Raw genomic sequence first — 61,315 nt, forward strand, 5'->3', positions numbered from 1 at the left:
TGCTGTCGAAAATAAATGGTTTCACAGTATATGGTCTAACAGTAATTAATACCCATTTTTTCATATGCGGCTCGTTTGTATTTTTGCAAAATACGTCAAATTCGTAAATTAGGAAACGACATACTCGTGATACATGTACAGGGATCGTGTGTACCTGTATTCACGTTGTTAAAAGATGCAACGTATGCTTGCACTCATCATCCTGCCAGAGGAACAAGAAAATGCAAGTTTGAAAATCAAATTAAATTGATACTCAGACACACACATAATATAGTGTTATTTAATTACAGAACTGCACACAGTTAACATGAGAACACGCCATTTAAGCGAAAAAATAGGTGATTAATGTATACTACATGTATATAGCTAACATGTAAAAAAAACATAACAAAATATCACATTAAATAAAGCTTTAACTCATATGTTACCATATAGTATATGTAGATCTATACACATTTATTTTTACTGTATTATGTATAGCAAAACAAGCCATGCTTTATTCTGTTCATATTCAAATCTAATCCATAATAAAAAGAGAGAATATTGTTAAAAAATCCAGTATCATAACACCACACGAGAAAATGCAAAAACAACTTTGTATTATTTACATAGCGTAGAGTATGTTTCCACATAAAACTGTACGTCTATTGTTTTCACTTTTTGTCCCGAATCAACGGGAATCATTCAGCCGGTCAATGGAACGAAAAAGACATGTCCGCAACTTCTTTGCATGCTGCAGCCAAAACATTGTCCTCGGGAGCATTTCCGGAAGCGCCCTGCAGATCGCGGTTTGCGCTACAAGCACTTCCTGTGGCACCTTGGTTGTCGTCTACTTTTTCGCCATCGAGGCCGTTCGTCTCAACGGAGAGCACGCTCAGCGTCCTTTTCATCGATGATGTCAGAGGGGGTATATAGTCACGTGGTATCAGGAAAGCGGACAGATTGAACAAGTCCAGAAACACTTTATACCTGTCACTGAAGCAGAAATGTTTAATTGCTTGTATTTTGTATGTGTACATTTGAATATAATTTAATACCCCCCCCTTTATCGTTCATATGACTGGAGTAATTCCTTATGTTTGCAAAATGTTGCATTATACTTACAGTTACAATTTGAGATTTTCTGGTCAGTATCGTTATTTTTATTATTATAACTATCAGAGTTGTTACTGGTGTTGTTGTTGAATTTGTTATTTTATTGGATATAAAGTACCTAATGGTTGAGCGGAGATACTGATATCCGGATGATCCGCCGGTTCCCACTTTGGCTCCGATCATGCGCTGTACCATCGATACGTGGTTCGCTGAAAACCAAAGAGATTACCATTTTTGATCACTAAATGCGTACACATGATCATACTAAGTGGTCAGTGTGACATTTGTGGAAAAGCCGTAGTATAAATGCATGCATATGCATGTATACTGGACGTAAAAAATATGTATTAAAAATAACCAAACGTGTTTACAGGCCACAACTTAAATCTTGAAAAATTATCTCAAAAAGAAAACGCAAGTTAATCGATCTACAATTCTACATCAGATCTGCGGCTAAAAAAATACATACATAGCCTAAAAATTAATTAGAACATTATACGGGTACTCCGCACTTTGTCAAACAGATCACTATGCGTTTGTTTATTTAAGACGTTTTTATAGTTTACATTAGGTCGTCGGGTCTACAGCTAAATAAATCATTTATAACACGTGATCAGACTTGAAACTCAGACGCTTACATCTCCATTTTGTCATGAGCGCGTCGATGTCTGTGAGGACGGTGAGGATGTGGAAGGGCTGGTGGAAGCGAGGCTCGTCCCGGTACAGGGAGATCATCAGCGCCCCCTGTGACGCGCGGTGGCTGAACCGCCGGTCACCTTGGCAACAGCAAGCGGACACATAAGGAAAAAACGTGACATGCGAACAAAACTTGACGCGTTCACTTTCAAAGCAGTATGTAACACGCGAGCTTCAATAGAAAAAGTAATTCATTGGCCTTAAATACAGCACGCGACCAGCGAGCGTAAGTAAAACAAGTGACGCATTTACGTGATATACAACACGTGACAGGTGAGCTTCAGTACAGACGTGACGCATTTAATGCCAATACACACGCTTTAGTAAAAAAAAAACGAAACGCATAAACCATACAACACGTGACAGGCAAGCTTCAGTACACTGTGACGCATTAACCTTATCTCTAATGCTTTAAACGCGAGCTTAAGTACAAAATATGAGTGTAGAGTTTAAAAAAATAGTGACCTTAAATACAAAACATGACACGCGAGCTTAATTGAAATAAGGGACATACAAGCGTAATTGCAAACGCTGATCATAGCATGCGTATCCGTAGTATCGGCTCTCTTAATTAAAACATCTAAATATTTTAAGTGAAAAAAAAAAAAAACATGCATGTTTAATAATTCAATCTATAGTTTAATGTGTATTCTTAGACATAACAACACAAACTTCATTTAAATCGGTAATGTAAAAATACTGGCGAGACTAAGCCCCATGTAGTTATCAGTATCATGTAAAAATACTGGCGAGACTAAGCCCCATGTAGTTATCAGTATCATGTAAAAATACTGGCGAGACTAAGCCCCATGTAGTTATCAGTATCATGTAAAAATACTGGCGAGACTAAGCCCCATGTAGTTATCAGTGGCGAGACTAAGCCCCATGTAGTTATCAGTATCATGTACACCGTTTCTCATAATATCGGCCCTTCTGATTAGTTGACTAAGATTTATGCGCATGTTCTTTTCCTATACATAGTGTCTTAATGGAAAACCAAAACTCTTTTTCGTGTTTCTCTTAAATTATTTTTATTTATTTTTTTCACATATAAGCGGCTTATACAACATTTAATAAACCTACAAATAAACCAAAAACAAACTAACACAATAACGGTATGTGTACCGGTAATCATAATATCGGCCTGCAATAAACATGACCTACTTTCAAATGAAAACCATGAGAAAGATCGTCGTTATAGTCATTAATAAACAGCAAATAAATTAAAACTTCTATAAATAGAAAAAAAATTACTGTCAAGCACTTTTTGAGGTATTTTCGCAAAAGTCACGATACATTGAGGAGGGACGATACAGTGAGAATAAGGGATAGTCGCATTATTTTCGTACAGGAATTAAGTTAAATCGATTGAACTGTAACGTTTCATCATCATTCGTCATATATCATAACTTAATGTTGTGCCGATTGTAATTTTGAAAGCAGGATCACAATTGTGACATGTGTGTACGGCTTTATTCACTCACCTCTTTCTACGAGCACATTGTGTTGCTCTGTTTCGAAGATGGACCGAAACGTGTCGATTTGCTTTTGGTACTCCGACATCCGCGCCTCTCTTTGAGCAGCGTCGCGTGATGCCTGTTGGGAAAAAATGACTTGCGTTTCAATCAGGAACTATAACCAAGAATCAGCGCAGTGAATGCAATTATTGTTTTATTTCAGTTTATTTGTGTGAGACATATCTTACAGGGGCCTTTTCACAGATTTTGACATACTTTGAAGTGTGTGATTAAATGCTTTATATTGATAAATGTTAACATTGGATATAAAAAGCTCCAGTAAAAATCAAGAATAAAATTTAAAAAAGAAAAAAAGGTAACCCTAAGCAGGGATCAAACCACTGACTCCTGGAGTCCTGGAGTAAGTCTCCCACTTCGGCCACTCGGCCATCCTTCCGGATACAATAACAGGTGCATTTTATACTTCATATAACCAATCCTCGTTGTTTCAAAACATATAACTGCAACAACAAAACTCTCCATATTATCAATTCGTTTCGCGTTGCAACGCTTTATAATTCTGGGGTGTTTAAATCGTCAAAATATGCATATAATGGCTGTTTTAGAGCTTGGTAAATGTTCAGTATTACTGTTTCCTCACAAATATCATAACTAAAACGAAAATTTGCGAATCTGAAACAACTTTTTTTCAATTTTGTCAATTTACCCAAACGTGAAAAGGCCCCTTTAAGGAGTTTTATTTTAACTCCAGTTTATATTAAACTGGTTCATTATGTGTCCCGTTTCTAAGGTGACAACACAAGTAAATCAAATATAATAAATTGATCTTTACCTGTCAAATACCTAAACATTGGTTTATCTTTAAATGTTATCAAAAAAGCAATTTGTTGCATGATCCATGATGTGTTTAATTCTTGGATAAACATGAAATCACTAAGCCGATAGAAAGTCGGAGCCGACCTATGTTTTTGCCTCTAACACGAGTACCTGCGCTGGTTTGAGGTAGCAGTCCTCGATCCATCTGTGAGCTGAGATCTGGTACTGCTCCCAGAAGTTGAAGTCCGAGCTCTCGATGCCGGGGGTCCGTTCCAGCCACGCCTGCAGGGACAGGTAACCAATAAAGAACGAGGGATAAATATTTGAATAGAAATTTGCGGTTCGAATATTCAATTGTAAAATATACGTTATTCTACTATATTTAACTATATATAGAATATTAATCATCTGAATATTCCAAGAGAAATTGATACAGTTCTAGCTTCACTTTAAAGTTACGTAAAGAATACTGTCCGATTACGTACTCTGTACTATGGGCGGACAAATAATTATATTATATGTCTCAAATTAAAGTATTTTTGAGACAGGTAAACTAACAATGTCTGATCTTTCAAATTGAAAATGGAGAACTAAGATGGACCAAGAAGAAAACGGCTCGGTCTGTCTTCGTCCCGTTTGAGAGTAAGTTTCCATGGATTAAAATAAAATAGGTCGCAGCCAGGGAAATGTTGGAGTTGTCGATAAATGTTGTCATATTATTTTCACTTTCAACGGTAGGGGATGGGAGTGTAAACTATTGTGGCATTCCCCGGATCCATCTCTATTCCTGACAAATACATACATTTACTTCTTTGAATAGTGTGGGTAATTCAAAGAGCACATGGTAGTATTGGTAGTTTGCGTTAGATGTAACTACGCTGTACATCCTTGGTAACAGATGGTATAAAAAAAAGTCTCAACTATGCATGACAAAACGCGGCTCCGTCTATTCCTGGTCAATACGTACCTCGACAACTTTGAAGAGCGACGGCTCGCTAATGGACGCATCGAGGGCCGCCATGGAGGCTGGGTCGCTGAACGCTTTCTTGTAGTGCTGCTGGTTGTATTTAATGCGGTTCTCCTATATATACACGTGAGCACACTGCGTGAAATAAGCCTCGATCTGGGAAAACGGGGCTAAATGCATTTGCGTAAAGTGTCGTCCCAGATCAGTCTATGTTATCTGCACAGGCTAGTAAGAGACGAAACTTTCCGCCTTATCAGTATTGTCGTTTCGAAGAGACCTCTTCTAAACGGAAAATTCATGAAAAGCGGAAATGTTCGTCCATGATTAGGCGATGCGGACCGCACAGGCTATTCTAGCGCGACACTATAAGCACATGCATGAATCCCAGTTTTACTATAACCAGACTCAAATAATTCCACATTTTGTGGCTAGAAAAATCCCAATCGTTTTTAAATCAAATTGCGTAGAATCTACAGAAAATCAATTTCATTTCTGAGAAGCACATAATCAATAATAATGTATCAGATAACATAATAATTCAACTGTTAACGTATACATATCCTAGACGAGAGTATAATAAAATTGTGTACTTTACAGTTACCTAAGGGGAAATATTTGCGATTTTCAAATAAATAATTCTCTGTTATAAATAACAATTAAAATTATCGCTATTTCTTTAGTGGAACACTGTAACCATCGGTACCTTTTCGCAACTCGTGAAAATCATTTTCTCTGACCATTCGTCAACTAGATTCGATCAAACCGCAAGACATAAAATTCTATAGTTACCTCTTTAAGACCCAGTTTGTTTTCCAATATACGGAACTGAAGGCTCTGAAAACCGGAAGCAGTATCCAAATACTTCCTGAAATATGGAAAACATTTCGGGTTAAAATAAAACATATTACTTAAACACATCATAACAACAGAGATAGGCAAGAGTTTTTAATTGACTTTCATGATTCATTAAAATGGGTTGATTCTTAATTATTGTATCTAGCCTTTTGTGGAATCGTGTCGCGTACATATAATGGTTTAACGATAATGTAAGCAACATTTATTTCATTCTAAATATTTCAATGCAAAATAACCTTCGCTAGAAACTGTAGCAGATGTTTTAACCAATTTACTCACAGAAATTTACTACTAATATTTTGCTATTGACAGTAATTTCCAAATATGAGGACACAATTAAAAGGAGCTTCACAAGCATCTACCTGAACTCGAGGAAATCCAGCGGCGTCATCGTCTCCAGAATCTGGAACTGGTCCGTGAGAAGCTGCAAAACACATGACACACGTGTTATAGTACAACACATAACACACGAGCTATAGTACAACAAATAACACACGAGCTATATTACAACAATCTTAAAACACGTGACAAACAAGTACGATACATAGCGCACGAGCTATTGTACAACAAGCATACAACACGTAACACACGAGCTATAGTACAAGCATACAACACGTGACACACGAGCTATAGTACAACATAACGCACGAGCTTAAGTACAACAAGCATACAACACGTGACACACGAGCTTAAGTACAAAACGGACGAGCTTGAGTACAACAAGTGTACAACGCGTGATAAACGAGCTAAAGTACAACACATAACGCACGAGCTTGACTGCATCAAGTATACAACACGTGACAAACGAGCTAGAGTGCAACACATAACGATGTTTTATTAATTCGTAGGTAGATGTTTTCGGATAAAGTCGACCGCAGCGTTTTAATGCGTGGTGGATTGTATTAGAATAGGGGAGGCCATTGTGTAAGTTTTGCAATAAATTTTGGAAGAGTAGCCTACCTTGAGTATAAGCGTGACGCGGTTGAGACGGTTGATGATCTGTAGAGTCTTACTCTCGTCTAACCTCTTGGATGGGTGCATGAACAGGCCGCGAACGGAGTCTATGTCGAAGAGCATCTGCTTGAACCATAACTCATATGCTGCAAAGATATGAACAGTAGTTTCAGTAAAAGCTAGTTTAGCAATACTAGGGAAGGATCTAGAGCAAAAGATCCTGGTGCTACGCCATGCTCCTGTTTGCTTCAAACGAGCGATCTTTCAGTCACCGCCCAACAATGAAGGTCATCTGAGCCGCGTCGTGTGAAAATGGTAGCTACAGCGCAGACTGGTCAATACTATCTTTTTCTCAAATGAAACATGGCGTGATTTTATAACGGACAGCGAACCTCCTGAACAAACTGCACGATTAACAGGCTTCTCTAGAGCCACGTTCATCACATATGACATACGGCCGAGTTTCGCCTGACGTGACTTATTATAAATTGTATCCATTACATCTCTTAGAAATATTAAAAGGGAAAATGAAAGCACTTTGCTTTAGAAAAAAACTCATTTCTATTGTGTCACAAAACTGATCAATGCGGATAAAATCATTTATAGTCGATGCACTTTATGAAAATTGTATACAATGTACATGTATTTGACAAATAATTAATCAAATATCATTAAAGATCTTTGTTTAAATTAATCTTATAATTAACATACGGACATAAGAGGATGTCAACGACAGCAGACGGAAGTAACAATCGATTTAAAAGACAGGACATATATATTGATGTAGTGATAAGGCCGGAAAAGGCAAACAAATGTTTGTACGATGAACACTAAAAAATTAATTAAGCCTATTTATAACTTATAAGGTTGTGGTAAAACAGCTAATGGTGCCAACGTTAGTACGTTAAGCCCTCCCTCCCAACTCCTTCTTTCCTACCTTGATGTGTGATGATGAACAGGTGCTCGTCGTGAACCGGATGTCCGGCGAGCTCACTCTGCATCGCCTGAGAGCCGAGCACCTTGTCCAACTGAAATCGAAAGCTCGTGACCTTCGCATGCATAACATATGCAAATTGTTAGTCGATGTAGCTGTGCTTTGTAGCTGTGTTTTGTAGCTGTGTTTTGTAGCTGTGTTTTGGAGCTGTGTTTTGTAGCTGTGTTTTGTAGCTGTGTTTTGCAGCAAGTGTTAGTGTGCGCGATAATTCGTGGTCACAATTGTAAAATAACACATCTCATAGACGACATTGTTAATCATGATCATAATAATTATTATAATTTTTGTTAATTGTAAATATATGTTTAGTTTGATCTGATAATTGCATAAGTAGTCAAACTGTATATTTAATCGAAATCAAATGTTTACAATAACGCATGCTTATTTATATACCATGAAAAAACATTTACCTGCAAATATGATTGATAATTATGGGGTTCTCTGCTATGTCTGTCCCCCTCAGCCATTTCAGTGATTTCAAATTCCACTGGTATTTTTAACAACCACTTCCAGACAGGGCAATCCAAAAGTAATGCAAGAAGCGCACGAATACAAAAAAACTTCAAACCAGTCCGAATATTAGTCCACTAGTAAACAACACATCAAAACCGTCTAAAAAGGCAATATAAACGTTCGCAATCAGTGTGCCTCCATTGAAAATAGCCAATAGCCGGTTTATTTGAATAGTAGCTTCTATAAAGGTCATTCATAAGCTAACGCTACCTTCTAAGCCGATTACGATCTTGAAACAAAGGACAAGCCTCCGAAAATCTTGTACGGCTCCAGTTGTTGTTCACACTTGGCTTGTTTAATGTACTCAACTTCCAATGGCTTTTGAAATGAATTGTAAATATTTAATTCAAATGATATGCATTCTTTAAAAAAAAACTACAATTATTCCTTATTTATGATTTGCAAAGTTTTGTCCTTGGTCCACTTATGTACACAGCCGAAATATTAATGTTCACAAAGAGATATGAACCGAAAATTGATATGTTTACGTGCATATTCCGATTTACATGCCATTATTTACCGTTTTGACGAATTCTATTATGCACGGGAACTTCGTAGGTCTCGTAATATCAAGTTATTGAAGTGATTCATTACATATATATACCGGAAACCTTTTACAGACATATCTCACCCACTCCCCAAAAAATACTGACGAAGCGAAACTCGAGGATTTCGTGCAGCAGAATTGGTGGAGATCAGTTCAATGCGCAATGCACATGTGAAGTATCAAGCCAATCAGTTGATTCGTTGACGAGTTATTGATCGGTAACAATGTTGTTGTTTTTGTTTTTTATCGAGTGCACCGGGATTGTCTCCCATATGGCCATCGCCCCCAGAAAGACGTATTTGTTGGTTACGGGGGATAGTGCAAGATACAGGAGACACCCCGTTCCAGAGGTGACCCTGGGTCTTTTAGTGCCCGGTGTATAGCACCTAGTACACTGCACTTCGGTTTAACGTCTCATGCGAAAGACGAGTTAGTAGGTTAGGTGCAGCGGGGGATCGAGCCAGCGATCTCTGGATTGTGAAGCCAGTGTGTTACCACTAGACCACGGATCCGCTACCTAGGTAACAATTTTCACACTTATTTTGAAATTGACCTTGACCTTTGACATATTGACACCGATTTCAATAGGGGTCATCTTCTGTCAAAGGTCAATGCACATAGGAAGTATAAAGCCAATCGGTCAATTCGTTGACGAGTTATTGATCAGAAACGATCTTATCACTTATTGTGACAGTGACCATGATCTTTGACCTAGTGACCCCAATTTCAATAGGATTTATCTACTGTGCAAGGCCATGCATATGGGAAGTAACAAGCCAATCGGTCGATTCGTTGACGAGTAAATGATCTAAGCGGACAAACATAGGCGAGCCAGGCAGGTCAGTCCTACGGCAGCCCACAACTAACGCAGATACCATATTCATACATGATGAACACGCAAAAATTTTTATGGACAGGGGTTTATACCTCCGGCACCGCCATCGCCGCCGCCAAGCTCGGACATCTTATCATCAATTTTGGAAAGGCTAAACTCTGTTGACAAAAAAACTATCACAACTAGATCAAATTCATCAAACAGTATCGGGAATAGTTCCAAGAATAGACAAAATAGAACAAAGGATGAATAATTTTGAAACCCGAATAAAGGCGTTGGAAAAATCGTGCGATTTCAGTGGGAACATGATAGAGAACTTAAAAAAAAAACAGAGTGAATTTGACTCAACACTAACATACACGAGCAACTTGCAAAGCCGCGAGGATTCAGTGATCCTGCAAGAACATAAATTACAGGCCGAAATAACTGACCTCAAGTGCAGGAGTATGCGGGAAAATCTGTTATTTTTCCAGTTACCTGAGGAGAAAGAAGAACAATGTGATAAAAAATCCTGGAATTTATTGAGAAAAAGCTTCACGTGCAAAACGCCCAAACCGAGATAAAGTTGCACAATGCACATAGAATAGGCCGATACCAGCCGAATAAAGTACGCCCTATTGTTGCGAAATTCGCCTATTATCCTGACAAGGAAAGGGTCCGCAAGGAGTCAAAACAACTAAAAGGTACCCCATTTGGAATATCCGAGCAGTACCCACGGGAAGTTATGGAGGTCCGACGGAGGCTGATTCCCATCATGAAAAAGGCAAGATCCGAGGGAAAGGAGGCGTATCTTAAAATTGACAAACTGTATATTGACAAGCAAGTGTATAAGGAATAGGACGTTAGTGAGGATGTCATTAAATGTGTCACGTGGGATGTGGAAGGACTAACTACGTTTAAATGCTCTGATAGTAAGTTTTCATCTTTTCTTTACAACCACGATATTATATGTCTTACTGAAACTTTGACAAATAAAGACTCTACCATAGATCTAAAAGGCTATAGCAAACCTATTCACTCGTACAGACGACTGCAACACCGTAGAGCGAAGCGCTCGAGTGGTGGCATTGTGATTTACATTTAAGACTCCATTCGTAAAGGTGTTACATTAGTAAAATAGCAATCAAAGTACTGACAGTACTGGTGTTACGATGCTTTTGAAAAGGATTGATATAAAAGCATATATTTTAGTTTATCTACATAACCACAATTGTGAATGTGGGTACGAAAATTTGGGTAGGAAAAAAATGGGTACGAAAATTGTGGGTACAAAAATTATGCAAAAAAATGGGTACGAAAAAAGATTTGGTAACGAAAAAAAATTGGGTAGGAAAAAAATTGATTTCGAAAGAAATATTTGGGTACGATCATAAATTTTGGTAAGAAAAAAAATTGGGTACGAAAAAAATTTGGTACGAAAAATGAAGGGTACGAACAAAAAATTAGGGGTACGGGGAAGTAGGACCCGTGGGGAACTTGATCCATTCAGCGAAACTGGGAGGCGGGTTACATTCTCGATCAAATATAACAAGAAATATCTTTAAAAAGATATTCGACGTGTATTTTCAGTACCACTTATCTTAAAAAAACGTTCTGTTACAGTAAAACGTTTGTGGGTTATAACATTACGTTTCAGCATATAAATTCAAAACTTGACATGCTCTTTAATTTCACATGTATATCATACCAAACTTTATATTTCGTTGTTTCCTTTGCTAAGTTAATGATGCTATGTGTACGGACGTGATTTAACATGCCCATGTGCATGAACATATCATTTTTCTCTTTTGATTATTTTTTTTCTGTTATTCAATAAGCTTAGGCATGTTTGTTCGTTAAGTACGGCAATAATTTTGTGATGATTCCCGAAAGTAAGTATGAGCACATAGTCGTAAGAGCACTTGAATACGTGAGTTCCCCATGAACACGTGGTGAGGTTGACTTAATCCCCGCGATATGACCTAATATGATATGTGTTTAAAACATCAAAGAATATCCAACAAACGAATGAATTATCAAACATAGTATGTGCACTGATTTTGGCTCTGTAATTTCTGTTTGAAAAGTTTATTAAAAATGCAAAATGAGACAGCACGCATAAGAGCGAGTTTCACATACGTCATACTTATTTTTTTAACATCAGAGTTTATTTTCAGGTCCTACCGGCCCCTTCATGAGGTCTTTATGGTCCGACCTGCCCCTGTGACCTTTTAGGGGAAAAAGATTAATTTTGAGCCAAAGTAGGTCAAATTTACCCCGGCTTCCCGGGTATTCGCCAAAGATATAATTAAGATATAAATATACCAGTGCACGGTGGCCAATGAGACCTTAATGTGCACTGGTAGTTGACAATTCAAAGACAAATTCTTGTCTGTACGCAGCTCCACCAAAGGAGTGCAAGCAAGCAGCTCTGCCTTTATGGCCCCTCTCGCTGTCACCGGCTGTCGTCTTCATCCCCGAGACAGTTTCCCCAGTCCCGGGGTCCCTCTTTAAAGCCACCCCCTCGATGTTCTTGGGTGTGTGTTATACAATAAACATTATTACAACTAAGTCGATCATAATTATTTTACAGCCATAGTATTTAGTACCACTAGTGTATACAGGCATATACATTTTATTTCATCTTTATTAAAATTCAAGATACCCATGATCATCAGAGCAAATGTGGTCCGAAGAATAAACATTGATATTTGCACAAAACAAATATATACATAAGTCATATATACAAAACGTTATTATATCAATTGAATTTTCAATTCTGTACTATTTTTCATGAACGATCGAACGTGTAAGACGTGTGCTTATTCAATTATAAGAAAAAGCAATATAAAATGCAAAGCACATGACACTATTTAAATATTATTTTATTTTTCTTTTAACTTGGATTTATTTTCCTTTACAGTGAAAGACAATCTTAAAGAAATCTCTAATACAGGTGAAAAGACGAACGTGGAGCAATTTGAACTGTCTATGCATGCACCTTTATTTCTCATTAAACGTGATTATGAGCGATAACTATATGCAGCTTTATGTCATAAATCTCGTTTGTTTGTATTTTTCGGAAACATTATTTAAACCCGTTGTGGTCAACGAAAATGCTTTATTTAATTTTGTTCTTCTATACTCAGACGAACACTCTTTATAAGACTTCGTAATGACGAAATTTTATTTTACCGGTACCCGCTAAATAGGGTTCGTGTTTAGCATAAAATTTTATAAATATTTCAAATGCATAGGTATTAAGCACTTAATTATGTATCCGAACATTCTTTCACAATGACAATCGTTCCTACGATAATTTTGACAAGGCGGACATTCGTTCATACGTTGTTTTAACTACCCGGACATTCATTCCGGATATTCGCTCTTACATAGTTTTCACGCTCCGATTTCTGCAAAGTTTCGCAAATTACAGATCTCAGTGTTAGTCGATATATTCGAATATCACGATATAGTCTTACAACAGTATAAAGTATTACACATAATATGAGAGAAAAAATAACTAACTATTTTAATAACGACACATTAAAATACCGGATAAAATGCCAAGAGTGTCATATTAATTATTTTGAAAAAAATGTGATAATAATGAGCGTGATAGCAATTACTCAGGAACGAATCTCCGGGCTGTCAAAATAACGAAGGAACGAATGTATTGACAGTAAAAATTATGTAGGAACCATAATCCGCCTTGTCAAAATAACGAAGACACGAATGTTCAGGTTGTCAAAAACATAGGAACGAATGTCCGCCTGTGTGAAAAATAGGCTAGGACGAATGACCAGCATTCATTGTATTATTATGATAAAACTGGCTTATATCTATACAGTTTTTAGTTAGAGTATTTGGCGTTACATTAGTCTTAGAAATGACTACGTAATACTACTACCACGACAGACATTGTGTAACATAAATGATGTTCAATGACCAGGCATCTACCAAGGTGATTTATGACACCATGCTGTTATTAAATATTTGTCGGCACAGTATCTGATCATAACGAGATAATGGGTTTGTGCTAAACACAGGGGCTATTTAACAACAGATGTATCAATAAACAAGATGGATCTTTATTCAAACAGAGCGATAAAAAAGCTCTAACAAAGAGTGTCAAATGTGTGCAAAAATATGAAGAAAAACAAGTACTTTTATCAAGATTCTTTTAACGTATTAACACTGAAACTGTTAAGTACATATTTTATTCATATTTATTACTTATATTGACAATGTCATATTGTGTTTTCTAAATCGTTGCATCGCCGAATGTTCCAAAGACGGAAAGGTTGAAATCAGATGCGGCATTGCGTGGGACTATTGTAAATGCCTCGTTCTGGAGTTCTGCGAGTCACGTGACTATGCGCTCTTATCAATTTAGGCCTATTGTGAAAAGGGTCTATTGACCCCTATTTCAATAGGGGCCATCTACTGTCCAAGGCCAGTGAACATGTGAAGTATCAAGCCAATCGGTCAATTGGCTGACGAGTTATTGATCGGAAACAAACTGGTCTACCTACAGACCGACATCCAGCAAAACAATATACCCCTTCTTCTTCGAAGGGGGTCGGGGGACATGCATATATTTAAACTACATGATTTATAACGAATGTACCAACCGGCGAGATTTTAATGGTCATTTTAGACCTGTGATCTATAAAGGTGACCTTGACCTTTAAGGTAGGGGGATGAGTGTTACTTGCAACACGCTGGTCATTTGTGGTAAGGTTACATAAAATTGCATGTTTAATGACAAAGTTAAAGTCCGGACAAGCTGTATATCAACACATTTTACATCTGACCTCTAAGAGTGACCTCGGCTGCTCCTGTTTGGAGACGGGTGTTTCACACGACATGTCTTTCTTTCATTGTGAACTATGGTGGTAGTTTTTAGTTGTTCGCTTGCGAACAACTAAGGTTAATATCACGCGTTTCAAGCCAGTTTGCGTAACTACGATAAACCTGATAACTGCCTAATCCTCGCAGAGAAAGAGTTGTATAATTTATGCCAGAGTTTTGAGTTCTTCAATAATATTCATTCACAAATGGAAACATAATGTGAATATCGTGTTAAATGGAATATTTTTAACGGAGCGTATATAGAAAATAATCAATAAACAATGTTAGAAATATACGTGTCGCGGAAGAGAATGAGAATGAATTATTAAAATAGTCCACTATCTGCTGCTTCTTAATAACTTTGTTTTTTGCTCAGCACAGGTCATTCAAAATTCATAATCTGAGGCTATTAATATCGAGAGTCAAACACACGATCACGCATCTGTTGCGTAACCTTGTGCTTGCTACTACAGCGGGGTTAAATTTGATATGTCCGGGAAACGTTCATTTGTTTTCAATAGGTAGCGGCAACATCACATGTATTTTCAATTGCACAACAAAAAAGTATCAGGTTAAGCTTGTTTATAGTCGCAGTTCTCAATTTATAACGCGTTAAATATGAGTTGCGAAAATGCTGACTATGAAATAAAGTTTGAAATTTTCGTTTCTAAATAATTAAATTGAAAACAAAAAATAAACTATTGTGTGTGTTCGTTTTCACTTGTAAGTCGCATATTCACCGCATGAAATGTGTGTTATTATAGTCAAACCACACATTATTGTTAGTAGATACAAATTACACTACGGGAGTTCACATTATATATGTGTCCTCACCTGGCTTATAATGAGTTTATTTCTACACCATCGGAATATATCGTTTGTAAATATTTAATACTTAATTTTCGTTCGAAACATTCAAATCAAACATTCATAGCAGCGTCATGAGAAAACGGGTCTTATGGCGTTTCGGCCAGCGTAGCTTCAGCCAAGCCTGTGCATTTGCGTAGTCTGGTCAGAGGCGATGCTCTCCGATACAAAATCACTTAATGTTTTATTGTCGCATTATGTATCTCCTGACCAGACTGAGAGATGCGCAGGCTAGGTAGGCTATAGCTATGATTGGCGAATGTGGCATAAGACCATTTTTTTCATGACGCGGGTCTTTTTAAATCTCATTGCGATTTGTAAATGGCATACTTTAGCACAATGCATTTCGATAAAAAATTGAATTCAAAAAAGCAAATACAGCAAACTGGCAAATAAGGGTACCCTATTCAGGCGTTCAGGAACGATTTCCAGACGTTCTGACCGAGTACGCAAACATTTGTGGTTAGATAATTAAACGATTTTCTCTTGACGTGACATTATACTATTTCGATAGGTTTTTTTCTCATGTTGAAAGCAAAACTGTGTTAATCGATAGTTAATTATGTCTTCCCCTTATGATTTAGTGACCGACTACAGACCCTGACATTCTGCGACATGGATTTTAACGCGTTATTGTAACTGGGCCACAATTTGTGTATATGTGTCGTTTGAACACACAGAGAATAGTCCAGAATTCCGTACATTGAACAGTGTTACATCCTTTACGCTGCGCACAGACACAGTTATTCAGCCAAATTTTAGGGGATTTCTCTCGAATCAGCTTCTAACATATTCGAATGTATTCATTCGTGCCTGCTGGCGTTATGTAGAGGTCATTTAAGGTGAAAAGCTGCGTAAAACAGCTATGCCGAAAAGCGCGCGAAGTGTTCTATACCGATGTTTAGGTAAGAGACTAGTTGACACCGTGTGAACTACAAGGGTAACACAAGTAATGCATCAACAACAAATTAAGTGTAAACAGCCTGTCATTAAGACTACCTCTTTCATGTGTAAAAACTTGCGCTCGCAGATTTATTTTTTATTTATTATTATCAATTATCTTTTTGTATTGTTTGATTGGCATATTGTGTTAAAGTTTTATACTCAACGTCAAAAAAGAGACATGTTGTTGTTATTTTTTCTAAGTTATTTCTATAACATAAATATGGGGATAAACAGTGCACACACATCTTGTTTTGTATAACTTTTGCTCGATCAAATTTAAGTGGGAATCGAATGGTTGGTGATGACTGACCCCGAAAAATGTCTGGATTGCGCTCCTGTGATTTGATTTTAACCGAGAGGATCTGTCTCGTGCAGGATTGAACATTATTGCAAAGTGATTTCGCTGAAAGAGGAATCGAGTATTTGCCACCGCATTAAAATTTTGATTTCTGTACCGGTGGCCGTCCGATGTCTGCACAGGCTTTGCCCGATACCCAGAGGATAACTGAACATCGCCCAGTGCCTTTCCTGCCACTAGATGCCAACACGATTGTATTCGAAATGTTTTACCGTATAAAACCTTCACCCGATTTACCCTTTCCCACTTAAAAGCATATTAAATATGCCAATGTGAGTAACTCCCAGCCTGTTCAGGTTTCATGCTGTTTGCTGCTCATCAGTATCTAAGGGTTGGAAATGAAGCCTTTAAATATGAATTTCGTAAGAATTAAAGGTCTGTAATTTAATTTAGCTTTCTATGGGACAACACATGCGTCAAAATACGTTCATAGGTGGTAAAGGGATAAATATGTACCACCACTTCATCTGTCGAGTTGTTCTAATGGCGTGTTGCACCTTTCTGAGATGTGATCAGGCGATATGGTAAGGTGTGAAACTTAATTGTTTAGACCATTGGTTGTCGGTATATTTAATTGGATGGATGTGTAGTTCACCTGATAAGGTAAACATGAAGTTGTGTTACGAATGCTGCATTGGTGTGCTGGAATATGAACCATATTTAGATTTACTACCTAGACGACTGCGACTATTTTTTGTAAGATTAAGAGTCTCTGCACATCCTTTTAGAATCCAAACTGGGAGATACGCCCAAAATAACATACCACGAAATGAACGTTATTGTTTATGTTGTAATGACTTGGATTTAGAAGATGAATACCATTTTACATGTATATGTATATGCCGATGTTACACTGATCTTAGGAAAAAATGTATAAGCCGCAAATTTTATATATACCCATCCGTATATAAATTCCACCAGTTATTGGTTTCATGTGACAAATCAGTTATTTCAAAAGTATGTATATATTTGAAGGAAGCTCTTGCTTTAAGAAATACAATTTTAAATAATGTTGTTTAAACAAATTCATTACCGCTTTGATGGGATTTACGTATTCTTGCAAGTGATTGTGTTTCTTTATTTTTGTATTCGCAAATGACCATTTATGTTATGTTAAGTTAAAAAAAATCCATTACAGCTTTGATGGAATATACCACAGGTGGTTAGCGTGTGGCTATGATATTAATTAGTGAAAACATCATTTTGAATGATAAATAATCATATTATAACGAAAAATTAACTTTTCTGAAAAAAATATTTCACTATCAAATATATATATAACAAGGTATGCAACTCAAAATCAGCCCAAAACGGGGTGCATCGCTTTGAACAGCCATATCTTTATCAATTTTGCAGCGATTTTCACGATTTCGGTCTTATTCAACGCAGAAATGAATTTCCTTTCTGGAAATGTATATGTCTTGCAATATTTTTACAAATGCTGGGTCAACTTTTAAGAAATAACACGATACACAACACGCATGACCCAGTTGACAGTGATCATGCTTACTTAAAGACTGAAATCTTCACGGAGTAAAGGGCAACTTCCCTATAAAGTTCATGTAGTTCGATACCATAATTCAATAAAACGTATGAAAAAACATTATTACCGTTCTTGTCGTAACATTCTGCATCAAGACTAACTGTCCAGCGCCGTTTGAAACCTTTGTTTACATACATTTCAACTAACTGACATTTTAAACATACGAGTGATTTCATTGGTCCAATGCGGAGGTGTGTCTTTACAACTGGAGATTTCATTCATAAAGAATACATGATCACTGTCAACTGGGTCATGCGTGTTGTGTATCGTGTTATTTCTTAAAAGTTGACCCAGCATTTGTTAAAATATTGCAAGACATATACATTTCCAGAAAGGAAATTCATTTCTGCGTTGAATAAGACCGAGATCGTGAAAATCGCTGCAAAATTTATGAAGATATGGCTGTTCAAAGCGATGCACCCCGTTTTGGGCTGATTTTGAGTTGCATACCTTGTTATATATATATTTGATAGTGAAATATATTTTTTTTCAGAAAAGTTAATTTTTCGTTATAATATGATTATTTATCATTCAAAATGATGTTTTCACTAATTAATATCATAGCCACACGCTAACCACCTGTGGAATATACGTATCCTTGCGTATGCGAATGTACGTATTTTTGCAATTGATAGTGTTTATTTACATTTGTATTCGTAAATGACTTATTATGTTATGTTATGTTTAAAAAATAAATTTCATTACCGCTTTGATGGAATTTACGTATTCTTGTAATTGATTGTGTTTATTTATATTTGTATTCTTAAATGACCATTTATGTTATGTTATGTAATGTTATATTGTTAACCTATTTACGTGACAGAAATCAATGAATATATTTGTGTATGAAGACGATGTACTTATGTATAAGTCTGAATAAACTGTCTGTCTGTCTCTCTGTCTGTCTGTCTGTGTCCGTTGCAATTGAGCCGGTGCTTGTGAGACAGAAACGTTTTTAGAATGTGTTTTCAACTTTTAGTTAATTGACAATAATACATAATGAAGATGTAAAACTAGTTGAAACAAAATAGTTTTAGGTGACTAATTTTCCTCTCGAAGTATTAAAAAACAATACGATATTAATGAAAAGAAGCATAAACTTAGGTGTTTTGTATTCCCCATGAAAAAGATAGGTATTAAACAATTCACATGTGTGCCTGAATGTGTATGTGTACTTTAACGGATCGTTTTGAACTTTCAACACTGTCATTTATCGTAAATGGAAGGTTTTCGCGCTGCAACTAATTTGGAATAAATAAAGCACATTGTCAGTTGGAACACTGTTAAACTTTAATCAATAGAAAACATTGGCGACGTATTCTTTGTCTTTATCAAAAATACGTCATGATGGTATCTCTAACATATGTTTGTTCAACAGCTGCCCGTGCATTTGGGATACGGGCAGGAAGCCAGGAACTCTACATTGGCTCCGATACACCATGACCAACCGCTGAAGGTCACATATACCAGTCTGAAGTTTGGATCGTCAGCCCTGCCATTGCTGTGAATACAAAGATAAGTGATATGAATTTTAAAGGTTAAAGATGACGTTAGACAGGTACGCTTAAAGAGGTAATTGTGATGTGAGATTGTCGTTGACTTTCTTTGGTAAGTCTTACTGCTGTTGGTATGCAGACAGACAACACTGTCCATTCGACTTGAATTATAGAGCTCGGGATACGGGATACGACCAACCGCTGAAGGTCACCGATACCAGACTGAAGTATGGACAGCCATCTCTGCCATTGCTGTTAATACAATGATAAGTGATATAATTTTTAAAGGTCAAAAATGACGTTAGACAGGTATGCTTAAAGAGATAATTGTGATGTGCGATTGTTGTTGACTTCCTTTTGTAAGCATTACTGCTGTCCATTCGACTTGATTTATAGAGCTAGGACGTTTTAACATCGTTGACGCTCAAACTCGGACAAGGCTCCTCAGTTTACAGCGAGGGACACACTTTTTTGCCCGCAAGCGTAAACACACTGACGTGGGTCGATGGTGCGAAAGCGAGTCCGAGTCAGCGTTAACAGTGTGAACACGCCTTAGCTCTGAAAATAAAGTCTAATAGATAGCGTGTTCGTTCTGTTTTCCAACAGCAATACTGTTTAACAAAGGCAGTAAGTAAGGTCTTGCATCATCTTATCTCTTTTTTTCGGCGTAAGCTGCATAAGTGAGCTTTTCACCTTAGCCTGACCTTTGTAAGTGTCCAATAAAATTCCAATAAAATTTCCCGCGGCTAGGTACGAATGAATACACTTCATTTATTCCATTGGCTGATTTGAGTATACCACCAGAACATTGGAAACATATCCGCGTCTTTGTAACACTGTTTTACTGTATGAAACAATTTTATCTCGAATGAAAAGGCTTAATAGATAGAACAGTTTTACACTCAATTCTCGACATCAATACAGTTTGTGCGTACACCTTTTATTTTCAGAGTATTACCATCGCAAGAGCGTTTATACTTAAAAGGCTATGTTCTCATATTTAGTACTTTCTTCCTTATTCCTGTCAACATGTTAACATGTAAAAGTATAAAGAGCAATGGAAGCGAGGCCTCACTTTAAAGCATTGCATTTCAACCCGCGAGGTATATCGGGTCAATTCGCGGACATTCAGAGTTTATATACAGGTCATCACCGGAGTTGGCGGCCAGTAAATTAATCGTTATATAATAAAGACGCTATCCGTGAACTAGGTGACCTGGAATTTTCTTTAGACCAGAAATATGTTAAATGAAGATATTCAGCAATATAATTATGGTATGTAAATAATAGATTCTAAATGTGTTTTCAACAATACAATGATAAATATTATTGTTGATAAATTTAACAATAATTATTCGTCCATATTGCCTTATGTACTAAAGTGATATTATGAGCATGTAACAGTTTATAGGTGTCTATCGCAACCGTTGATTATTTTTGATGTTTCTACTTCATATACACTTATATTAATTAATGCAGCATCATCATACTAAAACAATATACCAGAAAGAGAAAAATAATGCATTTGAATATCAACCGTACTTTCGTTTGACAACTGATCATGCGTTTACGAGTTGAACCTAAATTTAGTTTTAGTGCAGATTTGTTCATACGACACAAAGACACGAAATTGTTTTACGGATCATTTCAGCTTACAGGACTGGGTGGGTCACGTAAGAATATCGAATATAAAATATATTTTTATAAACAACTGGTAGCAAGGTGAGTTGCAGATAATTAATCAGTAACCACATTTTAACTAACTATTTTGACCTGTTAATTCTTTTCAGCTCAATTCAACAGTGCAAAATGCCCATAATATCACTTTAAGCATTAGCACGTTGATAATTGATACTGTTAATAATCGAATCAAATAGCAATGCCCGACAAACCACTAAAACAGGTTTGTTCGAAGAACGCGCCTATAAATACGGATACTTCTCGTGTGGCCGGTTGACTCATATGTTTAAATTTCACTTCCATTCTTCTTTTGGTTTTCTGTTTTGTATCTATAGGTTTATGACCAGCAATATGTTATAATGTAAAATAAGCCGCGAAAACTCCCCGTAACATCCCGTACTGCGTGTGATGCAGCTAAGAACTGCACAGAAAAAGACATTCGCTATCCTTGATCTCATTCATTAAACTATTTACGCCGTATATCTTTTTTAAAGATATTTCTTGTTTTGATTGCATCAGTATTTCGTTAACTCTGATCTTTTGTTGCAAATGAAAGGTTTTAATTTTTCTATATGCTAATGCGTTTTTATACGCCCGTCTATGACGGGACGTATTATGGTATACCCCGCGTCCGTCCGTCTGTTAATGTCGTACGCTACGTCAAATATCCTTTGACAGATTTTCTTCAAATTTTAACACAATCTTAATATTGATAAACCCTGATCCCCTTTCGTTTTTGACGGAATTCTGAATTGTCGTTCCAGAGTTATGGGACTTTGTTCGTCAAAATTTCGTGATTTCATTGAATGTCCTACTGTAGCTCAAATATCCTTCGATGGATTTTTTTCAAATTTCAACACAATCTTAATATTGATAAACCCTGATCCCCTTTCGTTTTTGACGGAATTCTGAATTGTCGTTCCAGAGTTATGGGACTTTGTTCGTCAAAATTTCGTCATTTCATTGAATGTCCTACTGTAGCTCAAATATCCTTCGATGGATTTTTTTTATTTTTTTTTTAGTATCCCTGAAAAATTGAACAAGGTGAGCTTTTTTTCTATTCCGATTGTACACTACCACTTACCCATCTACATTTCTCTTTTATTATTGGTCAAAATATCTATAACAGGTTTACTTCAACTCCATATCCTCTAAAGAAATGCATACATATACTCAAAAAAAGATATGGTATGAATGTCAAGGAGACGGCGCTCCATGCTCATGTACTTATAAAATAAACCATGTATTCAAATACAAATAAACTGAAGTAAAAAAATGATTCAAAGGGTTATTTATTACCTTACTACTTCATTGGCGAACGACGGGCGTATCATGCGCTCATGGCGCAGCTGTTTATTATTTTCTTTATCAGTTTTGTTCTTATATTGGTGACTCATGTATGGTTTTGTTTAGCTATACATTTGACGTAATCTTGTTATCGCCAGAAATACGTTTATAATGTAAACACGTTAAGACCACAAATAATGTTGGGAGAATTTTAATTCCTTCCTTTTTCAGGTGAGTGGATTCGATATAAAGCTGTGATATGTATATATGTCATTAATACATCCTTTAATGGGCATACTGACAGCAGATGCAGTGTCATGTTTTCAAATGATCTTTTAGTTGGCATTTATCTTAAGTGATTGATTAAATCATATATCTCGTTTAATATTTATGAGGAAACACTTGGTGTGATTGGGAAATATATTGTTGGTATTGTAGAGAGAAGAAATTAATGGTTTTGCGCGTAAAATGCACGCGTTTCTAGTTGTTGCATTTATATGAGGTGTAAATACTAGTACATTGATCTGCTTTTCAATGTGTGTTTTCGGTGGGTGAAAGATATGGAGAAGGAGAAAAGGCAGTAATTGTTGATTTTCAATAAAGTAGCGTTTAATTTATGTTTGAGTCAGTTTCCAGTTCGTGTCACATGAGACCCTAACACGGTCCGTTTCCATTGCTGGAGAAGTATGGCGCAACGTTTACGGATGCCATGAAGATTCCTCAATTTAGCCGTTCAGTGGAGGCTGAACATCGTTGCATATTCAAGAAATTGAAGCGACTGAATAATATTTTTTTATATTTATGTGCAAGAAACCCCGTTATATACAAACACACATGCCTTATTGGTCCATGTATAATTACTATTTATAAGAAAATACGTTTTATTAAATTAACAAGGAAAATAATGATTTGCAAGATGATGGTGATGGTGGTTGTGGAAATGGTTATGGTGCTGTTGATTGTGGTTATTGTGGTGGTGGTGATGGTTGTGATGATGGCGGTTATGATGGTGATGAATGTGATGGTGGTGATGATGGTGTTGATGGTGTTTGTGATGGTGGTGAAGATGGTTGTGGTGATGGTGTTGATGGTGGATGTGGTGATGGTAATTGTTGTGGTGTGGTAGTGTGCTACATGTATTTTATATACTGAATTAAATATATCTATCTAGTGGTGATGGTTATGATGGTGTTTGTGATGACGGTGATGGCGGTAGTGATGGAGGTGGCGATGTTGGTAGTAAAGGTGATGGCGGTGGTGATGGTAGTAATGGTGATTGTGATTATAGTGGTAATGATAGGAAGATGGTGATGGTTATGGTGAGGTGATGATGGTGTTGGTGATAATTATGGTGGTGGTGATGGTAGTGACAGTTAAAGTGATTGTGGTCGTGATAATGATGGTAATGGTGGTGAAGGGGGCGATGGTGGTGGTGATGGAAGTGGTGAGGGGTCATTGTTGTGGTGATGGTGGTAATGTTGGTGTTGATGGTGGTGCTTGTGATAGTGGTGGTGGTTATTTGTCATGTTGTTGCTGATTGCTGGGGTGGCTCTGGTGGTGGTGGTGATGGAAATTGTGGTGATGATGTTGATGGAGATATAGGTGGTGATGAAAGTTTTTAGGGTGATGTAGGTTGTAATGGTGGTGATGGTGATAGGCATGGTGGTGGTGTGGGCGATGACGACGATGATGGTAATGGAAATGATGGTTTTTATGGTGATGTTGGTGGTAATTGTGATGATGGTGGTGTTGGCAGTGATGGTGATGGAAATGGCTGTGATGGTGATCATGTGATGAAAGTGATGGTGGTATTGGTGATTGTGGTTGTGAAGGTGATGGAGCTTGCTGTGATGTTGTTGGTGGGGTTGAAGGTGGTGGTGGTGGGGATACGGTGGCGATGGTCATTGCAGTGGTGGTATTGGTGCCGGTGGTGGTGATAATGGTAATGGTGGTGACGGAAGTTGGATTGGTAGTGATTGTGGTGACAATTGTGGTGGTGTTGGTGCTGGTGGTGGCAGTGCTTGTGATTTTAGTGGTGGTGGTGGAAGCGATGATGATGTTGGTAATGGTGGCTGTGATGGTGGTGTTTATTATGTTGGTGATGGTTTGGTGGTGGTAGTGATTGAAGTCGTGGTGGTGGTGATGGTGGTTGTGATGATTTTGTTGATGTAGATTATGGTGGCGATGGTGTTGGTGGTGATTGTGATGACGGTCATTGCGATGGTGGTGATAATGGTTATGGTGATGGTAGTATTGGTGACGGTGGTGGTGGTATAGGTGGAGAAGGTGCTGATGGTGGTTGTGTTAGTTGTAGTGATGTCCTCATGTTACTTTCTGGTCGCCAAACTGTAATTTTCGCCGCCCAATCGGTTCCGAGAATGCTTAGGAGGGCGGGGATATCTGGCGACTATTATTTTTGATTTGATTTCATAAAATTATGAGAGATTGTTAATCAATGGCATTTTCCTCCTTGATGTTTTCTTTTCAAAATCTCACCACTGTAAGGCACACAGACAATTAAAGGTAAATTACAGGAGTGTTTGCTGTTTTGGTTGCCGACGATTGGCCTACGTTAAAAAGTCGAACTTAATGTCCTGTGGCTGTAGGTAATATTAAATACGTTCAAAGATCGAACAACTGAAGTGCCTTCAGCGCTTTGATTTTAATAGCTGAAACGGCGCAAAGCAGGCGCCGATGTACACACATACTCTCAACCACTGTGACTGATATATTCAGCTTTCTATAAAAAGTGGCTCGACAAGCCTTGCACGATAAACAATGATATTACAGTCCGGATAATCTGTTTTCCCACAAAGTGTAACATTTTAACGCTTTATGTACAAGTACCTTTGCGGTAAGGAGACGGGTTTTACAAGCAACGCACGGTCTTCTCATGGTTGTCTTTACTGGTTTTATTTTAAAAATAAATAAAACATAATGAAATGCTACTATGGTCAAACTTTTTATAGCCTAATGGCCTATAAACTCAAAGTGTGACATTGGTCTTCGAGTACGGGAATTGTGTGTTTCACACGCTGTGGTCTTATGGTTGCCATTGTGGCATGATGTATTAAAAATGCATGATGAACGATTAAGTTACAATCATATGTTACAATCCTATGAGGGTAGATCCGGATGGTGAACGGGAAACAGTCTAGACAATGTCGAACGGTGTAACACGTGCAAGCACATTCACGCTACAATTGTAATGAGCTGACTGCAAAAAAGGCTTGGCAAAAATACACAGTTATTTTAATTGCTAATTTGGTTGTACAATTGTTAATGAATTGGATGGAACGGCGTAGCTGCTTTATGGAGCATTCACACGGCTTAAACGGCTCTCATAAGAAAACAAGACATGTTCTTATAAAACACAAGTGCCCCCGCATCCCACTATTATCTAAAATATCCACCGATGTCAAAAACAAATTGACATTGACCTGATAAAATGACCTTCACCTTTAAGGTAGGGGATGATTTTTACATGTGACACGTTGTCTTATGATGGTTTTCATTGTAAATAATAATAGTAAAGTAATAGCAAATATATACAGGAATTTTCATGGTCATAGCAGAGACAGGACGTTTAGTACAGACGCACAGACAAAGTGACTGCCATATGCTGCCTTCTTCTAGGAGGGGGGGGGCGGGGGGGGGGGGGGGGGGGGGGCGTCAACATATGAAATATGTGGGTTAGACACATTAGTGGGTTTCTGGATGAAACAATACAAATGTTATGTATATTAATTGGTACAACCTAAGTTCAATGAAACCACGAAACTCGTTCCAGAAGCGTTATTTTAGAGAAAATTCTTGTAATTTGTATATGTAATTTCGTCAAAAATCAATGGACCTGAACGAATGTTGAACTTGATCTGTAAGTCCTGTATGTAGACATGAGCAAAAATCAGGTCAATGGTATGCAATGGTTAAGGAGCTTGATCTGTATGTCATGAAGGTATACTCACCAAAACTCAGGGCTTTTAGGAAACACTATAGAAACCGAAGGCTAGTCGGAAGGGCAGTGCGACTGCTAAATGCTCCCTATATTAGGGCCATAAAAATGTCTTAATGCAAGAGACACAAGCAAAACTAATCTGCATCTCTCAGGGTGAGAAGATATTTTCCCTTGTATAGTGTGAAAATTAAGAGCCTAAAGATGAACGCGAGTTTCATTTCACTATTATACATGTAACGAAAGTTATCCAATCACGACAATGTTTTATCATTAAAATACTGCTAAGTGTGGTATTAAAAGATGGCTAGCATACGAGTTTGGGTTTTCGGAACAAGACTTCCGATACCAGTCAGAATTATCAAAATTCACAAAGAAAAACAATATGCCTAAACAAGAGCACCGCATAACGGGTGCCACGCTCGGCTGCGAAAGCTTGTCAGAGTATTTTTTTTAAGAGGTCACAGTGACCTTGATCTTTGACCTAGTGACCCAAAATGGGTGTGGCGTGTAGAACTCATCAAGGCGCATCTTCATATGAAGTTTCAAAGTTGTAGGTGGAAGCACTTTGATTTTAGAGCCAATGTCAAGGTTTTAGCACAACGCCGGCGGACGGCTGACGACGAGCAGGCTATGACAATACCTCGGGTTTTCTCCAAAAAACAGCCTCGCTAAAAACTTCTTACCATGCACCCTCACTTATTATAGGGATTTTTTCATGGATTTGGGCATGTATTGAAGTTTATCAATAAATGCTTTAAATTGGTAAATGTAAACATAAGAACTAAATAGCTCCAGTAAAAAAAAAACAAGACATGTGTTTGTTAATAACAAAACGCCAACTACTGCGCAGCTTTGATTTTATTTTTGTCCCCTACCGTTGGAGACAGTCACAAATGACCAAGAAAGACATCACTGACAACCAAGGCCTGTGGTTTATCAAAGAGATCATAGCCAGAGTTCATCATGTATGTATGGACATAAGTCCACAGGTATGTAATGAACCCTACCATTCACAAATTGGTACAGTAAAGAAATGAGGACACCATGCTAAATGCTTGAAATGGTTGAAGTGACCCTGTGACCTAGTTTTTGACCCGGCATGACCCATATTCGAACTTTACCTAAATATTGTCTAGATACAACTTCTGACCAAGTTTGGCGATTATTGGATGAAAACTACTTCTACTAGAGAGCGGACACCATGCTAAATGCTTGAAATGCACTAAGTGACCCCGTGACCTAGTTTTTGACCCAGAATGACCCATATCCGTACATGACTTAGATATTGTCCAGATACAACTTCTGACCAAGTTTGGTGAAGATCTGATGAAAACTACTTCAATTAGAGAGCGGACACCATGCTAAATGCTTGAAATGCACTAAGTAACCATGTGACCTAGTTTTGACCCGGCATGACCCATATTCGAACTTGACCTAGATATTGTCTAAATACAACTTCTGACCAAGTTTGGTGAAGATCGGATAAAAACTATTTTAATAAGAGAGCGGAAACTGCTGTGGACGCCGCCCGCCTGCCGCCAAGGTGAAACAATAATACGTCCAGTTCTCTTTAAAACGGGCGTATAAAAACCTTTGACAAATCAATCATTTGAGTTATAAATAATCAAGACAAGGGCTGTTTGTAAAACATGCATGCCCTCCATATGGGCTGTCCGTTGTAGTGGCAGCCATTGTGTGAATACGATTTTTGTCACTGTGACCTTGACCTTTGACCTAGTGACCTGAAAATCAATAGGGATCATCTGCGAGTCACGATAAATGTACTTTTCAAGTGTCATGATCCTAGCTTAAAGCGTTCTTGAGTTATCATCCGAAAATCATTTTACTATTTCGGGTCACCATGACCTTGACCTTTGACCTTGTGACCTCAAAATCAATAGGGGTCATCTGCAAGTCATGATCAATCTACCTATGAAGTTTCATGATCCTAGGTGTATGCGTTCTTGAGTTACCATCCGAAAACCATTTTAATATTTCGGGTCACCGTGACCTTGACCTTTGACCTAGTGACCTCAAAATCAATAGGGGTCATCTGCGAGTCATGATCAATCTATCCATGAAGTTTCATGATCCTCGGCGTATGCGTTCCTGAGTTATCATCCAGAAACCATTTTACTATTTCGGGTCACCGTGACCTTGACCTTTGACCTAGTGACCTCAAATTCAATAGGGGTCATCTGCAAGTCATGATCAATCTACCCATGAAGTTTCATGATCCTAGGCATATGCGTTCTTGAGTTATCATTCAAAAACCATTTTACTATTTCTGGTCACCGTGACCTTGACCTTTGACCTAGTGACCCCAAAATCAATAGGGGTCATCTGCGAGTCATGATCAATGTACCTAAGAAGTTTCATGATCCTAGGCCCAAGCGTTCTTGAGTTATCGTCTGACAACCACCTGGTGGACGGACCGACAGACCGACCGACGGACCGACAGACATGAGCAAAGCAATATACCCCCTCTTCTTCGAAGGGGGGCATAATAAAAAATATGTACAGTAACTATGAAAAGAACTTAAATTCTTGGTAAGCAAATATATAATCTAAGATTTATAATTATATAAATTACTTCCCTTGAAAATAATTGTCTCTAACAAATCTCTATTTTTAGCAGCAAATAATTAAAAGACACTACCGTGACTGTAGATTCACCACTCAAAATGTGCAGCTCCACGAGATACACATGCATGCCAAATATCAAGTTGCTATGTTCAATATTGAATAATTATCTCCCTTTAAAGCTTATTACTTCCCTTGGATTTGTATTTTTGACCTTAGACCTTGAAGGATGACCTTGACCTTTTACCACAATGTGTTTGTCAGAAACACAATGCCGCCTATGGCGCTGTTTTCATTTATTTAACAAAAATATATCATTTGGTAAGTCAGATAATTATGTCCATTAAAAGCTTATTACTTCCTTTGGATTTGTTTTTTCCACCCTGTGACCTAGTTTCTGACCCGGCATGACCCATATTCGAACTTGACCTAGATATTGTCTAGATACAACTTCTGACCAAGTTTGTTAAAGATAGGATGAAAACTTTTTGAATTAGAGAGCGGACACTAAAAGTGTGAAAAACTGACAGACGGACAGTGCGAAAACTATATACCCCCTTTTCTTCGAAAGGGGACATAAAAAGTTCAAATACATGATCATCTGTAAAAATGAACGAAGACTGACCTTTATGTGCAAGATGTTAATGAGCTTTGAATTAAAATAATTTACTGATCAACATTCAATAGACTTCATGTCAACAATTAACATGCCGAATACACATAACAGTTAATGACATAAAAATATATGATACAAAAATCATCTTGAATGCCTTTAAAATCAATAAAAATTCACAGACTTTTAGTAGATGTAAATGTCACTTTGATCATAGTTAGGAACTTTTAACATTCTTTTAAGGATTGTGCACTTGTTTTTATGCTGCTTATTGCTAAGTTCACTGCTATAATTAAATACCAAAACATTAATCTTTCCAACAAGTTACATTATATTCCAAATATGGAGACACAAAAAAACACTCTAAAGATAATTAAAACCCTAGCTTAATCCCTTGTTGGCCCCTTTCTGAGCAAGTCTGTTTCTAATATAGTTTGCCGAGTCTATATATCGTTCAGCGCAGAAGCGTAGACATGTCTCCTGTTTCCCATCTAAATGGTCCTTTGGGTTGATGTCGCAGGTGTCCCAGCACATCTCAGACACCTTGGCCATCCTCTGCATGATCTCTGCCTGCATTTGCATCTGATAGGCCATCTGAACAAGTTTTGGGTCGATGTTACCCTCCCCGCCACCACCACCAGCCGAACCCCCCGAGGTACCGAAACTGTCAAAACTCATGTCTTCGGTGCAGTGTCTGAAATATAAAACAATAAATTACATTAATATGCCTAGTACTAAGGAAAATTGTTTCAGTCTCAACATTTGGATTCATAAATGTCATGAGTATCTAAAAGATTTAGTTGCACAGCCCCACTGCCAACTTTTTAAATTAAGTTGCCATTTCCAAAATCTACTCGCCCAGAGCAAACACACAATTTCTATCCCCGAACACACACAAAAATCATAAGTCACTAATACTTCATACAAACAAGAGGGCCAAGATGGCCCTAGTTTGCTCACCTGAGAGGAGTCGGTTCATTCAATCTTTACCAAATGTCAAACTTTACCTAGATATTGTCCAGACAAACATCCTGGTCAAGTTTCATCATTATTTTATCTGCGAGTCATGATCAATGTACCTATGAAGTTTCATGATCCTAGGCATTAGCATTCTAGAGTCATAATTTGGAAACCATTTTTCTAGGTTGAGTCACCGTGACCTTGACAGCCATTGTGTGAATACGTTTTTTGGCACTGTGACCTTGACCTTTGACCTAGTGACCTGATAATCAATAGGGGTCATCTGCGAGTCATGATCAATATACCTATGAAGTTTCATGAACCTAGGCATGTGTTCTTGAGTTATCATCCAAAACCATTTTACTATTTCAGGTCACCGTGACCTTGACCTTTGACCTAGTGACCTGAAAATCAATAGGGGTCATCTGCGAGTCATGATCATTGTACCTATGAAGTTTCATGATCCTAGGCATAAGCGTTCTTGAGTTATCATCCAGAAACCATTTTACTATTTCAGGTCACCGTGACCTTGACCTTTGACCTAGTGACCTGACAATCAATAGGGGTCATCTTCAGTCATGATCACTGTACCTATGAAGTTTCATGATCCTAGGCATAAGCGTTCTTGAGTTATCATCTGGAAACTATTTTACTATTTCGGGTTACCGTGACCTTGACCTTTGACCTAGTGACCTGAAAATCAATAGGGGTCATCTACGAGTCATGATCAATGTACCGGTACCTATAAAGTTTCATGATCCTAGGCCTAAGCGTTCTTGAGTTATCATCCGGAAACCATTTTACTATTTTGGGTCATCATGACCTTGACCTTTGACCTAGTGACCTGAAAATCAATAGAGGTTATCTGCGAGTCATGATCAATGTACCTATGAAGTTTCATGATCCTAGGCATATGTGTTCTTGAGTTATCATCAGAAAACCATTTTACTGTTTTGGGTCACTGTGACCTTAACCTTTGACCTAGTGACCTAAAAATCAATAGGGGTCATCTGCGAGTCATGATCAATGTATCTATGAAGTTTCATGATCCTAGGCATAAGTGTTCTTGAGTTATTATCCGGAAACCATTTTACTTTTTCGAGTCATCCTGACCTTGACCTTTGACTTAGTGACCTGAAAATCAATAGGGGTCATCCGCGAGTCATGATCAATGTACCTATGAAGTTTCATGATCCTTGGCATAAGCACTCTTGAGTTATCATCCGGAAACCATCTGGTGGACGGACGGACCAACATGAGCAAAATAATATACCCCCTCTTCTTCGAAAGGGGGGGGAGGCATAATGAGAAAACTGCCTCCCTCCCAGCAGCCATGTTATTCAACTGACCGGAACCATTTTCTAACTCAAACTCTCATATCAAGGAAACTAATTTTCTGAGCAAATTTCATGAAAAATGGGCCAAAAATGTGACTTCTACTGTTTTCACATGTTTTCAGTATATACATATAGAGAAAAATGCCCCGCTCACTGGCGGCCATGTTTTTTCACAGATCCCGACCATTTTCAAACTCGTCCGAGATATCAATAAAACCAATGTTTTGACCAACTTTCATGATGATTGGGCAAAAATTGTGACTTCTAGAGTGTTTACAAGGTTTCTCTATAGCCAAATAGTGAAAACTGCCACTATAAACATACTGAGAAAAATGCCCCGCCCACTGGCGGCCATGTTTTTTCACCAATCTCGACCATTTTCGAGACATCAATTGAACAAATGTTTTGACCAGCTTTCATGATGATTGGGCAAAAATTGTGACTTCTAGAGTGTTTACAAGGTTTCTCTATAGCAAAATAAGGAAAACTGCCCAGCCAACTGGCGGCCATGTTTTTCAACGGATCGGAACCACTTTTGAACTCAACCAAGATATCATTAAGACAAACATTTTTACAAAGTTACATGACGATTGGGCATGAAATATGACTTCTACAGTGTTTACAAGGTTTTTCTTTTTTTTTACCTAGGACCTAGTTTTTGACCAGGCACAACCCAGTTTCTAACTCGGCCGAGAATTCATTGGGACAAAGCTTCTGACTAAGTTTCATGAAGATGGGACAAGAAATGTGGCCTCTAGAGTGTTTACGAGCAAATGTTAACGGATGGACGGACATACGACGGACAAAGACCGGTCACAAAAGCTCACCTGAGCAATCAGGTGAGCTAAAAAGTATCGAACCAGTAGATGCCCCACCAAATATTTAAATTTTATGGTTTGTTAATGACTTCATGCCTTTCTGTCATTTAGTTCACAACAGTCTCTTATTATTTTCGATTCTGCTTCCCTATAAACCATATTCAGAAACTTCCAATTTCACCTATACATTGATTCATTGTTTATCCAATATTGAACAACAAAGGTAAAATAAATCATTGTTACAGTACAATTAAAATATGTTGTTTTCTTAAAGATTCTTTTAAGGCACTGCACATAGTCAAAATAACATTGAGAAAAAAATATGGCTTGCACATTAAATGGGTAGTCATCTGGGTGAAGGGTAGTGACTTGGCCACCACCAAACACCTTTGATCTATGATGCAGAAATGAGAACAAAACAAGATGTTTCGTTACAAAATGTGTGCAAAAATTATTTATCATATTCTCATAGACACATACAGAGGTCAAAAATATTTCAAGATTGCAGAGTGAGTTCTTTACAAATTTTCATTTGTCCTGGAAACATATGCACTCATCCTTCAAATATATGCAATATAAAGACTGCAAATCAGCTGTTAAGACATAAAGTTTATCAAAATCACTTGCGGAAATGTAATTTCGATTAACCATTACAAGTAAAAAATATTCATTAAACCATTGTTTTTTTACCGATCACAAACGCTTGGTTTAATAGGACCAACTGTGAAGGTTTTTTTAGTTCTGACATTTGTTTGCTATCTGTTTTGGGCCTTTAAACATTGCCCCCACCAAACTGGTAAAAAAAAAACATCTGGTTTAGATAATTCTCTGAAAATTCATTACTTAAGATACACAAAGTTGAGACTAAAAAACCAATATGTACCACAAAGTTAAGACTAAAAAACCAATATGTACTCGGGACACAGTCTCACATAACAACATGAACCTCCTGCATGAAATGTACAATGACTACTTACTGCTTATTCAAGTTCTACTTTCAGAATAGATATTCTTTTAGAAACTGGTCAGAAAATACATGTCTAAACATCAGATTTTTTTCACTGGTCCTCAAATACGAGAGCTTTTGGAAAATTCATTAGTTCTTTCAATATTTCATGCATCAATATGAGTTGCCCAGTGTAATCTTTGTCCCTTGCAATCAATGCTTTAAACAGGAAGCTTGGATCAGAGAAACTTTCCAACTACTTCCCCCCTGCAAGCACAGACTGACAGCGAGTTTAGGTCTTCATGAGTGCCCTTATCACACTGAATGCATACATAGTCGGAATAAATCAACTCTCAGCTTTATAAACCAAAGGGTTACTGAGAGTTGTAATGCGCTGTCTGTTGTCCTAAGGTGCAAAATTTGATCACCACAGCAAGGGCTAAGGAACACTGATACTGCTAAAACTTATCAACGTTAACCTGTCTAAAGTACAAACTCATGCAAATTGCAAATGGTACCAATAAAGCAAGAAATAATTCTTTTTTATATACTTTGTTATTCTTTTGCAGACTGACTGACAGACTGACTGAGTGCAAACCATAAGTCCTGTCCAGTTTCACCGGTAGGGGACAATAAAAATATATAAACAAGAGCACCGCATAACGGTAGTTGCAATAACTCTAAGCAGCCCATTGGGCTATAAAGCTTAGAGTTGCAATGCCCTCTCTCTTGTCCATGGGTGCAAAATGTTATCAACAATGCAAGGGTTAAGGAACACTCAAACTGCAAGAACTTATTAAAGTTTACCTATTTAAACCACAAACTCATCCAAATGGTACCATTAAAGCAAGAAATAATTGATTTTATGACTTAGGTTTTGTTTTGTACGCTGTATCCGCCATATTGGAAAATTGACCCAATATTGGTTAGGTCGCAGTACACCAATATTTTGCACGTCGGGTTATGTGCTCCAGCCTAAAAAGTCGATAACGATCTGGTATACGATACAGAATACACTGATTCCAATTTAAACATAAACATGTCAGCGAGAAAAGTGTGTTGAAACATTGTCGTGTTTTGATAGGGTGCATGCAAAGGATAACATCTGTAGGTTGCCATTCAGGTAAATTTAACATGTTTATGAAGTTTATTCATTATTTTCCTCAATTTGTCTCGAACGACGTCTGTTTAGTGAAGCGCATGGATTCGCTGCGCTAAACTGCACCCATGTTAATGAAGGGGTGCATATGGACTGCCAGAGCCGCCATAGCAAAAATTATCAAAGGCTCTGGGAGTCCGTTTAAATGGTCTACCCATAGCGGGTGCCAATGCTCGGCTGCGGGTGCAGTTTGAATTAATGAAAGCTTGTCAGAATATTTTTTTTAGAGGTCACAGTGACCTTGACCTTTGACCTAGTGACCTAAAAATGGGTGTGGCGTGTAGAACTCATCAACTTGATCAAGGTGCAGCTACATTATGAAGTTTCAAAGTTGTAGGTGGAAGCTCTTCGATTTTATAGCCCATGTTAAGGTTTTAGCACGACACCGGACAGCGGACGACGAGCTGGTTTTAACAATACCTCGGGCTTACTCCGAAAACAGCCGTGCTAAAAATCAGAAATGAAAAACTAGAATTTTTTTAAGTATCCCCGTGTGACCCAAATTCGACGATATAACGGTTACATATAGCTAAAGAAACTTCAGCGTACAGTTTATATAGTATTGACAGACCTGTACGCTGAAGCGAACTCCGTATCGAAAGTCAACCAGAGTCGTAACATATTTATGTCACGCTATAAATCAAAGAAAGCTCATTTTCTTGCATACATTTCTACATATATTAGTGAATGAATATAAATTACTGCATCTGGGAATATATTAAGATTCAAATATTTCAAATGCATCTTACAATAGATGAAAATAACTCTCATCAGTCTGAAATTCACAATTTTGACACCATTGTCGCTTTGTCACGTGACGAGTTTTCATTTGGATACTTTCGGATCGACCTTGACATTTTTTGCTGAAATTGTAAACATTACTTTCGTTTTCTGAAATCTATTATTTGTGATTAACAACTTACGTATGGTGGATTATAAGACTGATTTCAGTGTGAATCAGGTAGTTTTAAATAATAGTTAATTTGAGTTCGTATTAAAACTACAATTTGTTTACAAAACAAGCCAGAATAATCTAAAATACCGGGAAATGTCATTCAGAATTTGAAAACACATGAGCACATGGTATGTTACTAAAAATAGAAATAACGTCATATGACCGTGAAATCTCGGGAGATTTGCATTTCAAGAAAGTCTGTCACATCGCTGTTTTTCTCGATATGTAAGAGCAGAATAGATAAATTTTATATGTTTAAGATAGTATTTTATGAATGAATATATCAGTTAAATGTGAAAAATGTTTATCTTTCCGATGAAGTGGTTGATATGGGCCAATAACTGCATATAAAAGCTGTTTTGGACCGGTCTTTGTTAACTGTCAACTTTTCGGGAATTTCTGGTTGACTTTCCTAATGGGGTTGGTCCATAACTATAAAGTCGCGCCAGTCAAAAATCATAACAAGCGACATTTAAAGTTAGGTGGCAGGGGATATATCAGTGAAAGGGGGGTCCATGAAAATTACATATCTTTAGGGTAGGTGTTACCTATGGTCTTTAAAAATCAATTAGGTATTTATAAGATGTATTTCTTGTGTTAGGTTGTAGAAAGAATGTCTCAAAATTTTGGAAAAAAACATTACAACTAGCCACAGCTCCCTAGCAAGGAAATTTTGAATCTTCAAAAAGGAGGTTTTCACTTTTGTCGGAAGTCAATATTTCACGCTGCAGAAACAGAACAAAATTTTGAAGGTAAATTGTGAAAAATCTAAACGTATGGGCGACACTTTTCTAGGCAAATAAACAAAGCACAGGGATGAAATTAGTGAGTAATGTAGCCAAAACTAGGATTGCATTCTGTTTGAATGTTCTGTGCATGCCATGAAATGGGTCAAATTTCTCAATTTTTCATTAAAAATGAGGTGGTCGGGGGGAAAGATCAAGGGCCATAGTTTCACAAGTGAAGAAGCCAGCCTTGTCTTTGGTTGTATTTTCAATGTATATTGCCTATGCTATGACACTGACACAAAAAGGCTTTCTTGTGTCACTTTCTGCTTTGATGCAATGGATTTGACTGTTTGCGGCCTTTCGGAACTCGAAATTTGGTCAAAAATATATCCCCTGCCCCCTTAATAGCAAAACGCAAAATTTTAAAATTGTGTATATCATACGAAAATTGATACATGTATTCCACAAATGTGTTGCGGTAACAAATCGAACATAATTTTGCATATATCTTTTAACCGCTATGGTTGAGATTATGGAAAACAAAGGGAGGTAATAATGTTAAAACCATTGCTAATTATTAGGAAAATTTCACGTGTGCTGGTTTCGCACTGGAAAACAATGTTTAAACTCATATTTGTGTAATAGCATCTACATTTGCACATTTTCTGAGCTTGAAAACTTAAATAAGCAAGATAAGTCTGCCGTTTTGTAGAAAAAGTTGGTAAAAATAGGAAAATTATGCAAAATAGTGGTTAGTAACATGCCGCAAACATAAATTCTCTTTTTCTTCTTATTTGAAGTCATTATGGCAACATATTTCTTCATGTGACACCTAACCGATGAAGAAAGACTAAGATTGAAGCATTTATTTGATAATAAATACGAAATAATAAGTGAATGCCACATCTGGAAGGGGGCGTACACTCCAAGCGTCTATGGTGTTCTGCGGTGTAGTTTCCGCGGCAAAAGGCTAAGGCTTAAAGCTCACCATGCACTATATTATCTTGAAAATAAACATGCCATGTCATCAAAAATGCATGTGTCACATTTATGCCACAGTAAACTTTGTGTCAACATCAAGCACTTAAGTTATGGGCCTCAAAGCATTAACAAAAGGAAAATATGTGCTCATGAAGGTTCCTTATGCACTTGAAAATGTTTTCAAGCTGTGTCTTGTTTACAATGATGTTCTCATAGTCAGATATATTTGCCCACTGTTTCCAATTGTAGCACTTTGATTTTCAGACTGTGGTACTGTTTGATGTGGTCGCAGTTTAATAGGGAGAACGAGTGGACCCCGAGAACGATTACACGCATTCAAGACATCGTTAGCCACAGAATCACCAAAGCGCACGACACTTTCCAGGTCAGGGTCTGAATTCAACGGAATAGAATCTTGAACTTGTTTCTCTACACAGGGCACATGCCTGCAGAAACTTTATAGTTTGGAAATACTCCTTTTTTGAAAAGTACATCTTTGTTTTTCGTAGCGTGATTGTTTTTATAACTGTGCTGTGATTTCTTATGGAGTGATCTAATTTTGAATGGTATTTTAATGAATGAATATCAATATTTGGTGCATGTATTATGTAATCATATGGGAATATACATCTGTAAGACTGATTGATAGTGTCAATAATCATTTTAAACATTTGACATATAACTTGTGTGCTTCTCTACTAAATAGAGTCAAATGTTGTGAATAGGAACACTATTTTTTTGATTATTTCTGTTCTGGTTGTTTCCCTTGAATTGTGTGAATTTTTGGAATTACTATGAAATACAAACAAAACACAGGATACAGTTCAGAAATGTTGCATTTAATTCATTTAACATTATATTTTAATATAAGAAAAGCTTTTTGTTTTATTATGCATATATTAAAAAACTTAAGGTGGCAGGGGATATATCAGTGAAAGGGGGGTCCATGAAAATTACATATCTTTAGGGTAGGTGTTACCTATGGTCTTTAAAAATCAATTAGGTATTTATAAGATGTATTTCTTGTGTTAGGTTGTAGAAAGAATGTCTCAAAATTTTGGAAAAAAACATTACAACTAGCCACAGCTCCCTAGCAAGGAAATTTTTAATCTTCAAAAAGGAGGTTTTCACTTTTGTCGGAAGTCAATATTTCACGCTGCAGAAACAGAACAAAATTTTGAAGGTAAATTGTGAAAAATCTAAACGTATGGGCGACACTTTTCTAGGCAAATAAACAAAGCACAGGGATGAAATTAGTGAGTAATGTAGCCAAAACTAGGATTGCATTCTGTTTGAATGTTCTGTGCATGCCATGAAATGGGTCAAATTTCTCAATTTTTCATTAAAAATGAGGTGGTCGGGGGGAAAGATCAAGGGCCATAGTTTCACAAGTGAAGAAGCCAGCCTTGTCTTTGGTTGTATTTTCAATGTATATTGCCTATGCTATGACACTGACACAAAAAGGCTTTCTTGTGTCACTTTCTGCTTTGATGCAATGGATTTGACTGTTTGCGGCCTTTCGGAACTCGAAATTTGGTCAAAAATATATCCCCTGCCCCCTTAATGGTAGCCAGAACTAGGTTACATAAAGCAATATTTAGCAAATAATGAAAAAACTTATATAGCAAAAAATAATAATTTTTAACTCGGCTGTAATTTTTTAAAATGATTCCAAGACAATAATCATCCATTTAAAATTAAACCGATAAAAATAGAACATAGTCGAATTTAGGTGTCGTCGAATTTGGGTTACGGTAGGATACATCGCGAAAATATGTTGCATGCTAGTTTATGTAGAATAAATTAGGTATTCTAGATTCAATATGATTTTATTATACGGCGCTTATGTTTTTTTCTCAATTAACATTGGGTTTCTAATGTTTGCATATGACATATGAGTGTAATAGTTCAGAGGGCGCTGAAATTCTACTGACCTTCCGAACTAATGTGGTTTTCGTTTCACCGGATATATTTCAGTGCGCGTGCGCAACCTCGTATTGAAACAAAAGTAAGGGTCAAAGGTAATTGTGTCATTGGCAACGTTCTTTCACTTTTAGTTTCAATACACCATACAAAAATGCGTTAATTTATAATGTCATTCAGTAAAGATCATTTTGAGAAAGCAAAGAAAAGAAGAGACGATCGTCTAACTGGCTGGATAAATTCTGTACGAAAAGAGCAAGACTTTGGAATACCGCGGCTTCGAAGAAAGTTTAAACATGTGTTCAAGAAAATCGAATGGATTCCATCGGATGCATTATTGAAAGAGTTTGATGCTGACGAACAAAGCGACACTAAAAGTGTTATATTGGATATAAAGGTTTTTCGTTGTTTGTGTTTTAATGTTATGGTTCTTAGGCTTTCCTTTGATTCGTATTGTAAAATGTAATGTTTAACTTTTGCGTAATTTTTTACGAATACGATTTTTTAGCATAGGTGCTTGCACCTATGCTTAAGGTATATACCACATTTTGAAAATCCACATCGGTCGGTTAACCTTTCTGAAGCCTTACCTGATCAAAAATCAGACGAAATATCTATTTAATTTAGCATATGGTAATTCTTACAATTTTTTTGGGGGAAACGTTTTTCTAACGTTTTCTTCCAAGAATATTACTGACACCGTTTTTAGTGAATTTTTCTAAGACCGTTTTATGTCAAAAAATCTTCTTATAACCTAGAACAAATTTCGTTCGTAAAACAATTCTGTTCTTGTTGATAGTGACCTCACACCTAATTTAGATCTATATGGGATCCCAATTTCTATTTCCTTCGTTTACTGTTCTGTGAGAGGTCAAATGTTTACATAACTGAATTAATAAGGCCCTGGTTAAAGTATATGGAACATTTCATCGGTTAATTATAAATAGAAATTAAAACATATTCTCAGCAGGAAGTGGGGCATAAAGCACTTTTATTCTTTGAAAATGTGTAAAAAATGGCGGAGTACGATGAATGTTTTCTGATTTATGACATGGATTCTGACGTGCCTTTCTATGGATTTGATGAAGTAGAGTTTAAAAGTAAGAGATGTGTTAATTGAAGTTAAAATGTTTTACTTTGAGCCAGAAATTTACGTTACGAGTAGAGTTAACGGTTTAAATGTGGCATCGGATTTAATGGATTCGCGTGAATTCTGGACGAGTGCTGTGTCTGTAAAATATTAAATGGAAAGCTGTAAATGTATCAAGTCGGAAAAGAAAACGGATGGTTGCATAATGGTATGCGTGAAATAATGTAATTCTACGTATTTATTTTCATAGTTATGTCATTTTGTAACCATTCACATTCGTCACTATTTGGAATTCCCGTTTCTAAAAATAGAGCATTTTGTTAACAAGGGGGGCGACTCGTGATGTCAGCAATCGTTAAGGCTACAATATACTAAATAATCGAGTCATGAAGGGCTGTACTTTCTAAACAAATCATCATATTTTCCTCGAAGGCATGTTGTACACTTTGTTCTGGTTTTATCGTTTGGAGATATTGATAGGGGAAGCATAGGTGTTCACTACTTAATCCCTGAAATAGGATAAAGTTGGAGATTAAAGTAAAAAATGGCACTGCAAAAGGTTACAATCCACTAGAAAACGGCCGAAAAAGGCGCAAAAACAGTCGATTTTGATTTGAGTCGAATTTGTTTTTGGTTTGAACATGACAAATCTTTTTTATTGCTTAAATCGATTCAGCTAAGAATGCCCGTCAAGAAAAGGTATGGTTATGGGGGTCTCTTTGTGCAAAATGTTGTATTTATTTTCGCTCAAAGTTGTCGCTTTTAATCGAAACATATAAGGAAACTATTTAGTATATTTTGACCTAAACATTTACTTCAGCAGCATCTTCCCTGTATCTTGCAACTATGCTTTCAGCGCCATCGGCGCTCTCGTTACTCATCAGTTTTAGAAAGAGCCAAAGGGCGGAAAAAAATCTGCTCAACCCGCAGAAAAATCGAATCGAAACTAAGCAAATGGCCATCGATATTGGAGTGAGATTATGATGATGGTAACAAATGATAATGATGATGTTGTTGTTGATGATGATGAGTATGATGATGATGATGATAATGATGATGATGATGATGATGATGATGATGATGATGATGATGATGATGATGATGATGATGATTACTGATGATGATGATTAATATTATTATTGTTATTTTAACTATAAATATTGTTATCACTTAACACTATCTATCTGTTTATCCGTCCGTCCGCCCGCTTGTTATTTTCATTAAATTTTATTTCCTTTTCATTTCGGTTCTTTTCCTGTCTTATTTTATTTGTATTGTCTTTCGTTTCATTTCCTTGCTTTCCTTCATTTCCCTTACCTCCTCTTCCCTCTCTTCCATCCATCCATCCATCCATCCATCCATCCATCCATCCATCCATCCATCCATCCATCCATCCATCCATCCATCCTTGCATTAAATCATTCATTCAATATTTGCAAAATTATTTGTATGAATTACTGAACCATAAGAAACTCCGTACCCTGAAAAAAACACTATGTCATTACAGCTGCTTGGTCAAGATGAGCCGGAAGTACCTCCTCAGACGCGCGCCTCGTTGTTCACCTCGTTACCGATGGAGGATCAGACGATCCACGATAGCAACAGCAGCAACTCCAGGCTTGCATACAGCCGTGATGATGTCAAAGAATCTGGTAAGTATCCTGTATACGAGATAGGTCCAGCTACTTCTGGAAAAAACGAGGCTGAATTGCATGTGGGAAAGTGCTCCCTCATATTAGCCTATGCAGTCCGCTCAGTCTAATCAGTGACGACACTTTTTGCTTAAATATAATTTTCGTTTAAAGGAAGTCTTTCTAAACAAAAATCCAGTCTAGGCGGAACGTGTTGTCCCAGATTCGCTTGTGCGGACTGTGAAGGCTAATCTTGGAGGAAACGTTACGCACATGCATTTATCATCGTTTTCCCAGTTTCGATGCGTTATAGATAGTCTTGGCTATTAAATGTATCATACATATTTCAGTCTTGTTGGTTTAAAAAGAATTGTTGAGTTTAACTTTATTGGCGTCGCACTGAAGTGCGGCGACTCGTATGTAATACTTTTTTTTCGCTTATGGGAGGAGAAGTTATTTTACGGATCAATGTATATATTTTTGTTGTCAGACTATCTTGCATAGTGTTGATTTTTTGAGCAGATTAGTGTAAATTAGTACTGCATTTGTGCCTATTACATTTACTACAACATTTATTGCCAATATTGCAAAGCTAATTCTTTTAATTAATAACTGATAACATGGACTGGGCAATAATAAAATATCACAGGGGCAGGGCAAATACGCGAACTGGTGAAACTTTCTGGTTTTGTATAAAAACAAAACATAATCAAAATATATTTATTTTGTGGTTTTTCTAACAATAGCGCAGACTTTTGCTGTTCGAGTTTTGGTTAACGTGTATTTTCATAAATTTTACAAGACGACAGCGATTACACGGTTGATTGCTTTGTTGATAACCGTTTCACTACAGTCACTTATTAATATCTTAGTTAGAAGGTGATTTTCAAGCGGTTCCGTAGTGTAGTGGCTACTAGCTCGCTTCACATGTGAGAGGCCCAAGGTTCGAGCCCCAGTAGAATCAAATTATTTTATTTGTGTTCTATGTTAACTTTTTGTTTTGATGTAGACATTTTAGTTTAAATTAATATGCTGTTTTATTGTAACCATTTTTTGTTTTTATTATGCCCATGAAATATATGTGTGAGAGGGTGGGGGGGGGGGGGGGGTTCGTAAACACATTAAAACCTTTACAGTGTTTTCATATCAATGAGTACTCAACCCCTATCGTAAATGAGCAACGTAAGAATAAGTTCAGAATCATCTCCCCATTGAAGTTGAGAAAGATATGAAATTACGCTTACAAGATGAAGCAGATTTTTTAAAAACCTACACAGTTCTGTTCCATTAATGAAAACTGCACAAGGATTGCCAGTAAAAAAGGAAACCAATGTAAATAAAATGAACTATGAAATATTTGGGGGTTACAACACAAAATCATAGATAATGGTTATTTGGGAGTTATAACACAACGTCATAGATAATGGTTATTTGGAGGTTATTACACAAAATCATAGATAATGGGTGTACTAGAATCTTTTTCTATTTTGTTTAAAATAATCGGCCAATATATTAATATTTACAGTAAAAAAATAATATAGTTCCATGTAACTTCATTGAGTGCCCTTTACACTGAAATTCCCGACGCCCTTGCATCAATACTTATCTTGTAGTAAGACATTAATGTGATTTGATGTTCAGCTAATTTATTGATCTCGTTTATGCCAGTTTAAAGCTTGTAAACCATTGGAAGGGAATTTTAAAGGGGCCTTTTCACAGATTTTGGCATTTTTTAACTTATTCATTAAATGCTTTATATCGATAAATGTAAACATTGGATCGTAAAAGCTCCAGTAAAAAATCAAGAATATATTTAAAAAAAGGAAAATAACATTGCCCGGACCAGGTTTCGAACCAGTGACCCCTGGAGTCCTGCCAGAGTCCTGAAGTAAAAACGCTTTACCCTACTGAGCTATTCCGCCGAGTACACACATGTGACGTATTTTATACCTTATATAAGCAATCTTCGTAGTTTCACAAAATTTAGCGACAAAAACAGAACTCTCCAAATTATTCAATCGTTTCGCGTTGCAACGCTTTATAATTTGTAGGTTTTAAAATCGTCAAAAGATGCATATAATGGCTATATTAGACCATGGTAAATATTCAGTATTACTGTTTCCTCACAAATATCATAACTAAAACGAAAATTTGCGAATCTGAAACAACTTTTTTCAATTTTGTCAATTTACCAAAGCGTGAAAAGATCCCTTTAAGGGGAAGAGGAAAGAGTGTGTGTACACTTTTTTTTCGGACAAACAAACCAGGTTACGTCATATGACCTTACCTGCATTATAATGTTAATTTTAATTTATAAAATGACTACGCACAAGCTCACTTCGTAACAAAAGCATAATACAAGAAAAAACATCCCGTAAAACCTCTTAGCTGACGATGACTTATAGCTGACCCAAAAACTACATGTCCTTATTTTCTTATATTTCAGATGTCAAAACACCATACAGCAAAGCAGTACTGTATATTGACGACGAAAACGACGAATCGCTTGACACATTTGGGCTGTGAGTTCATTCAAATTAATTTTGGTATAGTATAGAATAAGACATAAATATTTTCTTGGAATTCTCTCCTATTTAAATGTTACAGCGTCCGTTAAATGAGATATCATATATCAAACGTAGTGCACTCGCCGGAGTTTTTAACGTGCTGCAATTGTTGGCTCTCAACAAGAGGTGATTGCTTTTTGATATTTTTAAGAAGTTTTCTGGAAGCTGAATACAGTCGTGCAACGATGTTGTTTCATGAACATTCCGGGAAGGTTGAACATGAGAATGAACACTTTGGTTATAAGAATTACTACGGGTGGTCAGATTGTTTGTAATGTCGCTGTTATTGGAGAGGTTGTACGCGAGAGGGAAGCTGTCATTGAAAAATGATAAAGTTGGTTTGGTTCCTTATTTGGCGTTGCATATGTGATTTACACATGTACACGGCATTGCACAAAGACTCATACGCTATTCAAAAAGTTAGTCATAAAACATTTAGCTATGGAAGTTAAACGGCTTCTCCGGGAACACATCTTTGTCGACCCTGCGTCTTTTGGACCGATGTTAATATAAGTATTTAATCTCATTTTTGTTGTATGATAGGGAAACACTTCCTCTTACGACTCCGATCGTTAACAATCGGAAGAAAATTCATCGGCCATCGATTCTGCAGGACATGTTGTGCTTCCAACAACGGCGGAAGGCATCTCGACGTGGATCGAGTGTGAACGGCATCGTCACCTCACGTCTACGGAGGCCGATCCAGCCGAAAGTTAAACAGAAAACAGAAACGGCAGATCCCGTTTCCTTGCCAAAAATAGATGTGGAAACCGGTGTGTTAAAAGTTCATTTACAATTATTTTAATCGATGCTCATGGTCTTAATTAATGAACGCCCTTCAATTACTTATACGTGTACATTTCCTGTTCTTAAAAATGCATGTAGCTTTAATAAGCGTCATGAGCATCGTCATCGTCATCATCCTTATTATCATCATCATCATGATCATCATCATCATCACAATCATCACCACAAACGGCATCCACAGCAGATGCACACACGTTCATATTATATTATACATGTATTTTGTATGGCCGATTTCTTGAGGTTGTATTTTGTTGTTAATTCAAAGCTCAAGAGAATGTCCCTCAGCCGCCAGAAGAAGTGCCGGCACCGACGATAGTTCGCGAGGCCTGCACTAACGTCACTACCAAAAACTTAAATGAACTCTCTATCAAGACTTCTCCGTCGGAAACTGGCGGCAGCAAGCATAAATTGAAGAACATTGTCGCCATTAAAGCTCCCAAAATGCAAGGATTCAGTATGTTTACAGAGGGATATTTGTAAAATAAATTTTTCTTTTACAGCCAATGTAATCTTGAAAAAAAAATAATTATCATAAAAAAGTTACTTTTATATGTGATGAAATATACAATTTGAAGACGCGATTCCTCATCTTGTGAAATTTTCTTGATTTTAAAAAATCGCATTTATTCGCCATTAGCTTTCTCCAGAGCCCGTATTAAAAGACCAACGAAACTGTCGAAGATGTTATCTAAAGAAGAATTACAGGCCGTCAGCAAAATAGTAAGTATCGTGTTGCTTCTCTTTACTGACACGAACCATCTCTGTACAATCGTTGAGACGAAGGTTAATTGCTATATATGATGTAGTTCATTCACCGTGTACTTTGAGATATTATCTTTTCCACACGCATTCACAAAGCTTAAATCCTATTTTGTATTTGGGCATGTGTGTCTGTCAGATTAATTAAGTGTCTTCTTTCCCAAACTATTTAGAAATGTGTCCGAAAGGTTCTTCCAAGACTTCGCGGAGTCTGCCTTGTACTAATTCACGATTTATAGTATTCATGTATCTCATAACAGGAGTCTTACATGTGTGTGGATTATTTTTTAGGCCCTACAGACGACAGAGGAGCGGCGCGCAGAAGTGTTAGCCAACTTTCGGCGCATTGTTACTCTGCTGATTCACGTGCGCGTTCTTCTGAACGTGTCCAGGCTGCGCATTGAGGAGAGTGAGAAGCTGAAGCCGTTCAAGGTGAGCGAAAACGGGGCTTACTGCATGTGCGTAAAGAGTCGTCCCAGATAAGCATGTGCAGTCCACACAGGCTAATCAGGGACGAAACTTTGTGTCTAAACCGGATTTCCACTAAGAGGAGGCTTCCTTTAAAATGAAAAATAACATATAAGCGGTAAGTGCCATCCCTGATTAATCTGAGATGACACTTTATGCAAATGCATTAAGCCCAGTTTTCCCAAAGCGCGGCTTAAATGTTATTGTTTGGGACCCGATCGGCAAACTATCTCACCCTAACCCATTTATGCATAGTGTCTAGAAAAAAAGGCCTTGGCAAACAGCGTAGACCCAGATGAGACGCCGCATGATGCGGCGTCTCATCAGGTTTTGCGCTGTTTGCTTAAAGGAATTTCTGTAAGAAGTATTCTATATATAGAAACAAATATACTAGACATCCCTAATTTTGGAAATAAATTGATCCAATTTAGAAGGATGGGAGGGTCCACTAGGCATAAATGGGTTAAGAAGAACAGTTGTCAGTAAATGACTTAAATATTTGCACATCAGGATGTACGATGGTTTCCACTTTACGGTCATTTAATTATGATGTCGTAAAAGCTTAAACGAACTTCATTTCAATTTAGTTAATCAAATTGTAGATATAAATATGCCATTTGTAATCATTTGTGAAGCCGGAAACTTTAAGCGTTGAATATTAGTTATCATTCTGGCTTAGTATAAATTGTGTGAACGTGTATCAAACTTTAACCCATTTATGCCTAGCGTCCTGAAAAAAGGACATTGCAAACAAGGTAGACCCAGATGAGACGCCGCATAATGCGGCGTCTCATCTGGGTCTGCGCTGTTTGCTTAAATGAATTTCTTTATGAAATAATCAAAATATAGAAATAAATTTACTTGACACCCCTAATTTTGGAAATAAATTGATCGAATTTAGAAGGATGGGAGAGTCCACTGGGCATAAATGGGTTAATTTACGTTGAAGCGTTACGACCGAGGCTTTGAAATCTCCTTCGATTTGAGCGAGTTCAATACAAAGAGCAGCTACGGGGCGTTGTCACTGAGGGCACGCAATGCGCTGAAGAAGCGGGCATGTGATCGAACACAGGAGGACGTAAGGATTCTGACGGTGGGTGCACGTTCTTGTGACGTCTTAATGACTAACCACTGTGAGTTAGCTCTAGTGATATTTTTTAACTATTTTTTGCGCCGGAATCTACTCTTGCCGGGAAGCAAATAGCAATTGTTCTGTCTGTATGCTCGTTTTTTTCCATGACTTTTCATTCAGTCTTTGGACTAATGTTCGCAGATGAATGTCAGTCAAAACTCTATAAGGGTAAGACTCATCTTAGCATGACGCGACGCATGATATAGGGAACATGAGATCAGTTTTGGCTATAACATAAAGTTTATCATGCGAGGCTTGAAACAGCTTAGTGCAATTCGTGTAGAGCGCCTTGTCGACCATCGTTGGAAACAACAATATTTATATCGTTGTCACAGCAATTAAGAAGCATGATGCATATCAATGAATGTTGGTTCCTAAGATGGTCGAGCCCTCGAATGGTCGAATGTTTCGTTCCCTGCATAACAGACATCATCCTTTTCCAACATTCAACTAATCTTCTATTTGAGTCTTGCACTGGGAAAACGGGGTTTAATGCATGTGTGTTAAGTGTCGTCTCAGAATAGCCTGTGCACTCCGCACAGGCTAATGATATTCGACACTTTCTTTTGTTTTGTATGTTTTTGTCTACAAGAAGTCTCGTTGTAGCGAAAATCAAGTTTTAACGGAAAGTGTCATGCCTGATTAGCGTGTGTGGACTGCACAGGCTAATCTGACACAGTACTTTACGCACATTACCCCGGACTTGGTCCCGTTTTCCAGAGAGTGAGGCTCAATAATGTTTGTCAATGATTATTTATCGTCTTTATACTTTCCAACTCAGAAGCAAAGGGTAAATTGCTATGTGCAAACAGCATAAAACCAGAACAGCCTGCGAGTAACTCGCAGTCTGTTCAGGTTGTATGCTGTTTACTGCTCATCAGTATCTAAGGGTTTGAAATGAAGTCTTAAAAACTTGAATGTAGTAAGAAAGGTCTTTAATTAAATTAAACTTTCTGCGGGACTACAAAAACCAAGTCGTATCTAAGTGGTAAAAGGGTTTAAACCCCAGGTGTCACATCGCAGTTTTATCAATAAACAACGATTCATAGTTTTATAGAGAAATAACTTAACAAAATATCTTCTGAAACATTATTTACAACAATACCAATCAGCAAGTGAAAATGGCGCGTTTTCTTGTTCTTGCCAAAAGGGACGTCCAAAAGTATAGAGTATTTTTGAAACCATACTCGAAGCACAAACCCATAAGTTAATGAATGATCTGTAATATGGTCAAGATCTTAAATCGTATGGTATGATTATTTTAGTAACATTTACCTGAAAACGCATCTGAACAAACTTTGAGCATTGTCTATGTTTTTAGGCTCAATTACTTCATGTTTATGTTTTTAAATGCGTATTCTGCTGAAATATGTTTGCAAAGTATTTGTTTAAATAAGCATATCTGTCTCTTTGATTTCCTTTGCAGTGTGGAAGCTTATGCAAGTATGAATCATTTATTGTTTAAAATTCAAATTGTTTTCTTTTTAGATGTCAAAATAACTTTTTTATAAGCGTGTGTATGCTTGATTTTACTTTATTCGTAGAAGTTTTGGAATGTGTGTTTTTGTTTTCGCTTGTTAGCCCGTGTAACTGTAGGCTTACTGTAGGTCTGTAGTTGTTCATATATATATTTGTGTTATCGTCACTGGGGGACCGTCGGTCCAACCGGCTGTAGTGACTAACCTGTCTAAGAAGCAACTAACAGCCTCACAAATAAGAGTTCTATCTAAGGGATTGAAATTTGTTCCAACAAGAAGTGTCGTTGACAAAGGCAAGTTGTTGACGGACCTCACTGCATGGGAACGTCGCATGCGAAAATATTTCTACTCTGAAGAGAAAGAAGGACATCCTTATCAAGAGAAACCGCACAGGAAGAAGACGCCGTCAACATGGACTCAAAAAGCAGGCCGCGATAAATGGTTGGATACGTATGTCAAGGCTGTAAAGGATGACATCCTCAAGGGTCTCAAAAGAAAGTTTAAACTCAATATGAGTAAATCTGAAGAATACGCTCTGAAAGAACTTCTTAACGACGATGAAATTGTCATTCGGCCTGCTGATAAAGGTTCTGGTATAGTCGTAATGGATAGCACAGATTACATAAAAAAATTAAAAGGTGAAATTTCCGATAGCGACACATATGAGGAAGTAACCGACGACAAAACAACATCAGTGCAAAACAAGGTAAAAAAAGGTGGTAGACAATCTGTACAAAAGAGGTTCCATAGACAGTGATCTCTGACAATACATGACAGGGAACGATGGCACTTCCGGTAAGCTTCAAGGGAACACGAAGTTACATAAGCCAGGAATGCCGTTACGCACTTTTGTGAATGGTAGAAGCCACCCGACAGAGAAAATGGCGGAAATTGTTGAGGACCAGTTGCGAAGCCATGTGACGTCACTTCCGTCGTTTGTAAGAGACACTATGGACTTCTTAAACAAAATACAAAAATTAAAACAACCTCTTCCGGAAGGTACGCTAATACTCTGTTTAGATGTGAAGGCCCTGTATCCAAGTGTCCCGAGAGATGAGGCCCGTGCTGCTGCTATAGAGGCTTTAAACAGGCGAACGGACACGGAAATTCCTACAGAGGACGTCATCGTGATGATGGACACTGTGTTGGAGAGCAACACCTTATCATTCAACGACGAACACTTTATACAGACGGAAGGGACGGCAATTGGCTCACGCCTCGGGCTGAACTATGCATCAACCTACATGGGTGCTTGGGAAGAGGAACTGTTCCGGCGGTCAGAAAAGCAACCACTCGCATACTTCCGGTTTGTGGATGATGTGTTGGGCTTATGGACGCATGGTATCGAGGCACTTAAAACTTTCCACACACAAGGAAATGAAATGGTTCCATAATACTTGTATTAATATCTTTGTAAAATTATAGTTTCTTTTTTATTTACATATCATATGTTTTAACTTGTTTAATAAAAAATATCGTATATAAGTATCACGGCTACATGACCTGCATCGTTTTAACAGGATCTCTTGTCGCGACTTCCGGTTTTTATGAAGTACCCGGCGTCTGTCCGACAGGATCTGTCACGGTCCATGTGGTACGACGAGTTCTCAAACGGGCGCGTCATTGTGAAACAGGGCGACCCGGGTTCCCGGATGTACTTCGTCATTTCCGGTGAGGTGGACCTCAAGCGGACGGATGTCACCGATATAGGTCAGGAGGAGACGCGCTTGATATTCAAAAGACGTATAACATAATATTTGATACACCATATTAATGCTTCTTCTTCCACGAAGAGGGCAGCATACCGTCGCCGCTTTGTCCGTCCGACCGAATTGTAATTTTGATGGGATTTGTTTTGCATGAATCTGAACGACATATTCTGATAATCATATCCGTACGACTGCACGGTCCTACCGTCCGTGCGTTCGTTCTCCCGTCGCGCTTGATCTAAGACAATAATGAAGTAGAAATGGCGCGGCAGAGGCCGACGCGTATCACAACGCCGCATGTTTGACCCAGGGGCGCCCCAGGGTTGGTAATGGGGCCATGCATAGTTGAGATTGACCATATTGTCCGTATTGTCATAAGAGAAGTTCAGTATCAATTAGAAGTGAATTGGTGTAGAAATGAAGAAATTATAGTAAAAGGCACATTTGGATGGGCGTGGCCTATGTGGGCGGGGTGCCCCAGGGTTGGTAATGGGGCCATATATAGTTGAGATTGACCATATTGTCATAAGAGAGGTTCAGTATCAATTTGAAGTAAATCGGTGTAGAAATGAAGAAATTATAGTAAAAGGCAATTTTGGGTGGGCGTGGCCTATGTGGGCGGGGCACCCCAGGGTTGGTAATGGGGCCATGCATAGTTGAGATTGACCGTTTTGTCATAAAAGAGGTTCAGTATCAATTTGAAGTGAATCGGTGTAGAAATGAAGAAATTATAGTAAAAGGCAATATTGGGTGGGCGTGGCCTATGTGGGCGAGGCGCCCCAGGGATGCTAATGGGGCCATGCATAGTTGAGATTAACCGTATTGTTACAAGAGAGGTTCATTATCAATTTGAAGTGAATCGGTGTAGAGATGAAGAAATTATAGTAAAAGGCAATATTGGATGGGCGTGGCCTATGTGGGCGGGGCGCCCCAGGGATGGTAATGGGGCCATGCATAGGTGAGATTAACCGTATTGTCACAAGAGAGGTTCATTATCAATTTGAAGTGAATCGGTGTAGAAATGAAGAAATTATAGTAAAAGGCAATTTTGGGTGGGCGTGGCCTATGTGGGCGGGTTGCCCCAGGGTTGGTTATGGGGCCATGCATAGCTGAGATTGACCGTATTGTCATAAGAAAGGTTCAGTATCAATTTGAAGTGAATCGGTGTAGAAATGAAGAAATTATAGTAAAACTGCAATTTTGGGTGGGTGTGGCCAATGTGGGCGGGGCGCCCCAGGGTTGGTAATGGGGCCATGCATAGTTGAGTTTGACCGTATTGTCATAAGAGAGGTTCGGTATCAATTTGAAGACAATCGGTGTAGAAATGAAGAAATTATAGTAAAATAACCTAAAAAAAATGAGTGAAAATCTCTGACCCGGCCCCGCCCCAACCCCCATAACTTTTGACCCAGGGGTCAGATCAAAATTCCAAATAGTGCAGGGTCGCACATATGCTCATAGCTACCATGTGTGTAAGTTTCAAGGTTCTAGTGCGTATAGTGTAGGAGGAGATAGTGGCCAGGATGGACGGACTGACGGACAGACAGACGGACAACCGGGCAGACGGCGGAGATAACCATAATATTCCAAAGCTTTTCAAAAAGCGTGGGGATAATTGAATGACACTTGTTATGCAGTATCCACATGAGACGGTCATGCGCATCTTGTCAGGACGTGCCAGTGCAATGACTTTTCAGGGTGTTATAAAGATGATTAATGTGCATTTTGAAGAAAATGAGGTCCGTCCGCTCCCGAGGCAACATATTTTGAGGACCCGGAGTGTATACCCGCACTCCTTCATAGTTAACTTACTAGAATCACGACGGGACGAAGATTTATTTAAAGCTGTAATATCCAGCTGTTTATTTGTGTACCGATATTTTTTGCCGCGTTCTTTTGCTGTGATGATGAACTGGAGTATCCCTAGGAAACCCAATCTTTCCGGTATGGTGACCACAAACCAAACTCACATGTGCCGGGAGAGGGGATAGAAACCGGTTCGTCAAGGTCATGACCAAGTCCTTCAAACACAACTCTTACCGGAAAGCCAGACATAATGATCCGAATCGATGAAAACGTGAAGATGCGCACAATCGACGGATCGTTCTGGTCTGATGGTTTTGCATGGACTTATTGTGCTATGATTGTTTATATATCACTTTGTAGTGGATTTTCATTTCCGTGCGAGATCATAGACGCTTATGATCCAAATTTTAACAAACACGATATGCAACACCCTATATGGCGGACATGCGCACCGTTGTTGTTAAGTTGTTCCAATGGGTTTCGGGGAAGTTATTGTCGTTTGACTATGAATTCGTCATTTTCAAATGGATTTTAAGTTCCTGTGCGAGACATTCGGAACTAACGCTCCGAATTTGATGAAAGTTTCTATGCTCTTTTTTTACTGTCATTTTGTATTTCTCCGTTAATTTTTCATTGAGTTGTATGCCTTTGAATACTAATTATTTTCCGCGCTTTATTCCGGGAACTCTTAAGCCGCATTGTATGGTGCCATCGGGGAACGCCCATCAATGTATGTTTTCATACATGTTCAGCGTTAAAAGACTGTCATTTATATGTGGGATACATATTTAATACATATGTTTTAAAAGTTAAATAGTTTTAATAAATGCCCATTTGTTACTTGTATGTTATGTTACATTACTTACATACATTTTAAATGCATATACTGAGCTTGTAGTTAAATTATAATACATTAATGGTAATAAGGTGTGAGACTGATCATTCTTTCAAGCAATTTAAAACGTACTATGTTATTTATGTAGAAGTACATTCAAAACCATCTACATACTGTGTCATTTTGCAACCGCATTACGGATTTTCCTGAAGTGTACGAAGATGATCTGAATATAAGATGCTATGTTTTTGTTATCAAAGACGAGATGTAACTGATAATCGTTTTGGTTTGATTTCATCCAGCCTTAAAAAAGCCTTATCAAACCATTGAGAAGTTACTTTGCAATTTAATTGAAGTATTTTCTCGCGTATGTCTTTTTAATTTCCATCGTAATGTAATGAGGTAATTTTTTTAATCCCTGCCAAGTTTTGTAAATAATTATGGGTCAAGAGAGTGGCTTGGAGCTCTTTTAAAATCGGTTTAAGCCCCGGAATGTGTTTCTCACTCGCAATGTGTTCCTTAACACCGCATGCTATATTAAGGTTAAATTTCGGGGAGTGTGAAGATTCTTACTGCTTATTTGCGAGTGCTATTTACCAAAAGCTGGCAGATCAATATTACAAATAAAAAACAATAAATAATTATTTGGCATTCCGCAATTGACAATTTGCCTTTGGAAACTGCCATACAACATATAGGCACATCGCCAGGCGCACTTGCACTGTTAATTGAATAGTAAATTCATGATATAATAATTCATTTAGATTATTCTTTCATAAAGCGTATACATGCTCGTCTTGTAGAACAATTTGAAAGTTCTTGTTTGGGTGTTAGGCGGTATATGTCCGATTTTGGTGAATCATTAAATGTAATATCAATGCTCATTTCGGTTTCAGTGGATATATATTTAAGCCGTGCTCAGTGAAAATGGGGTTTAATGCATGTGCGTAAAGTGTTGTCCCAGATTAGCCTGTGCAGTCCGCACACGCTTATTATGGACAACACTTTCCGCTACTTTTTGATTCTTTTTCGTGTAATGGATAGTCTCTTCTTAGCAAAAATCTAGTTTAGGCGGAAAGTGTGATCCATGATTAGCCTGTGCATTCCGAACAGGCTAATCTGTGACGACACTTTACACACATAGATTGAACCTCTCACAGAGCACGATCCATAAGTATTTCTTTTCAGGAGAAGAAGTGTGCTACCATATTCAGACGCTCAAAGCCGGCTCCACGTTCGGTGAACTTGCGATGGTACGAAACATGCGGAGGGAATTCACCGCAGTTTGCAAAGGTACCGCTCTGCAATCCTGTTCGCTGTCATAGGGGCAGCAATCACATTAAAACCAAAAAACAATCGTTCGCTATTAATGAGTTTGTAGGAAGTGTCTCCGATCGTTAGGTATCTAAAAGGGAGATAGCTGCATCGACGTTATCGCGCTAGTTTCATAGTAATAGTTGTTACTTCCCCTTATATTCAGTGAATTATCCTTTATTTCACTATGAAAAATGAAAGAATGTATTCTCGATGAAGACTAAAAGTAAGGAATCCATTTTCACGTGTTCACGGGTTTCTTGTCTTCTTGCTGCTTTCAATTGCTCGAATATGTCTCTTCTAATTCTTGTGACATTTTTCATGACTTTTTTGTATCCCGTATGAGCCCACACATGAGCTTTGTCGTCTAGGCTGACTCTTAGAACCGTAATTAACCCATGTATGCCTAGCGTCTAGAAAAAAAGGCATTGGCAAACAGCGTAGACCCAGATGAGACGCCGCATGATGCGGCGTCTCATCAGGGTCTGCGCTATTTGCTTAAAGGAATTTCTGTAAGAAATATTCTAAATATAGAAATAAATATACTAGACATCCCTTATTTTGGAAATAAATTGATCCACTTTAGAAGGGTGGGAGAGTCCACTAGGCATAAATGGGTAAATGAACGCACTTTTATTTACAAGACTCATAAGCTTTTTTAATATTTCCCTGCATTATTCATTAAATAAATAACAAATTAAGAAAGGTAAACGCTTATTATACTCCGTCCTATGTTCAATATATACATGTATATCGTAATGAATAGCCTCATGCCCCCAACATCTACGCAGAACCCGGCTTTCAGCAGTCCGTCAGTCAGTCAGTCTGTCTGTCTTTCTCTCTGTCTGTCTCTCTGTCTGTCTGTGCGATAATTTCTGTCTCAACCATATATTAATATATGTTTTAAATGGCCATTATTAGACGATTCGTCGCGTGTAATATCAGTCTCCCTACCTCAGAGGTTAAGGTCATAGATATGGGTCAAAGGTCAAATGTGCCATAAAACAGTTTGAAATTTCATGTCAGCCAAACTTTTGGTATTAATGAATGGATCGAAAAATAACTTGGTACAAATGCATTCGCATATAACTCTTGGCTCCCTCCCTCCCTGAACTCAGGCTGAGTTCACACATAAAAATTAGCACAGCTTGTCTGTACTGAACACACTGTCACTCATCATATTATGTTAAAATAACTTACCCCATAATGACCCTCAAAAGGAGTCTCAGTGTCGCATGTATCATAAGTCTCATTACTTTTCAGATCAAAGTCGCACTTAGAGGTCAAAGGTCAAAGTTGTCATCAGCAACTTGTTTGTGACATAAGCGCAGTTTTATGAAAAAAAGAGGAATATTGGGGCTTCCGTGCGGTTTGGACGCATGACTTGTTAAATGATCCGTGTTGCGACTCTGGCATAAACGGCTCAACTTGACTACGATAAATGTTCCCTCTTCAATTTCTCCCTGTTTGTAAACAATACAAAAGAACTCCATTTATCCTCAGGTACCTCGGAGGTCATCAGCCTGGGCAAGGACGAGTTCAACCAAGTCCTGCGGACCCGCTGGGAGCGCGACTACACCATACGCTATAACTTCATGCGCGCCTGCGAGCACTTCCGGTCGTGGACGGACCACCAGCTACAGATATGCGCCGACTCCTCCGATCTCAGGGAGTACCAGGATAACACTGTAAGGCGAAGTGGTTTATTCAAATAAGGCGAGCTATGATGTCTAGTGCATGTGCGTAAAGTGTCGTCCCAGATTAGCATGTGCAGTCCGCACATGCTTATCAAGGGCGAAACTTTTCACTTTTATTGTACTCTTTTAAAGTAAGATTCTTCCAGCTGAAAATCCAGTTTAGGCGGAACGTGTCGTCTCTAGCTAGCCTGTGCGGACTGCACAGGCTAAGCTGAGAGGACACTCAACGCAAATACATTAAACCCCATTTTCACAGAGCGAGGCTCAAATATTTTATGTCCAATATTTCCAATTCCACATCAGTCCTTCAATTTCTAGTTTAGATGTATTCAGGCCAGTGATTTAATTGACAAGCGTAGTGAGCATTTATTTGTAATGTTTATTTTTTTCTTCTATTGGACGCCTGCTTCAGGTGATTTACCAAGAAACCGCGGAAGAGGAGGACGACAGCGTCTTTTTCATTCGAAAAGGCCAGTGTCAGATAGTTCGAAGGATCCTTCTCGTGCGCCACCAGTCGCCGTATCTGCGGCCCAACATTCTACTTCCGGACGCGGCCAACAAGAGAAAGGACTTCCTGTTGAAATCGTACGCTAAAAGTCGACGCCAGCAGCGAGACGAGGTCCGCTATCTCACCGTGACCACGCTGTTGCCAGGCAACTATTTTGGAACAGGTCTGTGTTTTTAAGGTTTATGGAATACATTGGAGCCGCTTTTTGGGAGAATGGGGCTTATTGCAAGTGTGTAAAGTGTCGTCTCAGATTAGCCTTTGCAGTCTGCAGATGCTTATCAGGGGCGATACTTTCCGCTTGTATTTAAATTTACGGTTAAAAGGAAGTCTCTTTTTAAATGAAAATTTGCTCTTGGCGGACATATTTCTCCCTTATAAGACTGCGCGGACTGAACGTGCATTTAAACCCCGTTTTCCCGTAGCGAACCTCATTTAGAGATTGCGTTCGAAACAATTAAAATATAGAAATATGACTGGAGTGGAAATCGAAGATTTTAGGAGGTAAAGAGATGCAGTCGTTTCAGTAGAGCTTCGAATTCCTCATATATTTGTAATTTTCTACACTAAACCTGATAAAGTGGACATATATCTCTGTCTGAACTGAGCGACTGTGTTGGTCCCGATTTGTTAAGTTATTTTTAATGTGTTATTTCACTGTTTGTATATTGAGCAGGCCACTGTGGTCTGTCTTAACCCATTTATTCCTAGCGTCTAGAAAAAAGGCCTTGGCAAACAGCCTAGACCCAGATGAGACGCCGCATGATGCGGCGCCTCATCAGGGTCTGCGCTGTTTGCTTAAAGGAATTTCTGTAAGAAAATTTTAAATATAGAAATAAATATACTAGACATCCCTAATTTTGGAAATAAATTGATCCAATTTTGCAGGATGGGAGAGTCCACTAGGCATAATTGGGTTAAGTAAAAATAACTAAGTAATATGAAACAAAAACAGTGAATGTGTTTACAGTCCAACCTGCCCGAGCGACCGCCTGTTAATAGCGACCAACAGTCAATAACGACCACATCGATTTCCTCCCGAACGATTTCACTATATATTGAACCTGCGAATAAAGCCCACCTGTGAACAAAGACCAACGACCACCCTTTTACATTCCCAAATCTCCATTTTGATAGCTTACAACGACCACTGCAATCATAAAAATCAACGATTTCGCAATTTTCAAAAAACAAAATGGCCGCCAGGACGCTGCGTAGTCACGTGATACACATCTTACCAGTGGACTCGTCAGTCGCTATGGAGATATTGGCAAGTGACAGTTTATTGCACTCGATAGCAGTTGTTTTTTTATTTAACACGCATTGCTAATTGGTTGTCGCCTGCTTCTTTAATGCATTTGACAGTTTGTCAAAAGTGTAAAAATTTGCCATTGTATTTAAGAGACTCGCGATAAGTGTACTATTTGCCGAAAATATCAAAGACAAATTTGGGGCTTTCATAAACTCATTAAGGAAATTAACGGTTTCATATTATTTACGATGCCTATTAAAGACAAAGATTTTGATAGTCATTCTCTGTTTAAATTTCTCCATAAAAAGACGTTTATAGATTATAGAAAAGTAAATTGTCAGTTCAAGTTAGCCATCATGGCTTCCAAGCGTAAGTTCTTGACGTTGGAAGAACGCGTTAAGGTCATTAGTTTGTTAGGTAAAGGACACAGTTGTAGACGAGTGGCTAGTGATCTTGGTGTAGGAAAAACTCAAATTCAGAGCATTTTAAAGCGTAAACATGAGATTATGTACGATGAGTATCTGTCTGGAATCTTATTCTTGGATGTTTTCAGTCTTATATAAATATCAGGTCATTTATTGTCCATTATTGTCAACTTTACTTGTTGTGTAGTAGTGATTCATGTATTTCATGTATAAATGTTTGCTATGTTATGTATATTTTGTACTTTGTTCTTTGTAGAATTACATGTACATGTACGTATACATGTATGTCAATAGTTATTTATACAGTATATGATAAATTAAATAAATAATAAAAACATAAGGGAATAGAAATACAACATGTAATAAATATACAAATGTAAAACAAAACTGTGTTTTTAATCCTTGATTTCATTATACATGCATACGTATTTAAACATTTAAACAATAGAGCACATACATAGATAAGGTATCTGTTAAAAAAACTACAAGCATATTTTGCAAAGTTTTGATCGACCCTGCGAATAAAGACCACCTGTGAACAAAGACCACAACGACCAAATCCCTTCAGTGGTCTTTATTGACAGGTTGGACTGTACATTGAAATTTCATACAGTATCAGACGGTCACCCCAGCATCATATTTTGAGTATTTTGAAAGTTGTGCTTTCTCTTTTAAGTTTTATGTTTGTAATACACCCCTAAATATTAAAATAATTATAATTATATCAAATACAATTTGAACTTCACACACTCGAGTTCAAACATTTAGGTTGATACTAACATTTATTGTTTTCAGGCGAATCTATGCGCGACACTTTCATTATTTCGAGGGGCAAGACCGAATGCGTTGTCATAAAATCCGCCCAGTTCAGCATCATGGGGAAATCAGAGCAGCTCAGACACATGAAAAGCGAGCGCGAGAACTGTATTCCGAGTAACAAGACGCTCTATGAAGAGTTTCAACGAAACCGGAAGTGGTACGAATACCGGAACAAGGTTCTGCAGGAAATACTTAGGCGGAAAACTAAGGTTCATTCTGAATCCTTCGCGAATGTTCCTATGAGTATCCGAACCAAGCCGACAATTGATCGAGATCTTTTGTATTACAAAAAAATTGTGTAGTCATAGAAGAGAATAGTATGTTTTGAACAAATATTATTTGCCTTTGTTTTCTTTTGCTTTGTTTTTCGTTTCAACTTTGGCCAATTTAAACATGACACCGTCGAATATGTGTAGTTCTATGTGCTTAACATTAATGTTCCAATGAAATTTGCTGCACGTACACATACTGGTAAATGTGACGATGAGGGTTCTACATTTTTCGAATATATTTTTCATTTAAATATGGTATTCCGCTCTTGTTTGTTTGTTTTTATCCAGAAAACGTGCGACCATATTCACTTATTACGAGTGATTCATCACATTGTTTTAGCCCTTTGCATGCTGTGAAATTTGTCGTCTGCTAAAATGTCGTCTGCAGAATTTCTAATATTAGCAATTTCTTCGATTTGTTTTTCAAAGAATACTATCAGAATAGCAAACAGTTTGGATCCTGATGAGACACCACGTTCTGTGGCGTCTTATCTGGATCCAAACTATTGCAAAGGTCTTCAAAACTCGGTTCCAGCACTGAAAGTGTTAGACATTGTTCCGTATTCATGAATAACATATGCACACGTTTTTGTAAGCAGAAATTACCCGCCTCAAGTTCCGTTTCAAGAATGACCTTGCAAGTTGTAGATAATAAACGTTCTATTTTAAAATTATGTGTTTCCGCATATCCAACCAATTCAGATCACATTTGTCAAATTAAAGTGTACATAATCCGCATGGCAAGAAAGGTGTGGGTAGATATATCAAATATGATTCTATATTAAACGCCGTATCAGATCAATCACGCCGGCGACACTTGAATGAGTAAGGATTTCGTGTGTTAACGATGATATGTTAATATTCATACTTTTGAAAAATAAAACCCCTTTTGACCCGCCTCATGCGAATATGGGTCTTATGCCATATGCGGCCTACGAAACACGAGACCAGCCTGACATCCGCGCCGTCTGGTTAGAAGCTACGCTGTCCGCTGTAAGTCACGCTTCGTTTCGTGGTCTCATTGGCGGA

The 61,315-nt window shown here is 37.7% G+C and overlaps 2 protein-coding genes across 2 annotated transcripts; one reads left to right on the forward strand and one right to left on the reverse strand.

The window, feature by feature from the left end:
* Window positions 1-302: 302 nt before the first annotated feature.
* LOC127878800 (tryptophan 2,3-dioxygenase-like) lies at window positions 303-9,015 on the reverse strand. The gene is made up of 11 exons (XM_052425328.1): window positions 8,266-9,015; window positions 7,799-7,889; window positions 6,868-7,007; window positions 6,270-6,331; window positions 5,842-5,917; window positions 5,053-5,166; window positions 4,257-4,367; window positions 3,276-3,387; window positions 1,734-1,871; window positions 1,214-1,304; window positions 303-975 (listed from the first exon to the last, which is right to left on the reverse strand). Exons 1-11 carry the CDS (start codon window positions 8,320-8,322, stop codon window positions 693-695), a joined length of 1,275 nt encoding a protein of 424 aa, XP_052281288.1. The 5' UTR covers window positions 8,323-9,015; the 3' UTR covers window positions 303-692.
* Window positions 9,016-39,811: 30,796 nt separating this feature from the next.
* On the forward strand, window positions 39,812-60,366 carry LOC127877364 (uncharacterized). Its single transcript, XM_052423115.1, has 13 exons — window positions 39,812-40,117; window positions 42,318-42,462; window positions 44,888-44,963; window positions 45,552-45,781; window positions 46,081-46,269; window positions 46,453-46,535; window positions 46,866-47,006; window positions 47,992-48,135; window positions 51,173-51,362; window positions 55,191-55,295; window positions 56,820-57,004; window positions 57,426-57,684; window positions 59,991-60,366. The coding sequence occupies exons 1-13, from the start codon at window positions 39,890-39,892 to the stop codon at window positions 60,314-60,316; spliced, it is 2,301 nt and encodes a 766-aa protein (XP_052279075.1). The 5' UTR covers window positions 39,812-39,889; the 3' UTR covers window positions 60,317-60,366.
* The last annotated feature ends 949 nt before the right edge of the window (window positions 60,367-61,315 follow it).

This window comes from Dreissena polymorpha, chromosome 4 (assembly GCF_020536995.1).
Source record: "Dreissena polymorpha isolate Duluth1 chromosome 4, UMN_Dpol_1.0, whole genome shotgun sequence".
Taxonomy (NCBI): Eukaryota; Metazoa; Mollusca; class Bivalvia; order Myida; family Dreissenidae; genus Dreissena; species Dreissena polymorpha.

What these genes read in the sequence shown, in the direction of transcription:
- LOC127878800 (XM_052425328.1), bottom strand. Translation starts at nt 8,322, where the DNA reads ATGGCTGAGGGGGACAGACATAGCAGAGAACCCCATAATTATCAATCA. An exon ending in ACAAACTGGGTCTTAAAGAG is followed by an intron (nt 5,167 to 5,841) that starts GTAACTATAGAA and finishes GTGTATATATAG; the next exon opens with GAGAACCGCATTAAATACAA. An exon ending in TATCTCCGCTCAACCATTAG is followed by an intron (nt 976 to 1,213) that starts GTACTTTATATC and finishes TTTCTGCTTCAG; the next exon opens with TGACAGGTATAAAGTGTTTC.
- LOC127877364 (XM_052423115.1), top strand. Translation starts at nt 39,890, where the DNA reads ATGTCATTCAGTAAAGATCATTTTGAGAAAGCAAAGAAAAGAAGAGAC. An exon ending in TACAGGCCGTCAGCAAAATA is followed by an intron (nt 46,536 to 46,865) that starts GTAAGTATCGTG and finishes ATTATTTTTTAG; the next exon opens with GCCCTACAGACGACAGAGGA. An exon ending in GACGGATGTCACCGATATAG is followed by an intron (nt 51,363 to 55,190) that starts GTCAGGAGGAGA and finishes ATTTCTTTTCAG; the next exon opens with GAGAAGAAGTGTGCTACCAT.